We start from the raw sequence: 60,397 nt of genomic DNA, 5'->3' as shown, positions 1-60,397 counted from the left end.
TATGCTTCGTTTCGGGGGAAAGTAAACCCAAGTGCAAAACATGTACATTTGATTCGCTATTGTACGCTCATCAGTTAGTTTATTTGGGTTTTATTTACAATCAGCAATGCATATTATATGTCATGAATAAGTGATAATTGTGTGTTAATTATGTTTTGCTTTTTTGATTGTTTGTGACCTTTAACAGTGCTCGACTTTACATGACCATCAATGGCTTTCAGAGTACTATAACTGAAGTCGTTCCTCAAAGAACAATGCACTGATGTAAACGTGAAATTAATTCCCTTAAAAGGTTGCATTTGGACGTCTACGGGTCTTACCATACAGTTGCGAAAATCACAAATACTTTGAAATATGCAAAGAAAAATACCAAAAACTTTACTATCTTTACCGTGGTTCACAATGCATTTGGTGAGTATACATTCATATGTAGTGATCATTGGTTTCACTATGACGCTAGATAACCGTTGGATTAAGCTGTGATACCACCTTTGTGATAAAATCGAACCAGTCGAAGGATTCATACAGACCCGGGCCAGACGCGTGTATTAACAAAACGTCTTCCACAGACTCTCTGTGATCGGCTGTTTCCGATGTAGGTTATGGCCGTGAAGTCTACCGGTGATCACAACACATGTTTGAATTTTGACTAGCGACTCTTCATCCTTCGTCAATCAGCCGTAAGAATCCATCCTCACAGGCACCATGGTCAGCTACGACGTCGTGGACCTCTTTACCAACATCCCACTAGAATAAGCCCTGGACATCCTTCGCAGCAAGTTAGCCAACAGGATAGATGACTTGGACACCCACCTCACCGAAGACAGCATCATCAACCTCGCCCGCAGCTGCTTTGACACCTCCTACTTCACATTTAATGGTAAGATATACAAGCAGATCCACGGTCTCCTCATGGGCTAACCTCTTTCTCCTCTCATTACAGAAATCTTCATGACCTCCTTCGATGAAGCAGCGCCAGAGTAACCATACCCTACCTTGGCCCCATTAGATATCACGCCTCATCAAGACCAAAGTCGGCATCGATGTCACCTTCTCCAGCGGCAAGACCATCAAGACCTACCTGAAAGCCAACGGCAAAGGACCGAGCTGTGAACACCCTAACCCGAGAGGATGCATCTACCAGATCCCTTGCAACTGTGGCGACCTATACATTGGAGAAACGCTGAGACCAATCAACACCAGAATGAAGGAACACCACACCTCCGTCAACAAACTCGACCAGAAATCGGCCATCTCTGAACACATTCTCAAGAACCCTGGACAGTCAATTCGATGGGAGGACACTAGGATACTATGTACCAACAACAACAACTGGCGCCAAAGGAAACTACAAGAGGCCATCGAGATCCGGAGACAGAAACCAGCAATCAACCGTGACCAAGGAGTGTACCTACCAAGTGCTTGGGACTTATTGATAAATTAATCTTATCTATCTGTGTACGTTCTATCTATGTATTCATTAGTGTTTACACAACCGTGTGGCAATGCATAGCCAACCTACCCGTGTACATCCTTATCAGCTTGTGTTTGTAAATCATCAACCCTCATGTAACCATGTTCATCAACCCTCACGTAAATCATGTATATCATCCTTAATCCCCAATCATGTGTTATGTAAACATATCTCATCATCTGTAATGTATTACCATTGGCTTCCATCATTGTTATCATAACTGTCGGCTTCCTATCAGTGCTTGTTTATACTGGCTTCCAGCTTTCGCTAAGTCATTCCACTTGTTACTTAGTTATTGTTTCACCTGTACATATAAATATAGCTCTGTACCCCATTCACATTCTCATTCACCTGATGAAGGAGTAAGCATTAACTCCGAAACGTTGTGTTCTCATAATAAAGAAGTTGATATCCATAAAAATCTTCATTCTTATGTATTTCACTTCAAAATGCCCTTCAAAGACTTAACATAACACATAAATAAACTATAAATCGTCAGCAGCTGAAGGTAGGTCACCATACTTGCATGGGGTCTTACGATCGTTACTTTACATCTTTCTGACCAGGGCCAGCACAGTCTTTCAACAATGGACCCCTTCATAACTTCATTCTGCTTGTCAACAGGTACTGTTAACAATGTGCTTTCCAGTAACCAAACCAAATCAATTGCGTTTGAACTGTTTACCTAGTTCGGTTTCAGCGGTGGGTAACACGACAACAATACACTGGTTTACCTACTACCCTGAGACCGTTGTAACTGTAATGACTGTAGGAACAAGAGGGCCTTCAAGTCCCGCGATGCGCTAATTCCGTCACTAAGCTGGTTCCCGACTCCCTTAACGCGCGCTAAATTGCGAGATGCTAAACAGGGCCAAGTTTACCAGATTTCTGGTGAAAGACATATATTCAAGACCAGTTCTAGTTCCAAAGTGCGCGACCGCCAAATATAACTTAAATGAACCAGACCAAGTGTACAACTGTGCTTGGTTGTCACAGCTGTCGACAGTCGTAATACATGTAGTTAACTAATTTAGGAATCGTTAGGTCGGAAGTTTGTTATTCCTGCAATGTTTATCTGTTCCTTGCTGTCAAATGAAAGCCTCGAGACCATTCGGAAAGGCGTAAAACAGAAGCACTAGAGTCTCGTGAAGAGCCGCTACATACTTGAAAGCACTATACTTATAAAATGATCGGCCACCGACGTCCCTTTGTGGGTAGCTGCAGGTAAAAGACCTAGGATCCTGTGTACTTAACACGCAGTTGGTCCCGAATAAATATGGACAGTCAAGTGATAGAGAAGCTCGTTTCCCTACTCCGTTATTTTGTTGCAATTATCGACAGAGTGAGTGAGTGAGTGAGTGATGAGTGAGTTTAGTTTTTTTCCGCCACACTCAGCAATATTCCAGCTATATGGCGGCGATCTGTAAATAATCGAGTCTGGACCATCCAATCCAGTGATCAACAACATGAGTATCGATCTGAGCAATTGGGAACCGATGACATGTGTCAACCACGTCAGCGAGCCTGATCACCCGATCCCGTTAGTCGCCTCTTACGACAAGTGAGTGAGTGAGTGAGTTAAATTTTATCGTCACATCGGCAATATTGCAGCCATATCGTGACGGGAACAAGTAAGAATGGCATTGTAGAATGAAAGAATATAAGAAACTAAAACCCTGTTGACGGAGAACAGTAAAACCACTAGTATATATCACAGATATCCATCTAAGACAAGTAACTAGTTATAAAACAGTTTAATTATAGAGGACAATACAACATAAAAATGGACTATAGATTGCCAACAACTGAAGGTAGATCACCACACTAGCGGCCATGGGGACTTACATTACTTTAGCTACCTGCATGGTTCCTAGCTGGATTTACACCATCCCCTCAGTTGTTAGCAATTTAGGCACGTCTAGCCATGCATTTAAAAGGACACATATATTACGATTAAAATAGCAGAGAGTTTGAATTTACTTGGAATGTTTGTGGACTTACGTACCCTCTCAGGAGGACAATAATTTTACACTACTTTAACCCCCCTCGAAGATAGAGCCACTAACAATCTTTGTTATCAATTTAAACCTCCGATCATAAAATATTTATCTATTTACAAATCCGTTAGCAAATCCAATTCTTTTAAAAATGCAAAAATTAAACGAGAACTTATGTTACTAAAAAGATCTTTCATAGTTAGTGATTTGAAATATTTATCCCTTGTGATGGAATATTCGACACAGTCAAGCAAGACATGCTTGACTGTGATTATTTCATCACAAGGGATACAAAATGGAGGATCCTCACCTCATGTGTATATCTCGTATGGCCAATACGACATCGCCGCATGATGACCTCTTCAAATCTTGACTGGCAACCCAAATAGGTATAACCAATAGAAGGTTTTATTGCATGTAATTTATTAACGCCCACCTGGGTGTCCCACTTCTTCTGCATCAGATCATGGATGTAAGACCTAATGATTGCTTTATAATCAGTGTATGGAATAAGAAGTGGTGTCACAGATTTGTTGAGAGCTGCCTTGGCAGCAAGATCAGCCATTGTGTTCCCGGAAATGCCTACGTGGCTGGGTAACCAACAAAAGACGATGTCGTATTGGCCAGTAGCAAGATCATTATGCAATTCAATAATTTCAATTACAAGTGGATGTTTGCAACAAATATTTTGAAGAGCCTGAAGGCAAGAAAGAGAATCTGAATAGATTATATACTGTTCATGTTTATAGTGTCTTTTAATATACTTAAGAGCCATTAAGATGGCGTTAGCTTCAGCAGTAAAAATAGAGCTGTTATCTGGCAATCTAGAAGATATTGTTCTGGATCCAGTGACAGTGGCACAAGCAACTGCACCACCGTCCTTGGACCCATCTGTAAATAAGGATTTAGATGCCTTATATTTAGTATGTAATTGATTAAATTCTTGTTTATATTGTAGTTCATTAGTGTCTGATTTTTTTAAATGTGGTCAATGTTAGGTCCACCTGGGGCCTAACCAACTGCCAAGGAGGAGAAGAAAGAAGGTGGGAAGGAGCTATAGTATCCAGATCAATGCCGGCAGCAACAATAAGTGGTTTTATTCTTAAACCAAGAGGTGGAACAAGAGATTTCGTATTGTATAAATCCTCATACAGAGGATTGAAAACACAATTATATGCAGGGTTTGACTCATTGGAATGTAGTTTTGTTATATACTGTAAGGCTAATTTTATACGGCGCTGCTCAAGAGATGGTTCATGAGCCTCGACATACAGGCTGTCAACAGGTGAAGTACGAAAGGAGCCAAGACAAAGTCTTAGACCTTGGTGATGGACGGAATCTAATAATTTTAAGTTGCTCTTGCAGGCTCCACCATATACAATTGAGCTATAATCAAGCTTCGAACGGATAAGTGATCTATAGAGATGTAGAAGGGTAGCTTGGTCACCTCCCCACTTTGAATTAGACACGACCTTCAATAAATCGAGTGCCTTCAGGCATTTAGTTTTGAGGGATTTGATATGCGGCAGAAAAGTTAAATGTGAGTCGAAAGTCAGACCTAAACACTTGGCCTCCTTGACAACTTTGATGGGAGAGCCATTTAAGGAGAGTTCTGGGTCCTTGTGTGGTTTATATTTGCGGCAGAAATGTATACAATTGGTTTTTGATTTAGAAAATTTAAAGCCGTTTTCAAGACACCATGTGTTTATTTTGTTTAAGCACAGTTGCAATTGCCGTTCAAGAGTATGCATATTTTTCCCACGACAAGAAATATTAAAATCATCCACAAAAAGTGAACCATCAACTGAATCATTTAAAACTTTAGCTAAACTATTGATTTTGATACTAAATAAAGTGACAGACAAAATACTGCCTTGTGGGACACCCTGGTAATGATCAGATAGGGTAGAATCCACTCGGACTTGAAACTGCCTGTCAGTTAAAATCTGTGATATAAACTGAGGCATACGGCCCCGTAAACCAAAGTCATGTAAGTCTTTTAAGATGCCGTGCCTCCAGGTGGTATCATAAGCCTTTTCTAAATCGAAAAAGATCGACACTGCATGTTGCTTGCTGATAAAGGCATTCTTGACAAATGACTCCAGTCGAACTAAATGGTCAACGGTACTGCGATTTTTACGAAAACCACATTGGATATTTGTGATTAAATTATTAGATTCCAGGTACCAAGTTAATCTGTTATTGACCATGCGTTCCATGGTTTTGCAAACACAGCTAGTCAAAGAAATGGGCCTATAATTTGATGGATCGGTATGGTCACGTCCAGGGTGGAGGAAATTTACCTGATGTCCAAATGTCATCGAAAATATTCAATAGTGTCTGTAAACAGGATTCTGGTAAGTGTTTTAGGAGCTGATAATGTATACCATCAGTTCCTGTAGCAGTATTATGGGATTGGTCGAGAGCAGTATGAAGCTCATGAATAGAAAAGATTTCGTAATAATCTTCCCCGTTATCTGAATGAAAATTGAGAATTGTCTTTTCCTGCTGTTTCTGGTATGTTTGAAATTGAGGAATATAGTTAGCTGAGGAAGAATGTTTCGCAAGTGTTTCACCCAGTTTATTTGCGATATCAGATTTATCCGTCAGCAGTTCATCTCCGCATTTGAGATGGTGTATGCTTGATTTGCTACCCTTACCTTTAATATTCTGGATCATGTTCCATACCTTTGACATTGGCGGTCGTGAATTTATCTTCGAGACATAATTTCGCCATGATTGGCGCTTGTTTTTCTTAAAAGTACGCCGGGCTTTTGCATTGAGTATTTTAAATCTATTCAAATTATGGACCATTGGATGACGACGGAAGTATTGCTCAGCCTTCTTCCGTGCCTTCCTAGCTTGTTTGCAGTCTGCAGTAAACCAAGGTTTACGTATGTGGGGAATGATAGAGGATTTCGGAATACATTCATCAGCTATTTTGTGAAGCCTATCGGAAAAGAGCTCTATAGAGTCGGGAACATCAATGAAATCATCTGGTGTTAGTTTTTGTGAACAAAGAGTTTCATAGCGAGCCCAGTCTGCTGTAGCAAAATTCCATCTCGAAGACGGAGGAACATCAGATGGTGTAATTGACTTTAATACAGTAGGAAAATGATCGCTACCACAGAGGTCATCATGAACTGACCATTCGAATTCATTGAGTAAATTGGAATCAACAGCTGATAGGTCCAAGCAGGAATACGAGCCAGTTCCAGGGTGTAGATAGGTTTTAGTACCATCGTTAAAAAGGCACAAATTGTTGTTTGAGAAAAAATCTTCAAGTAATTTTCCTTTTGCATTAGTGTCATTACAGCCCCAAAGTGGGTTATGACCGTTCAAATCACCCATTATTACACAGGGTTTGGGAAGTTGGTCATAAAGTGCCTGAAGATCAGACTGGTGAAGAGAATAGGACGGTGGGATATACAAAGAACACAAGGTGAAAACAATATTCAGTGTCAAACGTACTGCAACAGCTTGGAGAGGGGTGTTCAGAGAAACTGGACTGTGAATTACCCCCTGTCGTACCAGAACAGAAGCACCTCCGGTTGCTTTGTCACCTGCAGGTGAAAAGTAATGGTACGAGTCGTACTGTGTTAAATTTAATGTATCGGATGTTTTGAGGAAGGTTTCTTGTAAACAAAAAGCTGATGGTTTGTAATCCTGGATTAATAGCTGGAGGTCATTATAATTGTTCCGAAGTCCTCTAACATTCCATTGTAATAAGCAGGTGGAGGAAGTCATGGTGGTTTAACAGGAGATCGTGAATGAGGGGAAGGTCCTCTGCACTGTAATGGAGAGGTTTCCATATCCAGAGGTTCAAAGCTGTTACGAACCTCGACAGAATTGTTCAAAGATACGTCAATGTGCTTAAGAGCTTTTGCTTCTTTTCTTTTATGTTGTTTTCTTTCTGCTTTGGAAAAGACAGTTTTGTTTGGTTCAGTTTTTTTCCCAGTATGGGGTTCTGGCACAGATTCTGGTCTACGATCAACTGTTTGAGACTGGGGGGTAGATGGTACATCAGTCTGCGTGTCAGTTGTTGAAGTTACTGCACTGAGCGAGTAGAGGCGTGTTTGCTGATCTGTGACCCAGCTAATGGCTGTCTGGCACACACTATCCACTTTTTGGATAGAAGAAGAAACTGCGACAGAATATGGCTTTGTTAAATTGTTGTTTTGTGTCTGGTCGGCAACTAATTTTTTGGCCTCAGAGAAAGAAATGTTGTTTGAATATTTGATTTTAATAATTCTAGATTCTTTCTCAAACACTGGACATTGCTTAGAGTAAGACATACGCTCACCACTACAGTTTGCACATTTTATGGAATTTGTACAATCAGTGTTCTCGTGATTTCCACAGCAGCGGGAACAAATTGGGGAGTTAATACAAGAACTTGCCCCATGACCAAAATGCTGACATTTAAAACAACGGAGTGGATTTGGGATATATGTATCCACACCGATGTTAAGATATCCAGCTTTGATGGATTTTGGTAGTTTGGCTCGCGCAAAGGTAAACAGATAGGTGGTAGTAGGGATAACCCTGTCATGAACCTTTCTAGTGAAACGTTTCACGGATGTCACCCCTTGAGTCTTGAGTTCTGCCACAATCTCCTCTTCTGACATGTCAGACAAACATTTTGAACGATCTCGAACAATGCCTCGACACGAATTTAATGTCTTGTGGACAGATACAACAATCTCAGTATCAGCAAAATGGTTTGCTTTGAGCAAAGTTAGATACTGCTGCCTTTTAGCACATTCAATCAACAAAGAGCCAGAACGGAGACGAGTAATATTTTGCACAGTGCCACATATTCCTTCCACAGCCTTAGAGACAACAAAGGGGTTTATCTTAAACGGTAGACCCTTAGCACCTTCCACAACCAGAAATCGTGGCCATGACTCTACATTTAGAAGAGAACTTTCATCATCAGATGACGAAATAGTGTCTATATCAATATGACGTCTTTTAGTTGAGTACCGAGAACCAGTGATTTGTGGGGAATCCATGTTGAAGGTAAACATTCGACATCCCTGCTCCCCACCCGCCATCGAGTGTCAACGAGGACAGTGCTGTAGTGGAAACCAACGACAAACACTAGGGCTACAAGGATGTTATACTCAAGCAATATCAACACAGGTAGCAAATATTGCCAAACAGAATAGAAGTCAGGTTGGTTCAGACCCTACATTTATTTGATGACAATTTGAACCTGGAGGTCAATAGTGCCAGATTGGCCCATGAGCCACCGCCTTCTGGCATAGGACTCTAGGCAGTTCAATCAATAAATAGTGTATATATTTGACATAGAAACGGCCAATACCCAATAATAGTTAAATGTGCAAAATACAGTCACCATGCACAGGGCTTGGCGTGACAAGCCGATTGATAGAACCGGGCCGATTCTACCACCCGTCTAGGTGAAGTAAGGGCCGAAGTGGTGTGTTGAGCAATAGGAGCGCGGTTCCAGGCTCCTGCTGCCCTCAACCACCAGACTATCGTCCTCCACCGACACGGGACGCAACCCACGGCAAACGGGTTGGTGGACCAAATATCCCCCCGGGTCCACAACGGGGGTGTCGGCGAGCTCTTGGCGTTACCCAGCACCCACCACGAGGAGGTGGCTCGCCACGGGTGCCTCTTACGACAAGCATAGTCGCCTTTTATGGCAAGCATGGGTTGCTGAAGGTCTATTCTATCCCGGGACCTTCACGGGTGAATTATCAACAGAACCCAACAGTAACAGCGCAGAAACGTCATCAGCTAACTACCATCACCTGATGTGTATGATACAAGTCAAGCTCACAAGACACCATACATCGAATTGTTCGCTGTCATTTGAATATTGATCCAGTCTACATCTGACATGCGTCCAACCCGTGATTTCGTCATGTTCAGTCAAAAAGCGAGACCTATATATGTCATATGACTTATAAGTATCTAGTCTGATATAGCAAAATGGAGAGATACCACAGAGTGTCGTGTTGGCAATATGTGTCATGTTTGCACAAAACACCCAACCTACCTAACCACATGTACTGTCCACGGTAGGGCTGTGGGGATAGCCTAATGTTAAAACGTTCGCTCCTTACGCCGAAGACCTGGGTTCGATTCCCCACATGGGTAGAATGTGTTTAGCCCATTTCTGGTAGCCTCCGTCTTGGTATTGCATAGATTGAATGATATCAAAACTTTCCTTTCTCTTCTTATATTCTGCTGTGCATGTTCCAAAATGTCAGAATTTGAAAAGACAGAGAGGAAATTTAGTTTGATTCTGTTAGTGATGAGGATTATAGCCAAATATTTTATATACAGAGCTGCGGCCAAGGTTCTGACAATATTCTGAGTCCGTGATAATATTGATAACTGTAACATAAACATAATATACTTTAAAAATACACAAGACATCACTAAAATAATAAGTCAAATTACTATTTACAAATGCCACAGGTTTATCAGTATCTGAATAACCAACAATACGCAATTTTCAATATGAAATGTAAACCTGTTAAATAAGTTAAAATAAGGTGTCATCAACAGCCGCTTACACTGGAATAAGCTTTCCCGTTGGATCTGTCTATAAATTACATGCTCACCGTTTCGTGAACATCTGGTATCATCACTGTTTCATAGATAGAGGATACTACACGACCTTCTGTGTAATACTATTTTTGTTAAACGAGTTAATGGCGTGGTATCAAACTCGATTTCTCTCGTTTGATAGTAAGTATGTCAAGAATTGAATAAATCTGGTATTTTGTGACAGCGAGTTTTGTATTCTGTTTATTTCTCTCCAACATAAATTGATAAAAACTGCATACAGTGTGATGACTCCCAGCTTTCCGCGAGTCACGCAAGGTCTAGCACCATTGCGACGGTGGCATTAGCATTGTGACGTCTAGCGGTTTTACACTAGTGTAATATTGCCGTATCCTCCACGGGCGAATACAATTGATCCATAAAATACATGCTCTACCGTATTGCATGGTGATTGTCAATGGATTGTCTGGTCCACGTGTCACTTTGGAATCCAAACAAACACAACAAAACAAATGTTCGCCACTAAATTTGTGTTCATGATAATCTCAATTCACAGTAGTTCTCGCCAGGTTTTTCTCTCTGGTATTGATTAAAGATTATGCAGATATTTTTATTGCCTCAAATCTTTGCTAGTATTGACTTTAATACATTCAAAAGTTACAACCTACGGAAAAAACAATGTGCACAAGTATACCTTCAAAAACAAAAACAAAATGCTGTCATTACTTCTTAATGTGGATACGTCGGGGAGAATTCGTGTTCTGTTGGCAGTTGACTCTGGACATGGAGCTACTGGAGAACGTCCCTTACCTGGACCAGCTGCTGGACATTCTCAAAGAGAAGGAGTGAGTGACTTAATATTTAACGTCACATCGGCAATGTCTCAGCCATATCGTGACGAGATCATTTAATACTGAAATGAAATATATGTATAGTATAACAACCTGTCAACGAAGGACAGTAAAACGACTAAAATGTCACAAATGGGATTAAAACTAGCGAGGCAAGTTAAAACTAATACCACTATTCTGACAATACAATATAAAATCAGGCTATAGATTGCCAACAACTGAAGGTAGATCACCACACTAGGGGCCATGTCAAAGGAAGGGAGGAATTGTTACCTAAGATTCTCACCGGTCGGGATGTTCTAGTGGGAACACTTGCTGGAGTAACCGTTTATCTGATACCCCCTGGACCACGAGGATGACCATTACTTGGGAACCTGTTAGGCTTGCTTGTTTATTTGTTGTACAGTGTTGCATTCAGCGGTGCACAAATTCTCCGCAAAGTGCACACGTTCTGAGACTAAATGCTAGAGGAATAAATAAACATTTTTATAATTTTAAAAGCTTGTCGAAATAATCTAGGATACGGTCTTCCAGAATCTGATTTTGGTGGACACATATGAAGTGAGTGAGTGAGTTGATATTTAACGTCACATCGGCAATATTTCAGCCATATCGTGACGGGTCACAAATAAAGAATGGTTATGAAATATCGACTGGTGAAAAAGATCATTTTGCCGATCATCGGATCCAAGTATATGATCGCTATATCTTGTGGGTGGAAGATATTCCTAAGAATATACCACAAAACCATTGGAAATCACACAGTGAACGGATCTGATCTGATATAGTGAACATAAGCTCCAAAATCAAAGGAGTATTTGAAGTTCTCGTCTGGCGATCATTATTTTGTAGACTAGCTATAACCTGAATATCGTCAATAATGTATGAAACAACGTTTGTCTTGCCATGGCCTGCTTTAACGATTTCCAGTATCTTATGTTGTTTTTCTTTCCTTTTCTGGTTTTGTCTGTCCATATACCTCAGGTTTTCTAACCTGTCTCTGTTTCTTTTTAGCAAGATGAGTTATTGGAGTCCTATATGAGTTGGCCCGCTTTCCTTCTTTCTCTAGGTATTCCTTATCATTCATTTTCTGACGTTCTCTCTGCTCCCATTGATGCTGGGCACGCGTCGTGCCCATATTCTGAAATGTGTTCGAAATTGTACATTAGTAACAATTATTTAAATTACAATGTAAAATTCATAATAATGAGAGGGGTTTATGGGTAAAGGGAGGTTTGCAAACGTTTGTCATTGAATAATTGTCTGTTGAGAATTGTTTAATCCGTGTCACAATATTACAAATACGTTAATCAGTTGTATACATTATCAGTGTATGTTACAGGTAGAAGCTAGACCAGAAGTTAATCCTGTAGGTATCACAAAGCCTTGCATCACACCTATTCCTTGTGGGATTCAACGCACAACAACACTTTAAACCGAACGTCGTCAAACAGAAGAAGAAAACGAAAAAGAAGAATGTGTTTACGTGTCAAGCAATACAAGGATTAGACACAACAGAGTGTCATATAAAACATCTTCCGGCCAACTTGGGTCTATTTGACACTAATTGTCTGAAAATGTACACATAAAAGCACCATATGGCGCTACATGCTAATAAAATAAGTGATCAATAGCCGCTGCATTAAACAGAGTGTGTAAAAAATGAATGGACGGAAGCACCGTGCTCTTGCATCGGCGTTGTAAGTATATAAACCTGAGACAGGAATAAACTGGAACACAAGCTCCGGATGTTCACATATCTGATTCTACAAAGGCAAAACAGTACGAGTGAAATTTACCTCACTTATTGTCACACACATTTCTGTATCCGGTGCTTCAAAAACAGTTGGTGTAGAACAACTGCGCTTTACAGAATTCATTCAGTTACAGATGACGAGTTACATTTTGCAGGAGCACATACCCATGCACCTAGTGCTTGCTCAAGGCGCTGGCATATGGGTCCCTCAATCATTGGGTGTCAGTCTCAACGTCACATCGTTTTGTCAATCTCAACTCCACTAGGCGCACCGAGTTTTGTTGTGGCACTCTCATCCTAGCCAGGTACTCAATTCACAGCTGGGTTGACTGGGAGACATACTCACAGTACTTTTTCCAAGTTTACTGCACGTTGCTGTACCCGCAACTAGGTGTATGCACGTCTTCATGTGGCCACCATCTGGTCATATACCAACGGATTCGTGGGGTCTTTTAAGTGAGCAGGGTTGTGTACTGTACACTAGGAGTTGTGACAACACTGAAAGAGTCTGCACACAATGTTGACTCCAAGGTTTATACACCCGGTCACAGGTGGGCCCGATCCCGTCACCTAAATATCACTGGATCACTAGCCTAGCGCTTTAACCAGCTCGCCCACCGCGAGTACGTATTACTGGAGGATGACTAAACCGTTTAACGTGTGCAATATTGGGGACACACAAAGAATGCAGTTCTGACTACCTAGCATTTTGTTTGATTTTGCAAGTACTTAGATTATATTTTCAAATCCAATGAGAAAGCATGTTTACACAAATGGTTGCAAAAATTGCAATTGATATCAGGTACTTGCAGGAGGGACAAGGCAGATATTAAACAAAGGTCTATATCATGATCCGGTGTATGACAAATTACTGACAAAAACACTGAAGTGATGTTAATTTGTGATACTGTGCTTTCAGTAAGAGTGAGTTAAAATTTAAAGTCACACCGGCAGTATTTCAGCCATATCGTGACTAAAAGAAGTTGGAAATTGATCATAAATACATGTAAATTATTTTTAAAAAACACTTTTCAACGAAGGACAGTAAAACCAACGAGAATATCGCAGTAATATTGATTTCAAATACGGACAAGACAGTATGGAAAAAGGCTATAGATCGTCAACAACTGAACGTAGATCACTATACCAGGGACCGTGGGGACTTACAGTACCTTTGCTACCTGCTTGGACTCTAGATGGATTTACACAACTTCAGGTACTGGCGATTGTACGAAATGTTAGCCAAAATTAAAATAGTGTGAATACTACATTAAACACTTGGTAGACGTTAAATGTTTTGGGACTTACACACCTACTGGGAATGGGAATGATTTAACAAGCCTTCAACCCCCTTCAAGGGTACAGCCAAAAGAAATCTCAGTTACTAACAAAAACTACCAATAATATTTTTTGTGTATTTACAAATCATTTAACAAATCTAATTCCTTTACAAAGTCAATAATTAAATGAAAACTGATATTATTAAAAAGACCCTTCGTAGTATTTCACTGAAAATAGTTATGGGATATGATGGAACATTCATCTGTTAGTAAGAAGAAAATACATTTCAATGACAAAATATTTTATAAGACCACAGGGACAACGACATACTGGGAATGTGAGCTCAGCGGAGAATCGGTGTGTAGATATCGACTAGGTGACGGCTGTGTGTAAATTATCAAGGCTATGGCTGACCTCGTGAGCATCAATCTACGTTTGATACGATACGAATTGTTATCTCACTCATGACCCTATTCCATTAGTCGCCTCTTTGCGACAAGCAGGAGTTGCTAAAGGCTGATATAATCGGACAAGAAAAGAGTGAGAGAGTGAGTGACTTTGGTTTTACGCCGCTTTTAGCAATATTCCAGCGATATCACGGCGGGGAACACCAGAATATGGGCCTCACACATTGTACCCATGTGGGGAATCGAACCCGGGTCGTCGGCGTGACGAGCGAACGCTTTAACCACTAGGCTACCCCACCGCCCCGGACAAGAAAAGAATAATACTAAGACAAGAGAACACTCAGGTAAATGATTGAAACATATATACGGTTATGGTGTTGCTTACGCCCAGCAAAGATATGAGTTACCGCAGAAAATCAAGTTATGTAAAACCTATATTACATTGAATACTAGTATATGTGTAGTGGTTATGATCACTCGAAGCGCTTACCTTAAAAAATGAACTGGTGTAATGAACTGAGAATGTCACTATTTGTTGAAATATTCAATGTACCGTTACCGTATAAAGTAGCTTTCACATCGTATCCTTGAAATACCTGAACTCAACTTGCGTATTACCCATGATGATATCAATATATTGATAGTGAAGGTAAAGTTGCAAAGTTGTTTGTTTTTTGTCTCATCTTGTACAATATACATCTTGTACGTGTAATGTATACATAAATGTATAAGAATGTGTATGTTCAAGCCGCCAAGAGACCATATGAGAATTAAATGGCATTAAAATATTGACTATGGATAAAACGATTAAAATAAATTACCCGCTCAGGTGGGTAAGACGGCAATCCTCCCCTCATCCGCCGTGCAAACAATGTTAGAACAACACCAATCATCAAAGAGTACTGCTTTTCGCCTTGCAGTTGATTTTATCTCCGCAGTACATGATACAATAAGCAATGTACGTTTTACCACAGCCAGCAACGTATTTGGGTTTTTAAAAAAGAGAAAATTTAGGAATTTTACTCCGAAAAGAAAACCAGTCATTTTTCGGAAAACAATGTAAAATATTCCGAGGAAAATACTTCGCTAAAGGTGTACAAAGCTTATCGCAGCAGACCAATAAATGCCACAAAAGAATACAAACGTAGCCTTAATTTTTTTTAGGAAAGTCGGATCCTCGTTCATTTTGGAAATTACTAACATGCATAAAAGCTGACAAGACAAAGCTTGCAGACAAACAATTACTTTTGGGTTTTTTTTCAAAATGTTAAAGGTCACATGCAACGCAAACACCACTTTGCAGATTTTGATTCCTTTCGGTATGCACTTACCGAAACAAATCATCAAAAATGCCAGTTCAACCTATAAAGTTGAAACAAAAACGCGATGAGAAAAAAGGCCCATTACCCTCAAGCGTTGGGAGAAAAAGTGGTTTCAACAGCTGCGTTGCGCTGCTTCCATAACGCACGCGCAGTGAATAGGTTCGCGGAGCTTGAAACAGTAGGAGGTCTTCCAAATATTAGCCTTTTAAATGTATTTACACACAATGGTATTGGTATAGATAGTTTTGTGACTATGATTGTACTATCAAGAACACATCATAATAAGGTATCCAAATTTTAAAGATACTCTGTAATTTTATTCAATTAAGATATTTCTTGTAGTGAAATAAAAAATTCTGCCAGAAATTTCTGCAGGAAAAAAAATTCTGCTAGAAATTTCTGCAGGAAAACAATTTCTGCCAGAAATTTCTGCAGAAAAAAAATTCGCCAGAAATTTCTGCAGAAAAAGAATTCTGAGAGGAAATTTCTGCAGAAATGCATTTTCAGAGACAAATTTGTGAGGTTACTAACACGTGAATACACTGGCACATGAACCTTTGGTGTTCATATCCTCGAGATCTTTCCAATGCTATAAAATATGTCTTTGTAGCTTCTCCCTTCTGTCTGTCAAGTTAGGACTCGCTAGCCATTCCTAAGTTGTCCTGCTCGGCCTTAATAAATACTGAAACGACGCATCAAGTACAATAAAAGAAGTTGCTATCCATATAGAATCTTACTTTCTTGTGACTCTCCATACTTCTAAAATGACCACCAAACTGAGAATGTTGCTGAAGACAGGTTTAGGGTTTAGTTTTTAGGGTTTAACGTCGGCTTTTGACTGGGCCAATGACGCTGACGGGGTAGGTGGGGCTAATAAATAATGAATAATGGGGAATATGTAATAAGCCACCATACCCAAAAAAAACTGTAAATTGAGGGATATAAACCTACACACACAAAAAAAACAACAAACAAAAAACCCCAACACAATGAACCCTCAGGGTATCAGCAAATGAACCAGCTAATCGGTAGCCGACGTTACACTTGACTGCATATGACTGACTGGGTTAAGTCTCTCGAGGGCTTCGTTTCGAGGGAAGTGAGCCCAAGCACAAAATATTGCACTTTTGAATCGCGATTGTACCCTTATTATTTTGTTTATTTATTTTTGTGTTGTTGTTGTTGCTGCACGTGACCTTAAAATGAAAGCCCAGAACATGTTGATTTAGATATTAACTCTATCAATGATTCCGATATTAATGACAGAGAATTGCTACATGGCGCCGTAACAAAGGAAGAAATCATTGCCTCAGCCACAAAACTGAAAAAATATTAAAGCTGCTGGCCTTGATGATGTCATAAACGAGTAAATGTCCTCTACCACTGATATATATTTGGATATTTATGTAAAATGATTAATCGTAGTTTTAAATATAAGAAACTTGCAAGAATGCTTGTTAAATGGAGTAATAACGCTTATATACACAAAAAAGGTGATCAAAATAAACCGGAAAATTATAGGCCCATTACAATTTTTAGCTGTCTCGGTAAATTATTTACATCTACTTTAAATAATCGCCTTACAAAATGCCTAAACTTTAGTACAATATTATCTGAGGCACAAGCTGTATTTAGAAATGGGTACTGTAAACCAACTTATTTCTAAGACTGAAATTTACTGCGAAGCACGCTACTCAGCCAAGAACGCGAGATTTAATTTTGGGAGCGGATGTTTTGAAACGAGCCCTAAATAAACAGAGATCAAACGTAATCTTGTACATTGTGTTTTCTTTGACTCAAAGGCACCGATGACGCCCGGGATGGTTATAAACACAAATGTGATAATATTGCTGAGCTCAGTTACTCAGTGTCCTGAATTTGAGTCTGTAAAATTGTATAGAAAGATCACACGTAACATCGAAGTTCATTCACAATGGTGAAGTATCTTACTGTTACAAAGCGAGGTGTAAACGTTTGTCTCCCCGATCCTTACAAGGCCAATATACCTGAAAGGGCGGCAAGAATGGCTGCAGTAAATCATTGTTGCATGTCAGAAGACGCCAGATAAGACGATTACAAAACGTGGAGTCAGAAGAAAGTGAGAGAACAATTTTGTCATTTCCCCCATGATAAGAGCGAAGATCGCCAAGTATGCCACAGAAAATGGAAATTCCAAAGCAGCCAAACATTTCAGCAAGATGTTAGGAATGGATATCGGCGAAAGCTCCGTGCGGTCTATCAAGAAATAGTACTTGAAAAAAGCCAAAAACAACACTGAAGTTATAACGGAACTGGTGCTCGAACAGCGTGGGCGACTTTTGCTCCTGGGTCAACTCGACAAACTTGTAAAAGATCACGTGACCGGCATCACGGAAGGGGCCGGTACTATCAACTACAACATTGTTTTAGCTGCTGCCCAAGAGATCGTCCTACACGAAAACAGAATGTTGTTGTCCAAGAACGGCGGACCCATCGAGCTGACCAGGAGCTGGGCTGAATCCTTCCTACGACGAACTGGATTTGTCAAACAAAAAGGGACCAAAACCGCTAGGAAACTGCCGACAGACTTCGAGGACGAAAAGGCAGTGTCATCAGTGCATTCCCGAGAAATAAACTTTGACCAGATCGGAGTTAAGATTGTGCCTGTGTCGAACTGGACAATGAGTCAGTGTGAATCTAAAGAAGTGGACGTTGTAGGACTAGATGACAAAAGAGAAGTCACCATGTTACTCGGATGTTCTATGAGTGGCAGTATGATTCCTCCTCTCAAGTCATTTACCAGGGGACTACCGATAAGTGCCATCCCAAGTTCGCTTTCTCGTGTGACTGGAATGTAATCCACTCTCCGACACATTGGAGCACCGAGGACATCATGGTGGCTTACGTTGACAGTGTGTTAGTGCCACATGTAAAGCGTGTGAAAAGGGAACTCGAGTTTCCAGCCAAACAAAAGTCACTGTTGATTTTTTACGTCATGGTGAAAATTTATCAGCGATTCTATTTACAATATTCCTGAATGATCTCGAATACAGTCTAAAACATGTAAAGGAGTCGAGTTACATCCCGATGATTTTAACAACCGATTAGAAACTATGATAAATGTATTTTGTTTTGTTGTATTCCGACGACATCGTTCTACCAGCGTCAGATCCAAATGATTTACAGCATATGTTAGATTGCTTCGATACATACTGTAAAACATGGAGACTTAATTTATTATAAATATATCAAAATCAAATATACTTTGAAGGTTCCAAATAAGATTATACATACTGTTTCCAAATTAGGTATCACATAATAGAGAACGTGCCGTCTTATAAATACCTGGGAATCACAATGCAAAAAATCATCCATCATAAAAAAGAAATCTAGCTGAAAACGCTACCAAAACTATGAACTTTGTTTTAAACAAAGGCAGATTATTTAAGTTGTCATTGGATTATCGCTTACGATTATTTGATTGAAGTTGCCCTTGTTCTTCTTTATGGGTGGGGATTATGGGGTTTTAGTAATAACTATTGAGTAGAAATCTATTCCTTTAAAATGTCTAAAGGAACTTCTCTCATTGAAGAAAAGCACCCTCTCATTTATGGTTTATTGGGAACTGGGGAGATATCTTAAAGCACTTGTAAACAGGCTGAAAGAAATGAATATACAGATCTGAATGTCAACCACAGAAAAACTTTCAAGCGGCGCAATTTGTAATATTTTTTAACAATTTTGAGTTGAAATATGAAGCCTATCTGAGGTTATTTAATTACTAGCATAATAATCGGAGGGTTTTACTTAGAACCATTATCTACCAACTGAAACCGGACGATGGATTATAACTCCCCCGAATGAAAGATTGTGTACTCTATGTAATACCAACAATATTGAAGATTAATTTTACGTTTTGTTTATTTTCTCTACTTTGTCACAAGAAAGGAAAAAAATACATAAACAAGTATTTCCGTGGAAATCCAGATATGCATAAAATGAACCAGATTTTTCGCTGAAACAAACAGGGAACAATTCGAAAATTAGCAGCATTTGCAAAATAATAAAAACAAGCCATGCCAGCACAATAGATAAGCAACAACGCACGAGTGTAAAATTGTTAATTAACTGGTTAAATGTATATACGACCCATTCTAGCAATCAAGCAATATGTGTATATGAGCATTTTATGTTTCACACCTGTATATTAATTGTACATTATGATGTTCCTCTAACGCAACAGGACGCGGTCGGAGTGTAAATGAAGTTCTCTTCAGTTCAGTTCAAGAGCCGAAATTAAAACTTCGACTTCGTGCGAATACCCCAGTATGTTCCAGTCTGGCACCGTGTCTTTAGCTTTGGCGGTATTAGGAGAAGAAGAAGAAATATGGTATTTATGTGGCAAGTGATATGATCGTTAGACACAATGTATAAAATATCACCCGACTAAAGTGGGCCTACTTGACACTAATTTCTCATAGGTGCTTAAAGGTAATAATGAAAGCCAACGATAGTGAATGGGCTTGCATTAAAATAGCGTTACACACACACACACACACACACACACACACACACACACACACACACACACAATTCACCACATCTTAGGTCACATGTTGAGAGAGCGTAAGTCTAAACATATTTTTACTTAAAGAGGCGACGGAGTGGTAAAGGCTGTGTTGTTTCATTAGAGATACAAGTTGATCCATTCGCAGACAAATTGAGTATATTTTGATCTAAGGACGAAGCGCAATTCCAAAGTGGGGTTCTTACTGCTGAATACTCTCTCTCTTTTATTCAGGAGTATGTGGGCCATCGGCCCATAACACATAGCATTGTATGAGTTATTTTGCAGCCAACAAACGGCTTTTATGCAGTCCATTTGCCTGAAAGACATACACTGCAAGATTTCTTAATCCCACTGGGTTGTGTACAGACATCAATGCATTGAATTTAAACAGAGTCGGAGGGTTATAATAATATTGAGGAATATAAAGAGTGCGTAGATGATTATAAGCTGGACAAATTAAGAGAAAGTGGTTTTCATTTTCAATATGGTTACCTGAGCACATATTACAATATCTGAAATATCTAGGTATATTATGATATCTACCATTTTCAATGGCTAACTGGTGAGAACTGCAACGAAAGCGAGCAAGAGCAAAACGGAATTTCTTTACCTGTATACACTGTAAATAAAGTTCTTGTCTAAATACTTGTTTATATAGTGAATACGAATAACTTTAAGAACTTGATGACGGGGATTCATACCAACCCTGGATGTACATATTTTGCGCCCTCATCACGAATTCTGATAAAAATGCATCAATATTATTAATGCATTGTCTTTCCCAAACATACACAAACCCCATCTTATATATCAACATTCTAAGTTTTGCAGCCCAGTTAGTTTTACCATTGGATACATCCAATAACATTAAATTATAGCATTTTCTGTGAAAACGTGATGATGGCATTTTCAACAACTTGTGCCAAATTTTAATACAGCGCTTATACGCAAGGATATATACAGGAAATCTTCCACATTCCCCCCTAGCAACCTGGTTAGAGGTGGTAGTTTTAACACCTAATACTTTTTTACAAGCCAAAGTATGGACAGTCTCGATGGGAGAACTGAGATCACAGTCTAGACCCCATACCTCAGCGCCATAAAGCAGAATAGGCATAACTATAGAATCAAAGATTTTAAAAAAGAAGTGACTATTCGAAGATTGCAATTTGGAAATAGATCTGAGTATAATAAACAAAGCCTTTTTATCTTGTAAAGCTGAGTTATCAAAATGTTTATACTAAGCTAATGTTTGCGAAAATTGAATACCCAAATACTTGTAAGAAGATACACAATCAATGCGGATATCTCCAAGAAACCATTTTTCTTTTTTGAAAGCTTGCCACCGTGTCTAAATACTAAGATTTTTTATTTATCTAAATTTATAGTAAGGTCATAATCAATACAATGCTGATTTAAAACATTTATACGCTTTTGTAGACCATATATTGTGTCAGAGAAGAGGACAACATCATCAGCAAAAAGTAGGAGAAACAACTGTGTCAACTCGGGGTGCATTTGGATACCTGGATAACACACGGCTTCAATATTTTCTACCAACTCGTTAATGAATATGGAAAAAAGAAATGGGCTTAGCGCACAACCTTGACGTACACCAATGTTACACTGAAACCTTTCTGTAAACATATTATTTGCTTTGACACAAGATTTGACGCTATAATAAATAGACTTGATAGACCTCGCCATTTTAGGAGACAGACCCTTTTTATTCCAGATCAACCATAACTTTGACCTATTAATCAAATCAAAAGCCTTGGAAAAGTCTACGAAAAAAACATACAATTTTTGTTTTTTTTGGAAAGAATTCTTTCTGCAATATTACATAAAATAAAAACATTGTCAACAGTGGAGTACCCAGCTCTAAATCCAGCTTGCGACTCAGAAATGTTACCAAAAGCATCAGACCAAAATTGCAGCCTTTCCTTAATGATTGAAATGTATAACTTACTAAAAACACTGAGAACAGTGATACCTCTATAATTGGAGACATCATTTACGTCACCCTTCTTGTGTATGGGAACAATTATACCGACAGACCAGTTTTCAGGAAAAGTACCTTTATCAAATAGAATGTTAAAGAGAGTAGTTATTATAGGGACCACCACATCACGCGAGTGCTTGAAAAACTCTACAATTATCTTATCATCACCAGCCGATTTCGAATTTTTAAGGGCATCAATTGCTTTTAACACTTCATCAACTGAAATAGGGGAATCCAGAATAGATGTAGCATTATCATCACAAATCTCAGATGCATAAAAAGGTTCATCTATATTATTAGAATTGGAAGCCATGAAAATACCAGAAAAATAATCATACCATTCCCGGAGTGGAATATTGGGGCTAATACGGGCCGGATAAGAAAACCTTTTCAAGACATTCCAAAATGTCTTGCTATTATTGAGGCTATCATTCAGAGCCTGTACGACTTTATCGTGGTAGGAGAGTTGCTTATTTCTCGTGACAGGCGTAAACTTATTTTTCATATTTAAATAATCTCTAAGGGACTCCTCATCTCTACATCTTCTGAAGACACGTAAAAGCCTTTCCCTCCCTGCGCGATAATAGCGACATTCAGAGTCATACCATGGTTTAGAAGTGGTAAAACCAGACATATATCAGCTTCACAACTCGCAGTAGTAAATAGTTCAACAGCATCAAAAACATTATCAAGCATGAGATCTTAACAATCAGTCATCTTTTTTACAATTTTTTCTAACAAGAGATATTCACGAAAGAGTTCAGCTTTGCTATCATCCCAGACGCAACGATATTGATTAACACGAGCTGTGCCTGCTTCTTCATGCATGTTTTCTACATGGATATCACCTGGTTGAAATTGACAAGATAACGGTAGGTGATCACACTCTGCACGAGAGGGAATGCCGAATTGTTTACAGTTTTGGAGTACAAACGGTGAGGCAATAACATAGTCAATGACACTCCTTCCAGAATGACTTATAAATGTAAAATCGCCAAGTTCATCCTGTCCACAACGGACATTCATAATGAACAGGTTTAAAGCAGCACACCATCTTAGAAGTTTCTTGCCTGATTCATTAACAATTGTGTCACATGATTTACGTGTTGTATTTATTATGTCAGACTCTACACTAAAGTGTTCATCTCCAATGATTTCAGCGATACTATCTTCAACACTGTCAGGCTCTTCGCCAGTTCTTGCATTAAAGTCACCACCTATGATAACATATGGATCTTCCAAATCACACAATAGGGCGAGCAAAGTTTCAAGATAAAATGACAATCCGCAAGAGAATGGTTTATGGTTATACCATGATGAACCGGGTGGATTAACATACACAGTTAACAAAAGGACATCTTTATCAAAGCCAAACATGGACTTATCTAGTAGTAAAAAAACAGTATTATCAGTGCTTTTATCAAATTTCACATATTTGATTAAGTTATATCTTACTAGAAGCACAACACCACCAGAAGGTCTGCCTGTAATGGAAGTTTTCACAGCGTCAACACAATAACATTTATAATCATGAAATATTGATGAGTAATCAAATCCTTCAGTCCAGGTTTCAGAAAGACCAATGATATTATAATTTTTGAGAAATGCTAGAAAATTATTATCACCACTTTTATTCTGAAATCCTGCTATATTCCAAAAAAGACAGTTTATCACAGTGTTTACATCCGGGCGTAGTGTCATGGGTCGGCCCCACCCCTATGTCCTGTCACTATGGTGCGAAGGGGTGAATCCCCCCCACTGGAAGGCCTGTCCTCCTCCTCATGTGTAGGCTCGTTGTTCCTTTCATCCTGTGTACCTCCAGCCGGGCGACGGGCGACCACGATCAACTTGTTTATTCTGCTGCTTGAGATCAGAGATAGTTTTTCTTTGATAGTGAGTGAGATCACAAGAAATTCCATATCCCTCCATTTTCATTTTGTCACGACATTTCAGAGCAATTGTTTTTTTCACTTGTGACTTTAAACTTCACCAGGAGTGGTCTAGGGCGTTTCGAAAAACTCCCTATTCTATAGGCTTCTAAGATGCTGTCCTGGTTAAAGCTGTAATCCGTGGAGTGTCTATCTAGAACATCATACACAAGTTCTTTAATATCACAATTAGGTTCATCTGGTAGTTCGCTCAAACCATGGATGAGAACGTTATTACGGCGATTATGCTGTTCCATTCGTTCTAGATTATTTTGAATGTCACAGATATCTTGTTGAAGTTTCTCAGAATGATTGTCATTATACTCTACTGACGATAGACGGTCATTCATGGCATCCAGCTCAGCACGTAAGCTGTTCTGTTGAGATTTTATGCATTCTATGTCATCCTGAATTTCACTCACCGATGCGTTCAACTTCCTGGTGTCCGCCTTGACGTCACGTATGTACCACCCCCTCCATATCCTGTTTCTATTAACACACCTCCCAGACCTAAACGCACTATTAAACGTCCCGCTGTTTCCGTGGTTCGCAACCCCCCGTCCCAGGAAATGCAAGGCGAAAACCCGGCACCTAACCCCCGGACACCGGCCAGTTCCCCTTCCAATATCCCTTCACCCCTGGCACCATCCTCCTCACCCACTGCAGCTGCACCCAACAAGCCCTCAGTTTCTGATCCTACGGTCAGAGTTACCGGTCCCATTAATTTGTTTACGTTGTTGGTTAACTTGCGCACTCCTGAGAGCAATGTTGAATTTTGTAAACGCTATGGTGTTTTACCAACACAAGCTCACTGCCCTAACTGTCACAAAGTACATACCCGCACATATGGTATTAACAGGAAAGGTAAAAACGTTTCTTTCAGGTTTCAATGTAACAAAAAATTATGTAAAAATTCTAATAATGTGGTTTTCTGGGTCCAATTTGTCGTTGGCTAAGACTTTTCTCCTCACTGTTTTGCTCATAAGATGAGCAAGGCAGACACAATCAGAGAGACCATTATCAATTGTGATAAGAATGGGAGAGTCCTGGAAACATCTAGAGAAACTGTATCGGGACTACTTCATGTACTGTAGATGTTTGCTCTTCAGTCGAGGAAAGGGAAGGTTCGAACATGATAGGGGGTCCTGGCATGACAGTACAAATTGGTGAGAGAAAGTTTGGTAAACGTAAGTATCATCGGGGTAGAGTAGTAGAGGGTCAGTGGGTTTTGGGTGGAATTTGTAGAGAAAGTAGGAAGGTTTGTTTTGGTGCCAGTGGACAAGAGTGACCTACAGACGTTGGGGGCGATCATAACGGACAATGTTGTTGGGGGTAGTCATATCATTACGGACTTTTGGAAGGGTTACGTCAGACTGGTTGGCCTGGGGTACATTCACACCAATGTTCATCACATGGAAAATTTCACAGGTATTTACTATTATTTGTTTCCATGAATAATGTTTTTACTGTACTTTGTTATTTAACATTGTAATATTTGTACTAATTCCATTCTTTGTGTGTACAGATCCCGTAACAAGTGCATGCACATATCTTATTGAAAACCGGTGGTGGTGCGTGAAACGCCAGTTACCGTCTACCCACACTTTCCGAGGAGATTTTGCGTTACACCTCGCCGAGTATATGTATAGAGCGAAAAGCAGTGAGCTCACCTTCATTCTCCTCCTGAAGGACAGAGCTTCAATGTATCCGGGCGATCATTAATCGTAAGTTTATGCTTATTCCATTGACACCAACAGATGCTCATTCACGTATACGAATCAAGTGTATGGAATATGTCATACATCCGCTTCCTTCTCAGCCGGTGTCATGGCGTCTTCCGTTCGCACAGTTCACTATTCCCAGTGAGTGTTCCGCTTATGTTAATTGAATGAGTTAATTCCTTATTTTTCTGTCATCACATTTAACATTGTTTGCATTTTTTGTTGATACTCCGACTGTCATCGTCTTATTATGATATTTGAAGAGGGGGTACGGGCGGAACTCTTACTCTTGACCCCGACCTGTAATAGACTCGGCTTCTTTCTTCTTTTGTCCCAATCCAGTATTAGTAATTCTCGTAAGTTCACCATCAAACACTTCCCCGAATTCTGAGTTGAGTTGAGAATGTTCAGATCTTGCTTAGAGGTAAGTCGAATGTGAGACTGAAGTCCCATAACAAGAGATACAAGTGAAGACGGCGGATACATCTCTCCATTCTTCTTTCTTACTTCCAGTACAAATCTTCTCTACCAGAATGTTAGTTCTTCCGTATCCATATTATCCAGAGTTTTCATGATTTTCTCCTCGTTGAGTCTGTTGTAATTTCGCCACATTGACCATGTGTTATAAGTGTTCATGGCCCATTTCTACGACGGGTGTTCACGGGTACAGCAATGCGGGCTCGGTCTTCGATGTCAGTTTTAGACGAAATAAACTTGAACCGCGCGTCCATGCCGCTGTTTGCAGAATTACCTTCATCCTCGTCGCTGATATCAGAATAATGAGGAGAATCAGTGTTGTGTACCTTCTCAAGCCCAAGGAGAGCAGTGAGGGCCTCTATTTCCTGACTTACTGCGACTATTTCTTCGTCCGACTCTGTCAACATCAGGACTTCAATTGACATGGCACGTGCTCATGCAGCGACCTAACACTACAGTTCTGCGTTCGGTCAATCGAAAACTCCCAGTATGTTTTCCGTCGAGTGCGGACGTGCTTTGCTTGTGTGCAAAATGAACAGTGTACTAGCATACTTGGGTGTTTATGTTTTTTTCTTTCTTGTCGTTTACATTTTGTCCACGCTTGTTGTGTATTGAAACTTGTATTCCTGGATTAATCAGTCAGTTGTTGGGGTTTTCCTCGGCAATGGCTGAAAACAGCATGGACTGTGAAGGTGACTTCAAAGTGGTGTCCTCTGGGAGGAAGCGAATCGGTCGCATTCCAGATGGTCACACAAGAATCTTATGTTGTGAAGCAACCACCTGCTGCTCCCGCATGGTCTGATCTCACTTTTATTTATGATGAGCCAGTTCAGGTGAAGTCAACCAATGTCATCATTAAGGCAGATGTTGATGATGACGTTTCCACAACTCAACGTATGACCCAGCGGACCTTGGCGAGAGCATTGTCTAAGGTTAGTACTGAAATAGTCAGCGTTAAGAGGATGGCCAGGATGTTACTGTTACAGCAAAAACAGTTGAGGCTGCCCAAAAACTTATGCAAATTACAGACCTTGGTGATCATTATGTTATCACTTACGAGCCTGAGTCACTCATGAGATCCCGCGGGGTTGTCTATGGTATTGATCTGGATGTGAGATGAATGATATTGAGGAAGAACTAAAACCTGTTTTGCCTTTACTATGCTCCCTTGTGCGCCTGACTCGTGGACCTGATAAAATCCCTACTAAATCTGTTTTGCGTACACTTAATGGTCAGTCCTTACCAGATCATGAGGATATTTTCTTCCAAAGATTTCCTATCAGATTATATGTTCCCGCCGCACTACGATATGTTAAATGTCAGTCCTTTGGACATGTCTCTGCTAAGTGTAGGAGCACTCATCATATTTGTGCTAAATGTGGAGGGAAGCACACGTATGAGGAGTGCACTTGAAGTTCCTTTAAATGTAAAAACTGTGGTGAAGCTCACTCTGCTGCCTACAGAGGTTGTATTAAGTATCAAGAAGCGGTTCAAATCCAGAAAGTTAGAGTTGAGGGGAAACTTTCCAATTCTCAGGCTGTCTGACAGCTGCGTGGGGATGCTCATGTTGTTAAGGACCCACACGTTCATGCCACACCGCCCGCTGCTCAACCACAGTCTCCAGTTGTTCCCATTCCTGTTGTAGTATCTCGCTGTCATGGTGACTGCAAGTACACAGACTGACACCCACGTTGTAGAATGTCAGACTGATTCTCTTACTGACCTTATGCTTGAAACCTCTTGTACGCCTCTATTCAACAATGTCTCTCCAGTTGATTTTCTCAATGTTGTTATATGCAGAGTTGCCAACCTGGGATCTAATCGTGCATTCAAATCCGATGGTCTACAGACGATAGCATCAGCTGCACATTCTCTACTGGGACTAAAGTTGTCATCTGATGAACTGATGAGCATGCTGAAGGGTCAACAATGGAAGTCGTAATACTTTTTATGGCTCTCTTAATACTTCAGTGGAGAGCCAGATCTATTAATGCGAATGGTGCAGGCTTTAAATCTTTTTGTTAACAGTCTTGATCGCATGCCGGGTGCTGTATGTCTTCAAGAGACGTTTTTGAATCCCACGCATCGATTCCGTTGGGAAGGGTATGTCTGTTTACTTAAAGACCGCCCGTTTGGGTCTAGAAGAGATTGTGCTCTACCCATAAAAGATTCGTTGTCCTTTCGTGAAATTAGATTGCCACAGTCCGAAATTGAAGCAAATGCAGTCACTGTCCATTTGCAAAAAAAAGAGATCGGTCTCTAGTTTTAATATCTACAATCATGCATGTGCTTCAAGTGATGATTATGTTTCTCTTTTCAATGTGTCGGACAATCTTAAAGTATTATATGGTGATTTTAATAGCCTTAATCCGCTGTGGGGAGCTGTTACGTTGGATGCTGGAGGCAAAGCCATTGAGACACTCCTTGATGAACAGAATCTTTTCCTTCTGAATAATGGTTCTATGACTTGGCGTCTACTTTCAGCCCTGGATTTGATCATTGTCAGTTCACAACTAGCTCCACACTGTGATTGGGAAGTGTATTTTCAGGATTCGCTTGGCAGTGATCGTTATCCTGTCTTTACCAGCCTCCAACGTGACCCGATAACTGAATTAAGAGAAACAGTTCAGCGGTGGATTTTCTCCACTGACTGGTCTGCATATACTGATTTGTGCTCCGACAGTATCACCCCACCTATAAATTCGATTGATATTGAACAGTTTCGTAGCTGCTTTGTTTTCGTTTCTCACATTATTGCTGCAGCGGATAAAACCATAGAGAGAAGTTCAAGTAAACGTCCTCTTAAACATTTTGTTGGTGGACAGATGCATGTGAATCAGCTCATGATGATAGGAAGAGGGCCAAGAAAAGGGTTGAAAAGTCCGCCTTACCGTCTGATTTAATGGAATTTCGATGCGCTTCCGTTTTCCTCAAACGAACGGAAGAAGATTCCTCAAAATTCAAAATTGGTTTTGTGCGGTTTTCCTTTGGAGTTTGTGGATAAGGTGAAGGTTTTATGACTCCTCATAAACTTGTAGATTATTTGATTCAGAAGTGCAATAAAGTCGTGAACCTTCTGAGAAGTATTTCAGGTATCAAATGGGGTGCAGACAGGAAGTGTTTATTGCTGTTATACCGTGCCCTCATTAGATCACGACATAATTTCGGCTGCCAAGCTTATGGATCTGCATGTGTAACACAAAAGGCAAGACTAGATGTTGTTCAGGCAAAGGCCCTCCGAATCTGTCTTAGAGCATTTAGAACTAGCTCTGTTGAAGCTCTACATGTTGATACGGGTGAAATGCCTTTAGATCTCAGACGTAAACTGTTAGAAGGTAGTTACATGCTGAACTTGAAGTCTTTTTTGTTGAAACACCCGACGTCAGCGGTATTGGGAGATTGTGTTGAGTATTTTCTCGATCCTTGGAAAGACGGTATGGGATGCGTTGTCAGAGAACTGCTTTTCATCATCAAGTACGTGATGTTGCAATAGATGATGTCAGTGTTCCGCCTAAGAAGCCTCCTTGGCTTCTTGAATTTCCATCCGTTTCTCTTGATGCTCTGGAACAAGCATCTAAATCTGAGCCAGTTCCTCGTATCAAAGCTCTTGCTGAGGAACATATCCAAAGTCTACAGTGGACTAATGCTATGCAGATTTACTCTGATGGATGTAAGTGCCTAGTGTCCGGTCATGTTGGTGCAAGTATCTTCATAGCTACTGATCAAAGAGAGATTTTTCTCCGATTAGCTGATCACTTGTCTGTATTTTCTGCTGAACTAGCGGCCATCATTAAAGCTTTGCGCTAGATTAATTTTTTAAGGCCTGTATCAGCGGTCATTTTTAGTGATTCTGTCAGTGCTTTACAAGCAATTCGGACAGGTTCCTCCTCAGCAAGGCAAGATTTGATCAATATTATACTCTTTAATGACTTAAGTAAAGATCTTTGAGACGTTGAATTTTCATGGATACCGGCTCATGTTAGGACTTTTGGAAATGTAAAAGCTGACAGATTGGCAAAAGTTGCATTAGATTTTGATAGATCGGAACAGGATGAGTCCATATTGCCCTCTCCTGCTGAATTATACACCATAAGTAAGCTCTGTGTTCAGACGAAATGGCAACAGAGATGGTCCTCATCCTCAGGACGCCATCTCTATGGCACTGAGCCTTTTCTAACGAAGTCAAAATTCTCCAGAGGCATCCGTAGAGAAGAGGTGATATTAACCAGACTTCGTCTTGGACACTGCGGTCTTGGTGCCTAGACTTCGTCTTGGACACTGCGGTCCTGGTGCCTATGTAATATACATAAAGATATTTCTCCAAATTGCACTGTGTGTCATCAGCTAGATATGTTGCCCACTATTTACCGCATTGCCAAAACATGTCACTCAACGTCAGGCGATGATTGAATCACTTACATCCCTCAATATTGATATCTCCTTGACTGGACTGTTGTGTTCACAGAATATCGCCCGCAATGATGTTCAGAATGTACTTTTTGCTTATATTAAAGCTTGTGGCAGTTTAATACTTTATAAACGTTTAGGAAATTTTCACACCTTTGTGATAGGCTATGTGTAAATGGGCCTAGGTGCCCGAACACCAATCAAAACTTAAATTATCTATTTTTATGAGCGTTCGCGAACATCCCATGTTTAAGAAAGATACCCGCGGCGAGGTATCAACAACCAAACGCACCCCGGGTCCTGCGTTCTGGTCTGTGCAACATGCACTTTCCCGTGGGACGATCTCACTTTATTTGGAGGGTTTTTTGCGAGATTTTGAGACCTTTTTTCGAAACAATATTGTATTTGTTTACATCGTTTTAGATTTATTTAGGTAACTTAACACAATCCTCCATGTTACCTGCGTGGATTTTAACAAAATAATCCCCTTTTCCTCTGCGTGTATGGCAAATAGCAACCTCCCCGCGGTTGATATAGATATAGATATATATCAACCACAGGCGACATTGCTATTTACTTCTTATACTAAAGACAATTACTATTTACGTGGTCAAAGGGCTTCAAGGCCTGTAGAGTAAACGTACGTAGGAAGTTTTGAAGACTTTCTGGGGTTTTTTTATAATCTGCGAAAGTCGTTTTCTTCCTCTGCAAGTAAGTTCAACTTGTTTAGATTCCAGCCACTGTAAGAATCTTGAATTAAGCATATCAGCATATTTAACAAGGAATGGACAACAGTGAGATACCGCGATATCCCATGCGATCCCGCTCGTCCGTGTAAGGTGCTTTTTTTATCAAACCGTGTTTTTTTATGAAACCAATGTGAAAAAAATATGCGCAATAAAATATCAGTGCAATGTGAGCTTTTTAGAGCCTCAGCTGAGATGACGTTTAAGCCTACTGTTTTCTCACATTTGACTTTATTAATTGCAGCTATAACCTCGGTACGTGAAATAGGAATATCCAGTATATTTGAATCTACGCCGCTGTTCATAAAAACGGAGTTATTAGAGACACTGTCGTCTACGTGCTGCAGGTGAATGTCGTCGAATTGTTTACTTGCGTCGTCATTATATAATTTACAGAAATCGGTCTTCTACTTTTCCAAAACAGCAGCCCTATGACAGACAATATCCCCGTTGTCGCGTCAACAACCTCCCATGGGATAGGGTTATGCCTATCTTTAGCTATGCCTGTTTTACCAATTGCCTTCCAGAATTGCCTCGAACATTTGAAAAATAAAATCATGAACCTGTTAATTGATAACTGGTTAAGTTGTTCACACGGAGGCGGACTGAGGCAAAACAGTCCAAATGAATGACTTCTTAAAAACTCCATAATGTAACTAATTACTTTGGTCCTTTACAATAACAGATTACTAAATGTTTAATACATTATTCATTTTAGACCACGTTAAACAATTTCTAGAGAAATCAGTAGACAAGTTCATATCACAGATGATTCAGGAGACAAATAGGTTATGGGATTGCAGTTTATGAAAACCGTTAAATTCCAAGCCAATCTGACTTCTAATGCTCAGAAATTACCACAAGTTATATGACGATAGTTTGAGAGAGTGTCAGTTCAGAAAGCCGACCTTCCTATTTTTTTTAGGTTCGGTACGTCAGAAAGCCACACGCTTTGAAGTTTGTGTGCTGCTTTAGCACATAACTCATCTCCTGTGACATGATATTAAACTTCAACTTCTTTATTCCCATAAAACCACCATTGGTGGTACAAGAGCAAAGAGTATACAATATTAACAATATAAATGTAGGCATGCGTCATGATGATGAGTTAATTACGTAAAATTCATGTAAGTGGGATATAAAACGTAATAAACACTTGCTAAGTTTAAAGTTGACAGGTGACATAACCTTGCTAAGAGACGATAAATTGACCAACTGTGACATTTTAGGGAGACGAATAATTTTTTATAAGAATTAAGTGACATACATTTAAAAAGATAATGGAATTCGTCACCAACGAAGTTCCTGTTGCGTAACCTACATATTCTTTCTTCTCTCAGTATTTTCTGCCATCTGCCGGTTTCAGTCGGAAGGTTTAGATTTGAGGTTCTAAATTTCAAAATAGGAACGTGTACAGATTTTGAAAATAAAAGATTTTTTTCAAAGGACAGTGGTTTGTTTGAAAATATTGATAATAGAATCCTTTAGAACTGGAACGTTTATCTTCTTGCCATTTTGAATAAACTGATTTGTCAGGATTTGGTTTGCTTTTAAAACTTAAGGACTTTGTATAATACGCCGAGGGATTTACATAAATTTCTGATAAACCGATTCTGTCTAATATATGTCTTATGGAGTGGAACCAAGGGTATGTCGTAGGGTGTTGGTCATAGTCATGACTAATGTATTGGTCTGAAACATGAGATAGTTTGACCGTCTCAGTTGACGCGGGTTTGTGCCAAAAAGACAACATATTGACATATATAGACTCTTATATACTCGTGGAAAAAATTAAGGGAACGCATGAAATAGCTGTGATTTTTAATCTTTGAAACAGTAACAGAAAAGTTCATACAGATGAAAAGGCTTATGTGCCCCCATGTCTCTGGAGAACTGCTTGGCATCGTCGTGGCATGCTGCGAATGAGTGCACGGATGGTACCAATTGGAATTCTACGCCATTCTTCCTGGAGAGCCACAAAAAGTTCATTCCAAATAGTTGAGTTGAACAGGTCTGTCCCGACCATTGCGGCCAAGCACATCCCAAAGATGTTCGATGGGGTTAAGGGCAGGGCTTTTAGCCGGCCATTGCAACACCCGGACACCTGCAGCCCTCAGTCTGTCCCGACAAACACGAGCGATGTGAGGGTGGGCATTGTCATGATGGAACTCGAACATTCTACCTGCTGTACGCGCAAAGGGGATCACAATCGGCTTCACAATCGGCTTCACAATCGGCTTCAAGATCTCATCACGACATCGTACACCTGTTATCCTGCTATCAACACGCACAAGATCTGTTTTTGGGTTGAAGGTAAATCCGCCCCACACCATAACAGAAGCTTAACATGAGCTTCCACCATTAACCATGCCAATTGCCTCCCATTTCTGTGCCAAAGTTCAGTACTGTCTCGCAATGTTAACAATGTTTTTTAACCGTTGTGTTTGACAGTGCACATACATGTCACGTATAAATCTAAGTGCATGTAAGTTTAGGAGCAAGTTGTGCACGTGCATGGAAAACATTATGGTGAGTTTGAGTGAACTGCTCTTCACGAAAATGATAATACACGGCGCTGAAGTTAGTAAACAGAAATTTTGAATTGCCCTAAGAAACATGCGTTCCCTTAAATTTTTGCATGAGTTTATTTAAAGGGTTTCTACCTAATAAACCATAAAGTTTGGTGTGGATTTTCTAAGGCCCGAGACATTTTTTAGAAACTTTAAATGGGCACTCTCAGTAAGTTCTAGTTTCTCATGTCCCCATATTTCGGATCCGTATGTAAGGATTGGTGATATCATGACCTCAAAAGCTGACATGAGACAATCTAGTGGTAGATTTACATTTCGCGCTTTCTGTAAGAGTCAGTACAGCGCTTTTGTGACTTTTACTACTACTCGTTTTATGCCTGTAACCATTCTTATATTTCTATGGAATTCTATTCCTAAATAAAACATAGCTATCAACGAAATTTAACTTTCTATTTCTATATTTAAATTCTAATCTTAATATATGTTTTAGCCGGCCCCGCACCGAAAACGACTTTTGGTTTTGATAAATTAACGTTTAATTTAAAGTTTCGGCAGTAATCATGAACGATTTTTGACGATCTTCTTTTGTTTTTCCAAAAAGAACATAATCATCAGCATATAATAGTACTAAAAGTTGTAAGAATACTTGTAGTTCATTTTCTCTGAACATCTCTATTTTAACGCCATCACAGCCGACTTCATACAGGTGGTTTTCTAAATCGTTTAAAAAGATTGAAAATAAGAGTGGGGACAAATGTTCTCCCTGGCGAACACCTTTTTCACAAGGAAAATAGCAAGAGGAATCATTGTTGAATTTTACAATTGATTTAATGTTATCGTACGTTTGTAATAAGCGTGACGAACTTGCCGTGAATTCCAATCTTCTGTATCTTCGACCACAGACCAATTCTCCAAACAGTGTCAAATGCTTTCGTGAAGGAAATAAACGCGCAGAAACGTTTTTGTTTTTGAGTGGACATTATACTTGGAAGTATATGTAAAACAAACATGTTATCTATTGTTGTCAAGTTCTTTCTGAAACCCGCTTGTGCGGAGGTAATTAACTTGCTCATTTCTAGGAATTCCGAAAGCCTGGCATTTAAAATGCATGTGAAAAATTTTCAAACAAAAATCAAGATTGTTATTGGTTGGTAGTTGATGGAAGTGAACACATCTCACTAAGAAGCCGACCGTGTCTAAACATACACAAGATAATCATATGAAGAACATACTGAAAGGGGCACTGACCCAGCGCAATGTCTGTGGACTGGTTGTGGCTTTTGCTATTGTTTTTCTCTGTGATGATATTTGCGACTGGTTCATGCACTCTGCTGCGCAACCACTGAGCAGTTGACAGTATAGGTATAGACTGATCGAAAAAAATTAAACACTTTTCTCTTGATAATATTTCCATCTTCATTTTTATGATACAAACGAAAACATTTGGAAGTCTAACCATCTGTCAGTGGTAGAAAATGTTAGGAATGAAGATTGAATAAATGTGCGGATTCATATTTGGTCTTATATTCCTAATACGTTTATTGCCTTTTTGTATGCATGGTGAAACTTCATAAAAAGAATACTATCTGATCTTCACTCAGGGAGTGCCACTGAATAAAAGAAGTTGTATATTGAAAGAAGGTGTCCTTATTCTTCATTCTTTCATTAGTTGTTGATGGGTATACCTAAATGCAATGAAGTGTCGACAACACCATGTTATCATAAAATACAAAAACATTGTCACTCTTTGACTCACCTTTCACATGTATTCCAAATGAACAACTGTTCCTCTCCAAATTCATGGCAAATCTGTTCAACTTGATATTTTATTCTTCACAAAATCACACAAATCCAATTTATGAATGTTTTCACCACCATAAGCTTTTGACCTCTTAATTAATATTCTCCAGTATTATTTTGTAAAATGTTGGTCTTATTTTCATGTTTAATATACCATTTCATCGCCGGGTATTACATAGAAGAAGAAGAAGAGGAAGAAGAAGAAGAAGAAGGGGAGAGAACCACAACGCAACTTAGCCAAACTACTGCGATGGGATCTAGGGATCATTTCTGTAACGCAGAACTCGGTCACCAAGTCCAACTCTTAAAAAGCCAATATGTTCTAAGTTTATTTCCATTTGCCTGTCCACGATCCTACCACAAATCTCTCAACCACTGCTGTTCATCAAGAGATTGGATCCACTCACAGGACATTTTAACATCAAGTACAGTCATGTTATACAGGACCTGAACTGAGAGCTGTAAACTCGAAAGTAACTTATTGGTAACGTTAATCCAGGATCTATTAAACTTCCGAGACCACCTCTTAACAACACTAGAGAATCTAAAATCTGGCATATGATTCAATTTATTCCAAAATCTCAATATTTTTATCGTTTGTTTACAGAAAGGACGTGTCCAACCCATCTCTCCCATGACGGCCAAGAGTTTTAAACCCGACTCCGAGAAAAAAATCTACAAACCCGGTTTTGAACTCTATTTATACAACTAAATTCCTTTGTAGCCTAGATAGCAGCGCGATAGGACAAGAGAGGCTGAACTAAGTCATTGTACAATACATAAAAGATTATAAGCCATACCACCTAGAGTCCTGAATTTGCAGAAAATCATACCCAGAGCACGATTGGCCGATTTAGCAATCTCTTTGGCTGTATACGTTAAGTCGAGGTTTTCTTGCAGCCAAATTCCAAGATACATATATGCGGAATTATGATCCAATACATTACCACCAATATTAAAATGAAACTTTATCTGGAAACAGAACACGGACGATAATGAACGACTTTAGTTCTCTGAATATTTACCAACATACGCCACTTAGGGCATCACTCAGATACGACGTCCAGCATCCTCTGCAGCGACAATTCATCCGGTGCTATCAGGGCTATGACATCTGCATAAAGGAGAACTCCATTGATGTCGACACCGCATCCAAGCTTATTAATTTCCGTAGTAAGGTCATTGATATATACCGAAAATAACGTCGGAAATAACGTGCAACCCTGGCAGACTCCAGAGTTTATACCAAAAACATCTGTAAGTACATCATTAACACGAACCCTTCCAGAAGTATTTTCATACATTGACTGAACTGCCTGGAGAAATTTACCATTAATTCCCAGTTGAAGCAATTTATACCATAAGCACTGTTCCTCTTGTCGAAAGCGTCCATTGGATCAATAAAACAAACAAAGGTAGACTGTTTATTTGTACTTCTATTTTTAAAGATGGAATATAAAGTATAGATATGCTCTTGCGTACCTCGGCCCGTACAGGTACATTTTGTTCTTCAGCTTAATGATCATTCCTTTCAAGCCAACTACAAAGTTTGAAACTGAGTATATCCGAGTAGATCTTACAAGGGACCGACAACAAGGAGATACCTCGATAACCAAGTGTGTCACGTGCACGTGGGTCCGACTCCTGTACAGCGTTGAAGTTAAAACAAAAATTAAAAATTCTGTTTTGAATTAAGAACCTCAGCCGGTAAACAGTCGGGGCCAGCAGCCTTTCCACGTTTAACACGTGCGACTGCACGTTCAACCTCGCTTAGAAGAATGGGTGAATCGAGGTCACTGGTGTCAATGCGAAGGCTGGTCACGTGAATCACGTGGCCCTTAGTTACAGTGTTCACATGCTGAAGGTGAGTGTTGTCAAAAGTAGTAGAATCGACATCTGAGAACAGCGAAGAATAGTCAGCCTGCCATTTACCGAGAACAGTTGGTCTATCCGTGGTCTCACCATCAACCATTACATCCCATGGAATACTGTTGTGTCTATCACTAGAAATACCAATTCTACCGATTGTCTTCCAAAAACTACGGGGATCCCGATCTGCATGTTTATCTAAGAAACGCTCATGTTCATCCCTCTGATACATACGTTTAGCCTTTCTCAATTGTCTATCAAACCTCTTCCTTTCAGACACAAAAATATGCGTAAGACCTTTATTCTTGATAGTTTTACAATCCAACCACGCCCATCCTGCGATCCTGACCATATCTCACTGACACCGAAATTCAGGAAATATGGCTAATACTTTGACTTACATCTACCTGGATTGTTGCTCCTAGGATTAACGACAGCAACTTTATCTAATTCTGTGTACATTAAATCTAAAAACTCTGAATAAAAAGAGTATAATAACATCAAGTTGGCCGTTAACTAATTTAGCAATAACCTCATTAATCTGATGCACTAACCTCGCCACCCAGAAGAAGTTTTACTGGAACTTTACTAGCTACATAACGTCTACACTCAACACCAGTACAATCACATTCTCCATCAACACAGGTACACACATCTCCCACCTCAAGATAGAATGGTCAGGCACACATTTGGGCATATTCATACCATCAGCAATTGGGGACACTGTGATAACATTAAAAGTTCTGAAATAATTCAAATGTTCACGTGCAGATATCACATATTCCACAAAGGAAGCACCATTTTCAATAATGGTGAAGTCCTGTCATCCTTGACGTCCATTTAACAGACACATATTACAGCCGATTAGAAAATCAATTAAGAGTTCTCCATGAGCGTTTACGGTTAGATCAATCACTTCTCTTTGGGGGATGTTATCTACACCCAGAATATAGTCACTCGTCACCAACACGAGCATATAGGTCTCCACATATACACAATACACTATCATTTTGGTATCGATGTAAGTTATCTAACAGATGTTGAAAGAATTGTTCTCATCATTAATACGCGACGAATACGCGGGTGGAAGATAACATACACACAATATAATGCTAATTTCACTATTGCCCTTTGATGTTAACTCAAACCATAGTTGATTATCATCAGTATTGTCTAAAATAACAATGTTAAAATCACCGAGTAATTTATCTTTGAAGAAAGACCCCCCACCCCTCCAGAACCCCGTTTAGCGCGATGATGCCTGTTGCATCGATTCTTACCGAACCAGGTGTATCCAGGGAGAGACAGGGAGTCGTCCCACTGTAAGAATGTCTCACACACACCTACCACATCACTTGTGTCGGGACGTTGTTAACGAGGAAGCATGCTGCACGTGCGATAGCACGTAGTTTGCGTTGTCTCGCGTCTTGATTTGACGGGGTTAATTGTATCATAAATCACAAACGTTCCTCCACAAGCATTGAAGTTCTTGTCACCACAATAGCGTCTCTTAAATTAGTATCTTTCCAAATGTTGGTATTACTTCATCTTTAGTGGATCTTGTTATGGTCACGCATTACATGTCGCTTGTTAGAAAAAAATCATGCTGCCCGTGCGACAGCAAGTAGTGTGTTTTCTCGCATCCTGGCTTGGACGGGTGCAAATTGCATCATAAATTACGCATTAACACTATCACTTAGTGGCATTGTTTACATTCCAAAACCATGGTACGCAGGTATTATTTGTTGGGTTTATTCGATGGCTTTTATTCCTTTACAAATCAAACAAACCCAAGTCATAAATGTTTCCTGCACCACAATCACTCGTCAGTTGTTGTGGCCACCATTACAGGACCTCTAAATTAATATTCTTCTGCTTGCCAACGAAAAGGCATGCTGCTCGTGCGACAGCATGTAGTGTGTGTTTTCTCGTATCCATTTTTGACGGGTGCAAATTGTATCATAGATCACAAATCAACACTGTCATTTGGTCTCTGACTTCCCAAACTTTTCCATAATGTGTCCATTCCGAACTGGAGCTATTTGTTGGGTGTATTAGGTGGTCGTTTTCGTTTTCTTTATAAAACTACACAAATCTTTATGAATGAACTGATGAATGGTTTTCTCCTCCACAAATACTTATTCGCCGTTTTTGACACCGCTGCAGGATCTCTGAATGAATACTTTTTCATCATATTGTAACAAGTTTGTTTGTTTTTATACTTAATCGACACCTTTTTTCCCGCCACGTAATATACATAACACTGGCGTTAGGAATCTGTAAACGAAACGGCAAGCGGCGGGTGCGACAGAAGGAAATGAGTGTTTGTAATTCTTGATGAATGTTATTTCAAGCGCTGTGGAAATAAAAGGGACTGTGTTATGACAGAGGCATGCACATCTTCTTAAAGTATGAACATTGGAGATTGAGCGGGGGAACAGAGGGAGAGTGAGTGAGTGAATTTAGTTTTACGCCGCCAGCTACATGGCGGAGGGCTGTAAATAATCGAGTCTGGACCAGACAATCCAGTGATCAACAACATGAGCATTGATCTGCGCAATTGGCAACCGATGACATGTGTCAACCACGTCAGCGAGCCTGACAACCCGATCCCATTAGTCGCCTCTTACGACCCGTTAGTCGTGTAGTGGCCTTTTATAGCAAGCGTGGTTTGCTGAAGGCCTATTCTACTCCGGGACCTTCACGTGTCCAAGATGCTTACTAATGAGGTTAAGTTAATTGAAGCGCTTTATCAAATAAGATTTGTCCAAATGATCTGACAGAGAGATTACAAGCAGTAAGTTCATTTTCAAACACTAAAGTCCATTTTACATGCACAGATTTACTCATCTGAGTATAGACATTAAAATTTTACTTGTGGAGTAAGTACATGTACTGTGCATTCATGTGTAATTTAAGCTACAGGAGTATTTTTAATTAACCAGTGGGAGCAATTCTGTTTTGCATACAATCGAAATATACATACGTAAGTATATGAGTGAATATAGAAAGGGCTTTAGTAACAAAATTAGTGAAAGTTATCGTCTAATCAGGAAATGCAGGTTTCCAATAATTAACTAACTAAACAGACGTGAACCATCACGACACCGGCAGTATGTGGCAGCTGACCAAGGTCTTCGTCGTGCAAAAAGACGAACATTTATGCAACAAAGTCCCTATACATTCTCTCACACTATGCCTGACATGATGCATTAATATGATATTTTTTTCTAGATGGCATTATACTCCAGTACTCACCCCACAGCTATGACCAACAACTGTACATTGACCTTAAACCTCGTAATATCAGGAATGTGTTAGAAAGCTAGAAGAATGTGTTTGCGAAGTTCAGAACTGGGTGTTTTAAAACTTCCTTGAAATAAAATATCTTTATGTTGCCTTTGCTTTTATTTTATAGCAACACCCCTGTTAAACTTGAAATGGACTGATTAAGTATCGTTTTACACCCCGCCAGGATTATCACGGCGGGAGACACCAGAAATGGGCTTCACACTTTGCAACCATATGGGGAATCGAACCCGCGTCTTCATCGTAACGGGCAATAGGATAGGCAAAGACGTTTAAAGATAATACCCTGCGTTGCATTCAGCATTTAGAATACAATACATCGACTGATTCACTCAAATGTGATTGTTTAGGATGTTCAGACTTTTATCTGGGGGGCATTAACTCTCAGTTTTCTCAATATGACCTCCAGACCGCTGTACGGACGAATAAATACATCTAGCCACACAAACACGCGTAGTCAAGCAGCGATGTACCGGCAACAATCTTCAAGGCGATGTTGAAACTCGTTTCACGAAATGTACGTACACCCGTAGACACCCTCTATATATTTTCTTTAGCGGTACAGACCCTCCCTGGCGAAGAGACACAGCGAACATAGTCCATTTACAACCGGGCTTGTTTGGCAGCTTGGAAACAGGTAATGTTGACTGTTTATTTTCTGCTTGACTATATGTTGTTATAAAATGACCAAACACTCGAAGGCGTTTCAACGGTCTACATTGCCAGGTTTTCAGTGCAGGCTAACGTGACAAGCGTACGTTGGTCTACATACTAGTGTGATACGATTGCAGCTGGTTTGAATGTCACCAACGAACACCACAAACACCCGATTGTGACTATTTAATTTAAAAGGTCCCTATGACACGATGTATCGATTTCCTTGGACCTTGAACAGATACATCCGGAGTAAATGTATGCAAAACTGCGCATTTACCATACGTTGACACGTGACGTTTTTATTCACTAAAGGCGTGCACCGGTTGCTCTCTCACCAGCGATTTCGTCAGGACAAGTCAATACACATGACCTATATATCTGCCGGAGTTTGTTCAGAGATAACCTAGCTGTTGGCCGCACGTATGGCGTAGAAATGTTTCCAGTTTAGGGATCGTTCATGATTTATGGCGAGGTGTGTATGTGTGTGCGCGTGTGCGTGTGCGTGTGCGTGTGATACGGTGATTTTATGAAGAAGTATGTACAACGTTAACCGCCGCCTCCCCGTAAAGTTAATTGACGAAGCTAGATCATCCAAGTCAACGAGCCTGACCACTCGAACCCTTTAGTCACCTCTTACAACAAGCATTAGTCTGTCATACGTGCGCGCGTTTTTAGTTGAGGAGCCGTTCGTGTTTTATGGCGAAATGTGTGCGTGTGATATGTGTCATACAGACCCTGAGACATATATATATAGGTGAGCCTACTCTTCCACAGATTCCGGTAGAACAAAGAAGTCTCTGGGTTTCTTTACACTATAATTTATTTTTTAAATGTGAACTTTATTCTGCAAGATATGTTCATTTCAGAGAAAAGTTGTTAGTATATACAAGCATAGGTTACTGAAAAAACTTCTAGCCCGATTTTTCACTTGTATTGGTGTTTTAGGGTAGTGGTGCATGGATGTAATCGTGTTTACCCTTTCGTTTAATCTCGGGTATCAGGTGATTAGTTATAAAGATTAATGATAATACACTGAATAATAATTTGTCTAACCAGAAACCCTATACAGAGGTATTTTATGCGCGCCTCGAAATAATGCATCGGAAAGGGCATGAATAGCAACTATGTTGGCCATGTTGTGTTGCACGGTCATGAGGACTGTGTGTGAACGCTTTGGCGTATTTTGAGTGAGTGTTTAAGAGTGTTTTACGCCGCACTCAACATTATTCCAGCTACATGGTGGCGGTCTGTAAATAGTCGACGTTCTAGTGATCAACAGCCTGAGTATCCATCAATGACGTGTCGACCAAGTGTGACTACCCGATCCCATTAGTCGATTCTTACGACAAGCATGGGTTACTGAAAATCAGTATTCCACTCCGGACCTTCATGGGTCTTATTTGCAAGAACTGACTTCAGTATATGCTTTTATGACTCACATGAAAAATAACCTTTCATACATAATTATATCACGCATAATGTCAAAATGTGTACGTGAGTCTGTGTTGTGTTGGCAGTTGACTCTGGACATGGAGCTTCTGGAGAACGTCCCTTATCTGGACCAGCTGCTGGACTTTCTCAAAGGGAAGGAGGAATTGTTACCTAAGAGTCTCACCGGTCGGGCTGTTCTAGTAGGAACAATTGCCGGAGTAACCATTTATCTGATCACCAAGAAGAGGTACAATCTACCCCCTGGACCCCGAGGATGGCCGTTGCTTGGGAACCTCCTAGGTTTGTTGGTTTACTTCCAATTTAACGTCATAACGGTTTAATGTGTAAATGGTCTAGTCTAGACCAAGCAAATCAGTGACTGACATCATGAGCACCATTCAAGGCATTTGGGAAGAGACTACAGGTGTCAATCAGGTCAGCATATCCCATTAGTGTTTTTGGAGATCATGTTCTGTGTGTATGTGTGCGAGAGAGAGAGGGGTGGGGGGTGGGGTAGGGGTTTATACCAATGTTTTTAGTAACGTTTAGGTAATAACCGTGTTAACCCTCGAAAGTAGTGTGTACTGTCACAGATACATACACTGGCACCCAAATATATGGCAGGAAACGATCTGTCCCGTTCCGTTTTGTTTAAGTTGCCAAGGTATGAATGACACCAATGTATTGCCACATGTATAAGCTAAATAAGCGAACACTGTCAGTGTAACACAATGTCACACACCTCGATATGGAACTTCTTCAATCATAACCGAAGACTGCAAATTTGCATTTTGTGAAAACAAACTATTTTGTATAAATAGCGTGAACTGCCAATGCGAAAATATTTTGTATGTTTTAACGTGTATGGGATGTAGTGAGCATTATATTGGAGAAACTGGAATGCAACAGAAAAAACCGAGTCACTGTGCACAGACAGCTAATTCTAGATCCTAACGTGCGATGTATACATGTAAGCAAAAACCTTGATGAATGTGGAAATTTAATGTACTATCTGTCTGTTTGTTTTATCAATTGTTTAAAAGTGATAAACAATTACGGATGTTCATAAGGGCGTTTGAACCCAAGCTTCTTCCTAATGTAACTCAGTATGTATTTGTGCATTGACACCATAATGCAGACATGTTCACCACTATTGTTTCTAACAATGACGTCGAAAACACGATGACGTCGCAAACCTAACCCTACTGTTATGCATGACTACTTTGTACGTCTCCCGCTATTGTCACTAACTGTAACGTCATACTCATGATGACGACATATCTATTACAGTTGCGCATCGCCTGTGACTACACTTAGCTTTCATTAACCACCTGGGCCTAGATTTTCGAAGCTCCCTTAGCGCTAAGATTGTCGTAAATGCCATACATTAACATACGACTATCTTAGCGCTAAGAGAGCTTCGAAAATCTAGGCTCTGGGTCCCGTTCTACTAAACGATCTTAACCCTGCGCCAATCGTAAATCCCTAAAATCACAAATTTAGCGTGACGTTACGATCGGCATACCGTTCCACTAACCAGTCTTACCCAATTCAATCGTAAAGTTAAGATCCTTAACATATGCATAGTGTAACAGGTGTCTCAATAACGGCCTTCTCGAAACCTGATTTTGTGAACACTATCCAATATAGCGGGATGCACGGTGTCCGTGTAAGCGTATTTTCGTAAATATCCCAACCGATTCAAGGTTCATAGACGACGTTTCAGAATTATCATTAGTGGATTCAAAACCGATATCAGTGATCCTTAATAATTTTATTTCATATTATTTCTGAAATTCTATACCATCGTCTGCTTGACTACGCAAAGGGAGATGCTTAGTCAGCGTGTGGACGAACTGTTGCGGCCTAAAAGGATTTTACTAGCTGGAACATCTTTGCCAGTAATTCAAAATAAAAAAAGTGTTATCTTTCTTTTGCCCATGAGTTCATATGGTCTGGTCTGAAAATAGTGGAATCGGGACCAGACAATCCAGTCATCAACAGCCTGACCACCCGATCCCCTCAGTCGCCTCTAACGACAAGCGTGGATTAGTGAAGATGAAATCTAACCCAGATTTTCACTGTTCGGGTGTGCTAATTGTGACTGATAACGTTAGTTAAAAAGCGAACTCTACTGACATTTTATAAATGTTCATGGTAATGTTTCCCTGACAGCTCTATAGTTCTTGGTGACTATATAAAGTTTCCATGGTTACGGTCTCTGGCTTATACTTTGAATCGTGAAATTCATAAGCATGCATTTTATCCACCAAACGTTAAGTTTGTTGATAAATGGATTATTACTCATATCTGATATCTGCACGATGGCGTTGTCCCTGGAGTTGAAATTATAGCCGATACTTATATCTTAGAAAATGTTGGCGTCTAGGTTACCATTTGATCATAGGTGCAACAGTAAAGTGTTCTATAAACTTTCTAGAGATTTTGTGGGACATATAAATATTCCTAAATTCGACGCGTAAGTGGCAGGAATGATGTCGCAATTCCCGTGTTCCCGTGTTAATCTGAACAGATGGCCTGCCTTTGCGTGTGTTTATATATGGCGAGCTGCATACTAAAGTATTTTCTCAAACAGGTCACGGTGAAATGTTCGGAATTGGTACAACTGACTCGATCAGCAATTATAGCAGACACAAAAGGAGCTGTCCCACCCTTCATGTTGAACCAAAATGTCTGTCTTTTTTCAAATGTGATGACTTATGTTTTTGTTATTAAGTGAATATAAGTTCTGTTCTAGTCGTAGGTAACCTTTTCAGCTCTACAAACTGGTACGCTCTCTACATGGGAATATTTTCAGTCCCAATGAGTGCCGGTTTAGACAGGTTCCACTGTATTCGTTTGACTGGGGGTTAACTTTGTTTTGTGGCCTCTATGTTATGTACACGTTATAACCAAGACGGGAGGTACACTCCAACTGTTTCCGGGCCAGTGAAAATATCGGTATATTTGAAGAAATATCACGCGAACATGTGAGTTTACTGTAATGTTATGTAATGCTAACTCTAACGGCGTTAGTTTCTAACAATCAGGTGCTTAATTCACGTGCGTTAACCTGTGAACTTACATTGTTTGGGGGAGAAAACTGTCCCTTTGAAAACATGGTTTTAAAAGACGTTATTTCAACTTCAGAGTTCAGGAACAAAACCATCTACGAGAAGTTGTCTGAGTGGAGTGATAGGTATGGTCCAGTTGTGAAATTCAATATGGGTGAGTAAACACTTACACGTCACAATATACAAATGAAGTCAACACCTTTCACCGAATAATCAGGATATACTCTGGTGCGTTTGCATGGCTATACATAAAGTCTTGTTTGGTCACGTGGGGTACACACATTTTCATCTGCTGTGAAGAAATAGCATTGCATGTGGTGAATCATCTCCTTGACTCGAAATGTTCTTTGTGGGAAATTTCTGAAATGATTTTATGACCAACTTGTATGGAATATATATTATATTAAGGCATAATTAATGTATCGAGTGTAAAACACACATTGATCTATCAAATGATAATCGTAATTTAATCCGTTAAATATTTTGATGAATGTTTTGAAAAATTAATTTTCTCGTCACAGGACACATGACGATGATCGGACTGAACAAAATAGATGTCGTGATGGAGGCCCTGGTTAAAAGGCAGGCGGACTTTGCAGGGCGCCCTGTGTCATATACCGGTAAATTTGAAAAGAGTTCATCCGACATGGTATCATCAGACTTAGTTTTGTTCAGTTTGGACTGACAAATAATCGCTTATTAACCTACTCATGTTGTAGTGATCCGGATTTCGATTTTCGCCAACTTGGGCTGGACAAGAACATATCATGAAAAAGATAGTTTTACGCCACACTCACCAATATGAAAACATTAAGCTGCGGTCTGTAAACAATCATGTCTAGATCAGACCACCCAGTGATCAACAGTTGAGTACTGGTCTGTGCAGTTGGGATAGGAGGACATCTGTGAACCAAGCCTGACCACCCGTTCCCGTTAGTTGCCTTGTACGACAAGCACGGGTTGCTGAAGACCAGTCTAACGGATCTTGTAGGGTTTCTTGCCAAAAGACACGCGGTTGTTTTTTTCTCCGTTGTTTGTTCACGATTTGCTCATTTCTTCATTGTAAATGATTTATCGGTGCCTAAAGTCCCATCATAGTTACGTTCGACGACGTCCAGAAAGCTTTCAGTTTAACGACACATGTATTTCTTTTTGTTTACAAAATGTGAGTTCATCTCGAACATAAATCGTAGTAGACGTACATATATTTATGAGTGCCTTTCAAAACACCTGTTTCGGGACAAAATATACCATTTTATGTACGCTTAATTGTATATTATTTTTCTGCCAAGCGAACCTCTTTAACGATGGAGGGAAGAATATCGTCTTCGCCGACTACAGTCCTACGTGGAAACTACACAGGAAGTTGGCAACAAAAGCATTGAAGTGAGTTGTTTTATATAAAAGACGTAGTCATATAGAATAATAGTAAATAGTGGAAGCCCGCGAAACCGGCAGCACTCCAGTTCGGCATGCTCTCATCGGGACTAGAAGTTGGTCCAGGCAGAAACTAGTTAATGTATGACCTTTCACATCCGGCGTCAGTCTATTCCGTATTTCAGCACAACTAAGACCACGCTTTTGACTGCTCAGTAATTAAGGGTCTCTAAACGGGCATCCGGTATCTCGGCTCTCCTGTTGATCGGCTGTTTAGCTGAACGAGTAATAGCAACGCAATGGATTACCATCGGTGTTTAGCTCATTGATGTTGCCTGAATAGTCGCGTGGATAAGGATTAGGTCTTGGTAGGCGGGGTGGGTTAGTGAATGTATTGTAAGTTAATTGTCATGTCGCCATCTGTCAGTCGCTCACCATGTCAAGATGGCTAGACAAGTCAAGCGTATAGATGGAAAACTTCACTGCCCTCAAAACTGGCATGTAACAGCGAATGCCGGTGTACAGGGCTTCCACAGTACTGGTATTGAAGGAAGACAATCAGCTTACGACTTGAGTGAGATACGACATTCCAGTTGGTGATAGTGTCGTTGGATAGTTAATGGGGATTACCAGTCAATATTCGTACCATTATTCACACACAGTATGGACTTTCTACTAAACACACGCAGATCTTGCAATAAGTCAAACATGTTTAGTGAGTGAATGAGTGAGTTAACATTAAACCACTCGCTGCTAATCTTAGGGGACGTTCCAAATCAAAATTGCAAACGAATTTCATCCACGTGTGAAACATGTGGCTTTCTGATAAGTGATCCAATGAATTGCAATAAATTCTATATAATAAGTTGTAAATGTACTTATTCCTTGTGAAGTGATCGGAAATTCCTTCTTAAGACTAATGCCACGACTTCCTGAATCTGAGATGATTCCTGCAATAATTCACTTGCCGTGTCCGGTTCTTCTCCCACTTCTTCAGACACTACATGACCGGCAACCACTTAGACGAGGGGATAGAGCGCTCCCTTACCAAAGGTATCGGGCTGATAAAGGAGAAAAAGGGGCCCTTTAATCCTCATCATGTCGTCTCCCTCATTGTGTTCAACATCATCAACAATATCTGCTTCAATTTCACGTGAGTGAATGGTTGTTCCACATCGGAATATATGGCACCAATGGCCAAAGTAACCTTGAGAAAAAGAAACGTCAAATAAACAAACCAATATTGGTTTATCTTTCCACCTTCCACGTGAACTTAATATTTGCGTGTCTGGCCAAATGATATCAGTACGTCCTAATATGTTTTTTTTGTTCCACGTTCTACCTACTCCTCGTTACAAGGGTTTATCCTGCAACATGTTACCGGTACTTCCTAATACGGTCTGATCATGCAACTTTATATCTGGTGCTTCCAAATACGGTGCTTATCCTCCTATGCTCCACTACTTCCCCATGACACTATCACTGTAATCTAAACCTTAACAGATGCGAGGTCAATGACAACTACTTCAGAAAGATGCTGCATGTTCTGAATACCTTTGTGGATGAGACCGGCAATGGCTTTCTTGAGGACGTAATTCCCCCGCTCCGTCTCTTCCACACCAAGAAGCTTAGAAGAATACTGAAAGAACTGGAGACTTTCTTTGGGTCACTGAATGAAGAAATTGACAAACATCGTAGGACCATAACGAAAGGTACATACGTGTTTTTGTAGGTGGAATGTGTACCGAGATTGCAGATTTCGATCTGGTTTCTGCATTAAGGAGCTATTTGAGAAACGGAAGATTCTCTCCTATTCAATATGTTACGATCTTTGTTAAACATAATGACATAAATGTGCTCCTGGTTATAAGAGCAGCATTAATGTGCCTCTTTCTGTCAATCCTTATTTTCCCCAAACAGATAACATCCGTGATTTCTGTGATGCCATGTTGCTGGCTCAAGAAGAAGCATATCAGGAGGAGGACCCGGATGTGATGTCCAAAATGACAGACGCCCATATCACTCAAACTCTTTCTGACATATTTGCCGGTACATGTATTTGAACTTACCTTTTATTTCCGTTGTTTTACCAATCCATTGCCTGTCTCGTTAGCGCATAAATCTGTGCGTGCGTGCGTGCGTGCGTGCGTGCGTGCGTGCGTGCGTGCGTGCGTGCGTGCGTGCGTGCGTGCGTGCGTGCGTGCGTGCGTGCGTGCGTGCATTTCAGTTGAGACCAATCATTTGCTCACCAACGGATATCTAAATCTTGCAACAAAACCAAATTGGCACAATCACATGAAATGAACAGATCCGACTGTCGATACTATGATCTAAATTGTCATTACAGCCATTGAACATTCAAAGTTTGACTTTGTGTTTACGATATGATATCGTTTGTCTCACTTTTATTTAGTAGTAAAGCATTAATGCCTTAAAGTTTGATAGCGCATGTGAAGTTATTTGCACTGTATCTCCAAATTACACTGTGTATCGGCAGCTGGGATGGACACCTCTCGCTTCACCCTGCTTTGGACGCTTCGTGCCCTGGCTGAGCATCCGGACATTCAAGACAAGCTTCACACTGAGGTCGACCACGCTCTAGGTATGTTTGTTCCCATGACATAGAGATGTGATGATATGATGATATAGTATGATGAGATACAGTGATATATTATGTCACAGATAAGCTTCACACTGATGTCGACAACCCGCTGGGTACGTTTGTTGCCATGACATAGAGACATTATGTCATACAGATATGATGATATAATGAATAAGTGAGTTGATATCTAACGTCACATAGGCAATCTCCCAAACATATTGTGTTAAAATCAATTTATACAATAGATCGACAATAAAGATACTAGATAATCACAGATATGAATATAACAATAGCGAGCAAAGCTAAAACATTCTGAGTAAAGACAATGCAATGTAAAACCATGGCTATAGATCACCAACAACGTTAACTGAAGATCGATCACCATACTGTCATGGGGACGTACCTCACTTTGCTATCTGCATGGACCCTGGTTTGATTTACACCATCCCTTCAGCAGCTGGCGATTGTAGAAAGATTTAGCCAACAGTTAAAATAACAAAAATAATGCGTTTAAAATGTGATAAATTTATGCTTTGAAAGTTATGGGATTTACGTACCCTCAAAGAAGGACAAATATTTCACAGTGCTTTTAGCCCCTTTGACCGTAAGGCCTTGAGCAATCTATGTTACTAATCTAAACTTACCAATCTTTAAAATATAGCCAATTACGAAACATTACAGTCAGAATTTATCAAATAAATCATTTTTTTGTATGAAAATTATTAAATGAAATTAACATTGGTAAAAAGATCCTTCACTGTTCTTACATTGAAATACTAATCGCTCATGATGGAGAATTCAACAAAGTGAAGCAGCACAAGATTGACTATTACTCTCATCACAAGGGATACAAACGGAGGAACTTCACCTTTTAACAGGTATTTGTGAGCATAGCACGTGCGGACAATGCGACATCGTCGTATAATGACCTCCTCAAATCTGAACTGACAATGATTATACACTGATAAGTTTATCGGCTTATATTATGACACGGAGAAAGGATCATGTGATGTTTTTATACAGTGATACCTTTATGCGCTGATAATATGACAAAGAGATATTATAACAGAGTATGAAGACACAGTGATAAGTTTATGCGCTGATATTGTGACACAGATATATGATATAATGCGATGACACGGTGATAAGTTTATACGCTCATATTGTGACACAGAGATATGATAATATGGTGCGATGACACAGTGATAAGTTTATACGCTGATATTATGACACAGAGATATGATGATATGGTGCGATGACACAGTGATACGTTCATACGCTCATATTGTGACACAGAGATATGTTAATACGGTGCGATAACACAGTGATATGATAATATGGTGAGATGACACAGTGATAAGTTTATACGCTGCTATTATGACACAGAGATATGCTAATATGGTGCGATGACACAGTGATAAGTTTATGCGCTGATATTGTGACACAGATATATGATATGGTGCGATGACACAGAGATAGGTTTATGCGCTGATATCGTGACACAGATATATGCTAATATGGTGGGATGACACAGTGATAAGTTTATACGCTGCTATTATGACACAGAGACACTGGCCATAGTGATGCAATGTGGTTATACTCTGACAAGCTAAGTTTTCGATTCTCACTTAATGTTTGCGTCGATATGGTATGGAATGGTAACGGTCAGACAAATAATGGCACGCATACTGTGCAGCGTTGAAGGTCGAAACGCCTAACCTAATCGTGGTGATTGACACGTTTTGTAGGTAACTTGATTCAAGGTCATTGGCCCCATTTATTCACCCATCACTGAGAACAGTTGGTGAGTTGGGATGTTACGACAAGGGTAAATGATTTGATATGACCATGTAAAGTTAACCCTGATTATGCAACGATGATATGATGATAGAGTATAAAGATGACATGATGGTTTAATATTATGGGCAAATGCGATACTGTATGCTGATTTCATGATTGGATAAGTTCCGTTAATATCATGTAGTTATGCAGAGATGATGACGATGTTGTATAATGATACGTTATTGCTGTTGAATGTCCTGGCAAAATCACCACACAGACGTGTCCCGGATAATTCCATCTTACCTGACATGATGTAATACACAGTGACTAATACAGGCTTTCAAATGTGCAGGTGAACGACATTTTCCCAGTGTGTCAGACAGGAGTAGTCTCCCTTACACTGACGCAGTGCTGCACGAGAGCATGAGGCTTCACACTGTGGTGCCAAGCGGACTTCCCCACAAAGCCCTGTGCGATACGAAAGTCGGTAGGTCTCTCTGTAAAGATGTCCCTAGGGTGAAGATTTGTGAATAAAATTTTAATCTTTTCCTCGGAGCAATATTTTGTTGACTATTCATATTTTTGGGTTTAATGGACACCTCGAGTTCACATTTCAGAAACATGCCAGGGGTTAACTCGTTGTTGATCCATTTTACCATGTTATTGTAATGTATCGATGAAGATTTCATCTCATTATGTTAGCAATAGACGGACGGAATGTCGAGTTTTACAGTGAAAACAATACCATAATATCTAACGTGCATAGAGAAATACACTCAGGCCGATCGATGTATTATTCCTAGGTTGTGCTTTGGTAATGGGTGATTTCAATGGTTGGTTGGTCACATTCAACAATATTCCAGCTATATGGTCTGTAACAAATCGAGTCTCGTCCAGACAATCCAGTTATCATAGGCAAGAGCATCGATTTACACTTTTTGGAACCGATGAAATATGTCAACCAAGTCAGCGAATCTGACCACCCGATCCTTTTAGTCGCCTCTTACGGCAAGCATTGGTTGCTAAAAACCAATATTAACGCGGATGTTCACGTGTATGGATGTGTGTATTGGGATAGTGGTGGGTGGGTCTGGTTATTAACAGAGTTTACTCTTTCTTTCAAATCATTAATTGAGTAACTATGACTTTGAAGATTATAACGAAACTGACTGTTAGCCATCGATGCTTAACAACGTCCTTCAAATATTTTCAGGTGGTTATGACATTCCAAAAGGAACAACCGTGGTCATCAAGCACCACGCGCTGCATCAGGATCCAGAGCAGTGGAGTGACCCACATATATTCAATCCAGATCGGTTCCTTGACCAGAATGGTAAGATGGCTGCCAAACCGGACAGCTGGCTTCCGTTCTCCGCAGGAAGAAGAGTGTGCCTAGGAGAGAGCGTGGCCAAACCGGAACTACAACTTCTTCTGGCTGGAATCATGAGACATTTCAAAGTATCCCTCCCACCCGGAGCTAAGGTGAACACTGAGCAACGTGGAGGGTCTTTCGCCAACATACCACAGGATTATGAACTGAGTTTTGAATCGAGACTATAGCTTACGTGTCTCAATCGTCAAAATGAATGCATTAGTCAAGTTTTGAGTAGTAGTTCAGTGTTCCTGCTTCATGAAATCAACCTGCAGACTCAAAGCATCACAAATCCATTCTTAGTCGCTGGATGTACAATTTATTGACATTAATAGGATATGCAAGATATATAACTGACGCAGAATATATCACTTCGATAATTCGAATGGATATGTGAACCTCTTTGATGACAAGGTACCTGTATGCGACGATTTGTGAAAAATAGAGTTTTACATGCCACCTAATGTTCTTTTCTACCTGAGTTCTGGCTTTATTCATGGATAGCTGAGGATAATTGAAGTACTGATTACGACGTCGTACGGCCATTTTCAATGAACCACTGCTATTAGTACATTGTATTTTAATTCCTCTATAATGTAGGGGTGGTTGGGTAGCCTAGTGGTTAGGGGTTCGGTCGTCACGCCAAAGACTGGGGTTCGATTTCCCACACGGGTACAATGTGTGAAGCCCATTTCTGGTATCCTCCGCCGTGATAGTGGGATAGTGCTACTCATTCATTCACTCACCCTCCAATGGCGATGTTTTTAATGGTCATAGGGACACAGCAGTGAAACGAATGATCACTAAACTCACTATTAGAATGTTAACTGAGTTGTTCACATGAGTGTCTGTTAATGTTCATTGTCGGTTTACTGTTTGCAGATTTAGGAGACCTAGCGACTTTTATACAACCTGAAAAAATCGGTTATTCTAGTTTGATTGAGATGAATACTTGCTTTATAGTTGTAGATGCAAAAATATATGATATGATAGTTACTGTACCCATTCCAAACTTAATGTATACCAAAGTGGATTTTCTTCTTTTTTTCATAATGAGTATATTTAACTGGAGATGCACATTCTTCTTCGATCTCAGTGCTTAACTGCTTTTATTATGCTTATAAGTTTAGAATAGTAACTTTTTTATACAAATATGTAGCAATTCTGACCTTGTGGCCTTATATTCTGTCCAAGGATTTTGGTGTGATTACAATTAGTGGTTACGAATATACAATTAGTAATTCCACAAGTCGACCTTACACTGGACGCGTTAGAAAATATGAGAAACACACGTATTACACTGTAGATCTGAGAAATAAATACAACGCATACAAATACCTAATTTAAGTTATTTATAGATTGTGCCGAGGATTCTGGAGCAATTGCTTGTCACTTCCATTGGGTCCCGAGCGATAGCTTCCTGATTACCAAAATGACAGCTTAATTTTCACAGCAAACGTAATATTAAGGGTTCTTAAATACATTTATAAACACGCCAAATGTTGACAGACTGTCAATCTTCGTGCCTTCACGCCATTAAAAGTATGTTGTAAGCATCCACTTTTAATTGAAACAACATTAGTGATGTTCATGAAACTAGCCAACATGACATCATTTCTTGCTGGTGACCTATTTTGGAATCCATGGTAACACGATGACTGATGCCATAATTACTTGAAGAGCTGTTATTCTATCTTAGGCTGCCTACAATAATTAAATATTTCTCGGGCACATTTTTTTCCAAAAGTGACGAGGGCGGTTGGACACTTTTAAGTCGTTGATAGATAAAAGTGACGAGGGAGGAACACGTTAATGTATTTTCTCTCAGAAATACAGTTTGGAAAGTTTAGCAAGTGTTAACGTGTCGTGCACACTCGTTCTTACACTCATTATTATAGTAGACAAATGGATGATCGGGACGCGGCAAAGTCAAAATTATTTTCTTAAATATTGATGTCCGAGAAACATTTCACTCTTTTTATTTAGCCTTACGTCCGTGATCAATGCAAAAAAGTGAAACACCCAAGAAAGTATTAACATACAATAAAACCCAACTTCAGTTGTCGGTCCAGATTTGAAGAGGCCATTTCAAGACGGCCATTTTGGATTTACTCATGTGAATGCTTGTTGAAAGCATTCGTGACCACTCTCGTTATTACATTACAAGCCGAATTGCGACATATTGGCGAATGAACATGAGAACTACTTTAAGCAAGAACGATAACTCTATTCCTGTTGGATTCCAATGGTACTTCATATCACCTAATCACTCGTATATGGTATTGATATTTCTATTTTCGTTTTTATGTATTGATAGGAATGAAGCCTAGACACAGCTACAATTAAAGTTCATTAGCTATATATAAATGTAATATACTGAACGGCAAAAGAAACCCAACGCTCATTTTTTGTCAAGTTTTTAAAGACAAGGCATAAACATGAACGGTTACTTTTATGAGATTTATATTTTTCGAAGCTTGCGTTTCTTTTGCTGTTCAGTGTATTATTGTTTTGAAACTCGTTGCGATGTATAAGCATATTTCCTAAAACTGTTGTTAAGCACACGTACAATCTCCAAAGTAAACCTGCAAGATTGTCGGTCAGACACTCTAGCTGAGCCATAAGAGAACGTTTTTGGATCTCTCATCGTCCCTGGCATCATCTGTATTAAAACGTAAGGTACGGCAATACGATTCTGTTAGGTACGTTCTTTGTACTTTTTAATATGACGATTCTGTTCATATTTTAGTCATGATTCGTTCAACAATTACAGATTTCCCTCAACGTTTTTAGTTCTACATGTATTTAGTAGAATATTGTTATCAAAACACCTCAATCATTACGCACGCTCAGATAGATTTGTAGTATTTTTGCACATAACAAGCGTCGAGAGGGAGGTCAAGTCTCATGCAGGGTGCGGATATGGGCGAGTAGTGACAACTGGTGTTGAAAGGTGAGGATCGTCCAATTGTATTTTGTGATGTGAGTTTACAGCACTGATTTTTTCCATCACTGGGGATAAACATTTCAAGTCACTATCAGTTTATAGTATAGTCATGAATTATAGTTTACTTACTAGCTTTATAAATAAAAATGATTTAATTGCTAAAGTTCGATGTCCATATTGCTAGTTATGTTGTTAATCGGTAGGATATGTTTATTAAATGAGACTGTTTGTGGCAATGCCCTCACCTTTTCTCGGTCAAGGCGAAGATTTAAGCACATTAATCTACATGATACGGTTGTCACCATAATATATCAAGAACGGTACGCTGTATATTCTTCATAGACTTTCAAGACGTCTCTTTATTACTATCTTGGCATATTTCACACACCATGACATTCATGTCAAGGTCAAAGTGAGTTTTCAAAATATTTGTGCGTTTGGACAACTACCGAATAAGATTTGAAAAGAGACTTGAATTGTCATGCTTTTGTTGTCATCTGAAGGGATGTAATTCCAGCTAGGATCTCTGCAGGGAGCAAGTGTACTAAAAGTCCGCATGGAACCCAGTATGGTAATCTGCCTTCAGTATTCAGGATATGATTGAAATACCCCCGATGGAACTTTTCATTTTAACTCGTTCACCAACTCATAGAAGAATGTGTTCTCATTAAATAATGAAGAAAAAACAAGCCGAATGTATTTTTGTACACACAGTTCTTGTTATGAATAGTCAGTATCCTCGACTGGGACTGAACAATCATTCACTTCCAGAGTGGGTTAGGTAATTCTTTCAGTGTAGGTTATTAGTTCAAATATATTCTAGATATTAGTGTTATTAGTGTCGACTCAAAAATGGTGGTTTTACGTTGGTTGATGGTGAAGATGCTCGTTTCATTACTGACTGATATTTTATCCCTTTACATACGATAGAAACATACTAGAAAGATCTTGTTTTGGCTAGAATCTTAGCCTACCTCAAGACACCAGGAAAGATGCCTTACCCTGAACGTTAGTTCACAATCAGTGATATAACTGTTCACCAAATATTCAAGTATCCGAACAAAACCGTGGTGGGAAATAGATCCCCAGAGCATGTAGTTCTCTTGGATGATTTTGTAACTTTCATAATTTCGCTGTCACTGAAAGTTAATGGATCACATTCCAGAGGCGAGTGCGCGTGAGGGCATCGCGGACTGTGGGGGAGATTATCCACAATTGCCTCAATTTTGTTAACAACGTAGGGAGAAAAGGAGTGAGTTAGAGTCTACTTACTGTCATGATGAACAATGACAATGATTAGGCAATGATGAACTCCTGTGCCTGCCAAGAATAGTCTTCATGAAGCTTGGAATTTTCTTGGATTCTAAAACATATCATTTTGTCTTGGAATTGCAGGACAATGTCATGTCTAGCTGACGTTCAGTCAATCTACATTTATGCTTGGCAATATGTATGCTCTGATCCTACCAGTCAGTGACAGGCCATATACTCACTTTCTTGGGGATTCTCGAGGAAGTCACTGAGACGTCATCTCATCCTTACTATCTCTGTCATTCGTCATGTTGAGAATGAAGTGGCCTGGCACTGTATTGTCCTCACTATTAACAGTTTTCACCAAAGCCAGTCCAGGGTGTATCCAGACTTAAGGATCAGCTGGCTCAGAAAGTGAGTGTTAAGGAGCTTAATGATCTTCGTTGTCTCAGCATTGTTTTGATTTCCGTAGTTTGGAAGTCTTACCATCTCTTACCATCAAAGTCTCACAGTCCTTATAGGAATCATTTTGTTTTAGCTTGTTCTTGGTAGAAACCTGAGAGACAGTGATCTGGACTGAATTATGACATGGAGTAATTCGAATAATGACTTAGTTCACAGGAGACTGAACTTACTTTCAGAAAAGTGCGGTAAATGTTGCCATGTCCCCATTAGAGGAATGGCCTCTAAGTGCCTGCAGAAATTTGTGACTTATCTCCACGTGGTCTATGCCATGAAAACAAAATGTCATTGTTTTGTCAAAAATTAGGTCACGCACAATAAGTGTCGTATTCCTTGCCCACTGTACTTTGCACAGACCAACACGGAATACAAGGTTTGCATTGGTTATGCTTCAACTAGGCTATCATAACTTAAACCAATGTTGCTGCGTGAGAGAGAGTGAATGCCATGACTAACACACCGCGCAAGACTTTCATAGGTTGTTCCTTGTTCCTACCAGCCTTAGCGTCAACAATATCAGCGTGCCTGACCACCCAACCCCGTTAGTCGCCTCTTACGTCATGCATGGGCCAGTTCGTACCCGGATCTTAATGATCTCTGTATTAGGGACACTTGAATTCGCAGTGTGTGTGTGTGGGACGGGTGGGGGGGGGGGAGGATGAGGGCTAGGACGCAACCATGGCGAGGTGCCATTTATGGCTCAAAAATAAACCCTAGCAATGATATTTTCTGGCTTTTATAGGACAGCGTGTGTTTAGGTCTAAACTGTCCCAAAACCTGAACTCCAAGCCCTAAACAATTAAACACACTGACTACTGTCTTCCAAATGCTTCCAAATCACAAGCGCACATGCCGTTGCATGCATGGCAGGCTACTTAAGGCATGTGAGTGTGTCAACACATAAAATGCCTCCGCGACAGTATTTAGCACTAGCTAAAACATGTCTAAGTATTGAAACCCAGAATCGAGAAGGGAGGTCCAAGAGCGATATCTGCCGGCTTGCTACTCTACGCCATCAGACCACCACTATTGGCGTGAATATGAACAGGGGTCGTGAGCGCCATCGTGACGGCGGCCAGGGAGTGAGTGAGTTAATATTTAACGTCACATCGTCAATATTGCAGCCATCTCGTGACGAGAGTAATTCATTTGAAATAATGGAAATATCTTGAAGATTAAAACCTGTCGACAATGGACAGTAAAAATACTAGACATCACAGACGTGAACGTAAAACTAGCACTCAAAACTAAAACACTGCAATCAGAAAAGACAACACAATATAAAACACGGTAGATCACCATATTAGGGACCATGGGGACTTACATTTCTTTTGCTACCTGCATGAAACCTAGCTGGATTTACACCATCCCCTCAGCTGCTGGCGACTGTAACACAATTTAGCCAAAACTTAAAATAACAAACATGCTACGTTTAAAATTTTGGTACGTGAACTTTTACTTTGAAAGTTCTGAGACTTACGTACCTTCTCAGGGAGACAATAATTTTACGATTATTAAATGATAATTTACTTCATTAAAAAGTTTTGACTTTGAAATATTTATCCCTTGTGATGGCAAAATCAATACAATTAAGCAAGACATGCTTGACTGTGATTCGTTCATCACAAGCGATACAAAACGGAGGATCTTCGCCTTTTAGCAAATACTCATGAGTGTATCTTGTATGACCAATGCGACATCGTCGCATAATGACCTCTTCAAATCTGGACTGACAACCCAAGTGAGTATAACCGATAGTTGGTTTGATCTGGTGTAATTTATTTATACCTACTTGGGTGTCCCACTTTTCTTGCATCAGATCACGGATATAAGATCTAATAACAGCTTTATAATCAGAGTATGGAATCAGAAGTGGTGTTACAGGTTTGTTTTGCGCTGCCTAAGCAGCACGATCGTCCATTGTGTAACCAGAGATTCCAACATGGCTGGGTAACCAACAAAGGACGATGTCGCACTGGCCAGTAGCAAGATCATTATACAAATCAATAATGTCTAATAAAAGTGGATGCTTGCAAGAAAGATCATCGCCTGAAGAAGAGAGTCTGAAAAGATTATGTATTGTTTATAGTTGGGGTGTCTATCAATGTATTTAAGATCCGTTAGTATTGCGTTTGCTTCTGCAGTGAAAATACAGCTATTATCCGGTAATCGGGAAGATAATATTCTGGATCCAATGACGGCGCCACCATCCATGGACCCATCTGTAATTAATGATTTGTAATTGCAATGTTTACTTTTTAATTGATTATATTGTTGTTTATTATGTAAATCATTTGTTTCTGATTTTTTAAATGTTGTCAGTGTTAGGTCAACATCTGGTCTAACTAACTGCCAAGGAGGAGAAGAAATCAGACGGGAGGGAGTTACATTTTCTAGCTCAATTCCAGCAGCAGAGAGGAAAGGGTTCACTCTTATGCCAAGAGGCGGAACAAGAGAAGACTTTTTATT

At 39.8% G+C, this 60,397-nt stretch overlaps 1 protein-coding gene across 1 annotated transcript; it reads left to right on the top strand.

The window, feature by feature from the left end:
* Window positions 1–41,528: 41,528 nt before the first annotated feature.
* Window positions 41,529–54,610, top strand: LOC137298182 (steroid 17-alpha-hydroxylase/17,20 lyase-like). The gene is made up of 11 exons (XM_067830338.1): window positions 41,529–41,610; window positions 43,148–43,361; window positions 46,212–46,289; window positions 46,657–46,755; window positions 47,428–47,521; window positions 48,510–48,665; window positions 49,016–49,224; window positions 49,433–49,561; window positions 50,010–50,114; window positions 52,249–52,383; window positions 53,110–54,610. The coding sequence occupies exons 2-11, from the start codon at window positions 43,160–43,162 to the stop codon at window positions 53,454–53,456; spliced, it is 1,554 nt and encodes a 517-aa protein (XP_067686439.1). The 5' UTR covers window positions 41,529–41,610; window positions 43,148–43,159; the 3' UTR covers window positions 53,457–54,610.
* The last annotated feature ends 5,787 nt before the right edge of the window (window positions 54,611–60,397 follow it).

Source organism: Haliotis asinina, chromosome 1 (assembly GCF_037392515.1).
Source record: "Haliotis asinina isolate JCU_RB_2024 chromosome 1, JCU_Hal_asi_v2, whole genome shotgun sequence".
Classification (NCBI taxonomy): Eukaryota; Metazoa; Mollusca; class Gastropoda; order Lepetellida; family Haliotidae; genus Haliotis; species Haliotis asinina.
The sequence above is the reverse complement of the archived record's forward strand: the minus strand, read 5'-3'. Positions and strand labels throughout refer to the sequence as shown.

Coding starts and splice junctions, on each gene's coding strand:
- LOC137298182 (XM_067830338.1), top strand. CDS start 43,160: ATGGAGCTTCTGGAGAACGTCCCTTATCTGGACCAGCTGCTGGACTTT. Junction 43,362..46,211: donor GTTGCTTGGGAACCTCCTAG/GTTTGTTGGTTT, acceptor TTTCAACTTCAG/AGTTCAGGAACAAAACCATC. Junction 49,225..49,432: donor TCGTAGGACCATAACGAAAG/GTACATACGTGT, acceptor TTCCCCAAACAG/ATAACATCCGTGATTTCTGT.